General features: G+C 45.7%; 1 protein-coding gene across 6 annotated transcripts; it reads right to left on the bottom strand.

Annotated features, from left to right (window-relative positions):
- Nucleotides 1-613: 613 nt before the first annotated feature.
- On the bottom strand, nucleotides 614-23,395 carry POMGNT2 (protein O-linked mannose N-acetylglucosaminyltransferase 2 (beta 1,4-)). 6 transcript variants are annotated; one of them, XR_013216851.1, is made up of 4 exons: nucleotides 23,113-23,395; nucleotides 15,225-15,314; nucleotides 1,085-3,560; nucleotides 614-923 (listed from the first exon to the last, which is right to left on the bottom strand). XR_013216851.1 is itself a non-coding variant. In XM_077268992.1 (3 exons), the coding sequence occupies exon 3, from the start codon at nucleotides 3,469-3,471 to the stop codon at nucleotides 1,735-1,737; it is 1,737 nt and encodes a 578-aa protein (XP_077125107.1). In that variant the 5' UTR covers nucleotides 3,472-3,560; nucleotides 15,225-15,314; nucleotides 23,113-23,395; the 3' UTR covers nucleotides 614-1,734. The 6 variants fall into 6 exon arrangements, 1 of the variants encoding a protein (XP_077125107.1); XR_013216854.1 differs by having other exon boundaries at nucleotides 23,126-23,395; XR_013216853.1 differs by lacking the exon at nucleotides 15,225-15,314.
- Between the last annotated feature and the right edge of the window lie 37,553 nt (nucleotides 23,396-60,948).

Here is a 60,948-nt window from a genome sequence, read left to right as displayed (position 1 = left end):
TGTTCTGCACCGTCGGACCACCGCAGAATCACTCGACTCCTGGTGCCCCCACACTACTGGTAAGTACATTCTGACTATAAGACGCACCTCCATTTCCCCTCAAATTTTGGGGGAAAAAAGTGTGTCTTATAGTCCGAAAAATACAGTAATTGGCGTGGATGCTGAGGGTCGCACCCTTACTCCTCAGATATTGCTGGCCGGGACTAAAGATAGGCAATGAATAAGAAGTAGTGACCAATTCTTTTAAAAAATAAATACATAAATAATTGAAATATTATTATGGTACTGCCTGGGCTGTGGAGTTGGAGTCGGTATAAAATGGACCGACTCAATACTCCTAAAACATATAATACATGTCTGTTTTGTTCCTGATCTAAGGAGGATGGCTTTTAGTTGAGATGAATCTGTGCTGCACTTTATGTACATGTTCAGTAGTGAGGCAGGGCTGTGGGGTCGGGAATCAGGGAAATTGAGGAGTTGAAGGTTTGGCTGAAAATTTCCCAAGTTTCAGAGCTGGAATCTCCCAACATGCTCACTGGATCTACATCTGCACACAGACTGCTCCAATGACTTGTTGCCTCATGCTACCATAGACCTATACAGTAATCTAGAAGACCAACTAATAACTCTTTATTGGAGCTCTTCTTAGTGTTTAGGGGTTTTGTCTGTGACCCCAATAACAACCAGCACATGTATAAATGCAGTAAATGCAGAACCGGTCTAGAACACATGTGGATCATAAGACCAATGCATGAGTAGGGAAGCAATGTATTTGCAAAATCTACAGATAACATGTAAATATTAATTTCCAAATGTAAACATAACCTATAACTAAAAGGCTTAGTCCCATTTTGGCAAATTATAACCTATCCACAGGATAGGTGACAACTTACTGATCGCTAGGACCCCGAAATAAATCCTGGCTAAGGCTACTTGCACACTAGTGTCGTGCACTGCACGTCGCTATGCGTCGTTTTGTAGAAAAAACGCATCCTGCAAAAGTGCTTGCAGGATGCGTTTTTTCTCCATAGACTTACATTAGCGCAATTCGTCGTGCGTCGTACGACGCTAGTGTGAAAGTAGCCTAAGAGGCTGAGAAATGTCTTGCTACACTGAAGCAATGGCTGCACATGTTCGCCTCTGCTCCATTGTCTATGAGACTACAGGAGCTAGCCCCTTTAAGGTCCGTTTTACACATCCAACATTCTTAGACCAAGTACAAATCATGATGTCTGGACTGGCTGGGGGTCTTCTGACCCAAACTCAATTACCTCATAGTCATATATGAGGCTGTTGAGATTAGTTCAGAAGGTCCATGACAAGCCTAGACATCATAGTCCTTCCTCAGTCCCCTGTCAAACTGGCTTATGCTCATCCTTTTTTGTTCCTAAAAATAAATTAACACATAATGAAATATAGTTCACGATCCACATAACAGCAAATACTCTGTAGAAGTCATCTCTGGAAAAATGAATATAAATTATGATTACGGTATATACATAGTGGTCATACAGCAGTTTTTCACCATAGGATTATCCCCTTGCGGAGTCCAAATCTTCCAATCATTGTGGTACATTGAGTTATTTTACCAGAGTTTTTGCATCTTGTCTTATAAAAAAACGATTCTACACATACAAAATCCGGACTGTGAATTATGCAGCAAATCTGACTTTCTCGGCGGCAATGCATTGCCTAGTAATGGATGGTCATAAATAGTAGAAAAATAGTTTAGTGTTATGTTTTGCACACCAAGACGTCGGCAAATGGTCCTAATAGCGTTTTATTAAATATGCAGCGGATCCATACCAAGTAGGTCGTTGATGGTTTAATGCTTTCAGAAAAGGTGTGGTTTTGGTAAGATAACATGTAAGGCATGTACGTGTTTTCTCCTTGCTCCTGGATCCATACTTCATATTTCACATCTCTTACTTTCAAATACTTGAGATTCCACGGGATCTGCCAGGTCACAGACAGCTTTGTTACGCTTGCTTCAGAGCTAGAAGCCTGGCATCTGGATTCCCTTACCTTCCCCGGATATAATCCATTTGCCCACTTCTGCTTCCTAGTACCAGGCTTGGTTTTCACAACGCTTCTTATAGCTTGAATAAGAGATGTTACGTCAACCTTTGTGTCCTGGTAAATACGGAAAAGCCACTCAGGATTACGGCAGCAAAGATGACGCGGCACTTCCTTGCTTTTTTTTATACGTTCTTGTTCACTGGCATCTAGATGGATAATGCCACCTTGCTCCCATGGCCTTTCAGGATACGTGATTGTATTTGCTATTTCTTTATTTTGCCAGGCAACATACTGGAGTTCCATGCCGGGAAGAGTTGCCAGAGTTTTGTATGGTGTGTAATGATCTGGGTTTACGCCATAAGGGAAGAGTTCGACCACAGCAGCCCCTTTCGGCAGAAAGAGTGACATAACTAACTGTGCTCCGTGCATACAGACAAGCATGGAAGCATTACTGATCAAACGCACAATGTCTGTAAAAGTGTGGTCCTCTAAAGACACTGTGATAGTTTTCATCTGAAATTCCTGAGCAAGAGCCAGGAGTAAATCGGCCTCATTTACAATTAGTCGATCCATTGTTCGGCTGAAGAGAACTATATAGTCTTCGGATGCACTTTGCTCAGTGCTAATATTCAATTTTCCCAATATGAATTTAGCAAAGTGCCTAATTTCATTACCAGACACCAGTATATTGGCCTTTGGACCCTGTGGTTGGACAAAACCATACTGATACCATGTGGTGATTTTTGTTAAACCAACATAACACTTGGTGAAACATAAAAGCCTACCCAAAGTCTTTAACTGCTCTTTAAAGAGAGGCAGCTTGTTGCTCATAAGCTTGTACAGGTCGAAGTGAGAGCCTTCCACCCAGCCCTCCATAAAGAACAGACGAGAGTCCAGGTCTAGGTCCGGGAACTGCTGCATGGTGTAGAATATGGGCAGAAGGTCATCATGAAACACATGCATGAGGTTATCTGGATTAAACCTGTTCATAATGAGGGCAACATCTGGCACAAACACCGGCTTGGGCATAAATTTCAGGGCAGCAGCTGGAAGCTCAATGAAGTTGAAATATTGTGTATTGTGGTCATCCACTGAAGAGAGGTCTAGCAGAGCAGGCTGGAAGCGTCTAGAACCCAAGCTGGGCAACATGATGGATGAGTTACTGTGAAAAAAGACAAACTCCTCCGCCTCTGTAGAGTAACAAAGCGACTCAAAGCGACACACGCGATCTGTATGCATCTTACCCGTACAAACCATTTTGGTGCCATCTTCCACAAGAGCATACAGAGCTGCCTGATAGTCTATGCGGACCTGTGACAGCTCCTGGGATTGACGCGTAAGGTCCAACTCCTCCTCAATTATAGAAAACTGCTCCCATAACTTGACATATTTCCACAACACTGCAGCCAAGACAGACACAAGCAGAGCATTAAACACTGCGGATATGTTCATTCTGCAGATGTGCTGGGTAAAGATATCCAGAAGGAAACCTAATAGAAGTCACAGTCATCATTAGTCCACCTTAACATAGTAGAGGAAACCTGAGAAAGAAGAAAAGAACATTATCAGCCAAAGGAACCATGGTGGTCTAATGCAAGGTATATTATGGTAAAAACTATCACAATGACTATAGGGACTGGCATACTGACTGCGCCAATAAAGTGACTCTGGCTCTGCTGAGGGTTGTATCCCTTTGTCCCTCTTTATCCGTATTCGGGCTGTGCAGGGAGCGCAGGTCCAGCATGCACAGGTCCAGCATGCACACCTCCATTCCAATCATTGTCTATAGGACTGCTGGATAAAGCTGAGCGCTGTACTCGACTGGACACTTACGTTTTATAGACAATGAATGGAGCTTCATTGCTCATCCTTGGCCATTGATTCAGACCCTCAGTGATAATTAGAGTATCCCCTCTCCTATGGAAATGAGATATCTTACTATTGTGGGAATTCCCCTTTAAAGCCTCCTTCACACGTCCATATAAAAGACGTACATGAAAAACGGTACTGGTGTCATCAGTGTTTTCCATCCTTGAGTCCGTTTTTACCATCAGTCTTTTTCCGGTATGGATAAAGAAATGACAAAGCACGGACATGTGAAGGAGGCCTAAGGCATAGTCTAGCAGTTAATATGTTGTAGAGAATGTAAATGTAAGAACCTGGAGTATCACCGAGCTTCCTGGTGTTAGGACCACCATCGATCACCTGCTATTTGTGAGAGAAAATGATAATACAGGCCCCCATAATCATTAACGTCACCCAAACCTGCAGAATCTCTATAGGGGAGTGGGGAAATGTAAGGGTATGTGCACACGTTGCGGATTCTGCTGCGGATTTTTCCGCAGCGGATTTGGAAAATCCGCAGTGCAAAACCACTGCGGTTTTCACTGCGGATTTTATCGCGGTTTCTTCTGCGGATTCCTCTGCGGGTTTTCAACTGCACTTTCCTATTGGTGCATGTCGAAAACCGCGGAATCCGCAGAAAGAATTGACATGCTGCGGAAAATAATCCGCTGCGATTCCGCGCGGATTTTTCCGCAGCATGTGCACAGCTGTTTTTTTTTTCCCATAGGTTTACATGGTACTGTAAACTTTGGGAAAACTGCTGGGGATCCGCAGCGCCAAATCCACTGCGAATCCGCAGCAAAATCCGCAGCGTGTGCACATACCCTAATGGTCAGCTGAATGTACTCGTGGCCAACGGCTATATAATGTAATGGTTTATTTCCCCCAGTGCCCAATACTCTCCTTGACAGTCTATGTAATGTCCTGGCATAACGAGGCCTCTGGATGGATAAATACGGGGGTCTTCCATACATTTGATAACTGTCAGTATTCGAGGTGAAGCATAAGCCTTTCCCTTGGGGTCTACTGATCCCACCTGACCACGGGGATCTATAGTTCAGCACATATGAAGGGGATAAAGACTTACATCTGAAATATGGGTAGCAAACCACCGGTACAGCGCGCCCAGTAAACCTCGGGTACAGCGCGCCCAGTAAACCGCGGGTACAGCGCGCCCAGTAAACCTCGGGTACAGCGCGCCCAGTAAACCGCGGGTACAGCGCGCCCAGTAAACCTCGGGTACAGCGCGCCCAGTAAACCTCGGGTACAGCGCGCCCAGTAAACCTCGGATACAGCGCGTCCAGTAAACCTCGGGTACAGCGCGCCCAGTAAACCTCGGGTACAGCGCGCCCAGTAAACCTCGGGTACAGCGCGCCCAGTAAACCTCGGGTACAGCGCGCCCAGTAAACCTCGGGTACAGCGCGCCCAGTAAACCGCGGGTACAGCGCGCCCAGTAAACCTCGGGTACAGCGCGCCCAGTAAACCTCGGGTACAGCGCGCCCAGTAAACCTCGGGTACAGCGCGCCCAGTAAACCTCGGGTACAGCGCGCCCAGTAAACCTCGGGTACAGCGCGCCCAGTAAACCTCGGGTACAGAGCACCTGCATATTCTATATTACTCCCATTCAAAAGGCTTCACAGGTAAATAACATCCAATAACTGCACTGGAAGCACACGGCTGCGAGATGTGACCCGAGTGTTAATTATGGCGCATACTGTACCCTTATGAGCACTCATGAGTATTGGTAGAGACTAGAGGTGCAGGGTCATAATGGGTTAAAGGTCCTTGATGACATCGGACGGTGCATCACAATAAGCTACAGGACCTTTGGTGACGTCACGACCATGTGATCTGTACGTGTAGGAGGCTCAAGCAGTCTCCGTGTGTCACGTGTCAGCACCGCTGCGTCTCTGAGGCTCATGAAGCGCACACTGCTATTACCTGTGATGGGGCCGCGGTCACACAGTCCTCCTCAAGCTGCAGCTTGTAGCGACTGAAAGACCTCTGATGATGTCACACGCAAGCGCCTACGCTTAAGGACCTTCAATGATGTCATGACCATGTGATGAGTCACGTGTGTGGGAGGAGTCAGGCTCCAGCTTGTGCTGCTGGAGGGGAGTGGTCTTACGGTCCCCGTGCTGTGCAGGCTGCAGACGGTCAGTGCCGTGTGTCACTGGAGGATTGACAGCAGCCCGGAGCAAGGTGCACGGGGAAGACTAGTGGAGAGAATGGCCGCCCTGCACTTTGCCTCCTCAGCTCATTTTATGTGCATGTTTCCTCTGCTTCCAATGAACATACTTTAGTGTTCCGCCCGTGGCCATAGCCGAGTGGGGCGAATAGTGGCCGTGCACCACTTAGTGTCCTGGGAAATGGAGGAGAGTCCCGGGTGGGGCACAATGTCATTTTTGGGGTCTTGTTTTGACGCTATTCACACCGGTAACACTGATTCTCTGGGTCAGGGCGATTACAGAGATATTTTTTTAACTTTTACATTTTCTACCAAGATTTTGAAGATTGAAAAAAAAAAAAAAATTGATTTTCCGAGACGTGTAACCTCTTTATTTTCCGTCTATGGAGCTGCGTGAGGTTTTGTATTTTTTCGTTATGAGCGGACGGTTTTATTTATGTCTATTTAGGACAAAAGTTTTGAAAAAACTGATTTTTCTCTACACCATTTACCAGAAGGCAATGAATTGGTTTTTGTATTTTGATAGAGCGGACTTTTAGGAATGCGGAGATATGTTCCGACCCTGCTTATACTGCTATGTCAGCAGAGAAATGAAACCGTTATGGCTCTTGGAACAAGGGAAGAAAATGATACATTCTCTGTTCATTAAAGGGTTAACGCTTCAGTTTGATTGTCACTGTCTAAACATGGGGCAGGGAGCCTAAGGAACTCCCTAGTGTTCACCTGCTAACCTATGCCAGGGTCTAGACTGCTATAGGAAATCTTCAGAATCCCGGAATAGTCTTAGACTGGCAGCTGTGAGACATCAGGAGGCCAGAATTCATAAAGAAGAAGGTAGCAGGAGGAGGCGAGGGTAATGCTGAAATATCCTCATGGGAAGCCAGAGGTCAGGCCTGAAAGAATGGATCAGAGCTTGGAGAAATCTCCAGAGGTGCCAGCTCCGGGACTAGGCCCAGGTCAGAATCAAGGCAAAGGAAGCTGAGGTCACTACAGCCCCAATGCACAATACTAGGAAGCAGGGACAGAGCTGAGGTCAGTGCACAATGTCAGTGCAGCCCCATGCAAGATACCAGGAGGCAGGGACAGAGCTGAGGTCAGTGCAGCCCCATGCAAGATACCAGGAGGCAGGGACAGAGCTGAGGTCAGTGCACAATGTCAGTGTAGCCCCATGGACGATACCAGGTGGCAAGGACAGAGCTGAGGTCCGTGCACAATGTCAGTGCCGCCCCATGCACAAAACCAGGAGGCAGGGACAGAGCTGAGGTCAGTGCAGCCCCATGCACGATACCAGGAGGCAGGGACAGAGCTGAGGTCAATGTACGATGTCAGTGCAGCCCCATGCACAAAACCAGGAGGCAGGGACAGAGCTGAGGTCAGTGCACAATGTCAGTGCAGCCTCATGCACAAAATCAGGAGGCAGGGACAGAGCTGAGGTGAGTGTACAATGCGGCCTGAACCACATATTCTGATTGTTAAAACACAAAAATTGAGCTTGACTTGAGTTGGTACACATGCAGAATTTAAACGCAGGTTCACATTGGCCATAAAACATATAAAACCTACAAGAGAAAAAAATGGGCAAAAATTGTAACTAAGTAAATAAAAAGCAAAAAGTGCATTTAAATAACACAGAGTTTTCTGAATGTTGTTTAGCAGGGTTATTACCACGTTTTCCACATTGAATAAATTAGGCTATTACATTTAGGTTATAAATAGCAGATGGTATTCCAATTTAATCAATGGGGATTAGCTACTGGAATACCGTATATACTCGAGTATAAGCTGAGAATTTCAGCCCATTTTTTTTAGGCTGAAATTGCCTCTCTCGGCTTATACTCGAGTCATTCCCAGGGGTCGGCAGGGGAGGGGGAGCTGTCTAATCATACTCCCCTCCTGGCACGGTCCCTGCACATCCCTGGATCTCCGGGCGCTGACAGCTTCTTCCAGCGTTGAGCGGTCACATGGTACCGCTCATTACAGACATGAATATGGACCCGACTCCACTCCCATAGGAGTGGAGCCGCATATTCATTACTGTAATGAGCGGTACCATGTGACCGCTCAACACAGGAAGAAGCTGCCGGCGCCGGAGAACCAGGGACGTGCAGGGACCGCATCGGGAGCAGGTGAGTATGACGGGGGCAGTGTGCGATATTCACCTGTCCCGCGTTCCACCGTCGGCGCTGCTCCGACTTCCGCGTCCTCTGCAGTGACGCTCAGGTCAGAGGGCGCGATGACGCCATTAGTGTGCACGCCGCCCTCTGCCTGAACAGTCAGTGCAGAGGACGCAGTAGACACAGCGGCGCTGACAGTGGAACGTGGACAGGTGAATATAGCAAGTGCCGGGGGCCTGAGCGACGAGAGGTGAGTATGTGATTTTTTTTTTTTTAATCACAGCAACAGCATATGGGGCATAATAGTCTATGGAGCATCTTATGGGACCATAATCAGCATTTGTGCAGCATTGTATGGGGCAAATATTTCTATGGAGCATCTTATGGGGCCATAATCAGCATTTGTGGAGCATTATACGAGGCAAATGTGTCTATGGAGCATCTTATGGGGCCATAATCAGCATTTGTGCAGCATTATATAGGGCAAATGTGTTTATGGGGCCATAATCAGCATTTGTGCAGCATTATATGGGGGAAATATCTCTATGGAGCATCTTATGGGGCCATAATCAGCATTTGTGCAGCATTATATAGGGCAAATGTGTTTATGGGGCCATAATCAGCATTTGTGCAGCATTAAACAGTAGAAGCTGGTTGCCAACCCCGATGCTGCTCTTTCAGTTAAACGGTGAAATAACTGGGTCCTTCTCACCCAGCTTCTTATAGTTTTGTAGCCCATTCGAGCTTTGTGCAGGTCTATGATCTTGTTCCTGACATCCTTAGCAAGCTCTTTAGTGTTGCCCATGTTGTAGAGGTTAGAGTCTGACTGATTATTTGAGTCCGTGGACAGGAGTCTTTTATAACGGTGACTATGTAGGACAGCTGTCTCTAATGCAGGTAACGAGTTGATTAGGAGCGTCTAACTCAGTGGTCCCCGACCTTTCTGACCTTGAGAGCCACATTCAGCTCTGCAAGAGGGTCACGAGCCACATCCAGCTCCTGTCCCCCCTCACAGTTGTGGCAACCAAAGCCCCCCCATTACGGGTACAATGATAACTAAAGCTTTTCCACACAAGTCACCCCGAAGCAATATACCAAGATCCAGGGGTTCACCACACATTCAGCATTCTCCCATCACGCACTCCCAACACAGTCACATCCATCTTCAAGCACCTCCTCTAACCGGTAGTATCATCCTGTCTCCAGTGTACCATACTTACCGTAAATTATCTCTAAACCCCCAAGACCAGTAGAAGTGTACCCAAATCTGCTCTTCTGTGCACGGCTACTCACAAAGTTCACCATTTTGAGATGTGCTCTTCATACCAGTTTACTAAATCTGGAGCTAATGCACCAAACTGGCAGACAGCTGCGAGTCACAATTCATGGGACCGCGAGCCACATGAGGCTCCCGAGCTACAGGTTGGGGACCCCTGGTCTAACTGGTCTGTAGGAGCCAGCACTCTTAGGCAATGTGCACACTTTGCGGATTCTGCTGCAGATTTTTCCGCAGCGGATTTGATGAAATCCGCAGTGTAAAAAGTACTGCGGATTTATTGCGTTTTTTTGTGCGGTTTCCACTGCGGTTTTAGACACCTGCGGGTTTTTAACATGGAGCAGTTGCCAAACCGCTGCGGATTCCGCCCAAAGAATTGACATGCTGCGGAATGAAAACCGCTGCGTTTCCGCGCGTTTTTTTCCGCAGCATGTGCACATTGTTTTTTGTTTTCCATAGGTTAACATTGTACTGTACACCACATGGAAAACTGCTGCGGATCCGCAGTGTCCAAAAACGCTGCGGATCCGCAGCAAAAAACGCAAAGTGTGCACATAGCCTTAGGTTGGTAGGGGATCAAATACTTATTTCTCACTGCAAAATGCAAAAAAATTTATATAATTTTCTGGATTTTACTTTTGATATTCTCTCTCTCACTGTTAAAATTAACCTACTCTTAAAATTATGGACTGTTCATGTCTTTGTCAGTGGGCAAACTTACAAAATCAGCAAGGGATCAAATACTTATTTCCCCCACTGTATTTAAGAGGTACAGTGCAGAAGACTATTTTATGTTAGCAGCTCAGTGTGGGGAAATATTATATTCAGTGGACACATTATGTTGCATTATTAAAATGAAGATAGTCCATGCCATTTTATTTGATCAGACAGTACAATAATCAAATAAGAGTTTACAAATGACATTGATCGTTTTCTATCTGTTACGGTGCTGAGTTCCATGGAAATGATACGCTTGTACAACGGTCCAGTCACTGGGCACAAATCATGCAGAACAGTGTTACTGGCTTTTTTTCTTAAATTGATTAGTAGAATCGGGAGAACACTGTGTGGAGCTATATTTAGATAACTTAGTTTATGGCATTATTATATTCAGGGGGCACAGTGTATGGATGACTGGAGAACTGTGTACAGCTGGGAGAGGTCACCATGATAGTCTGGGCTGGATGGATGTGAGAAAACACCCCTTCTTTGAGTCTCTGAGTGTCACTGTGTATTCTCCCTCTGACTGTGTCACCTCAGCACTAGATTCACTGTGAGTAGGCATTTCCTAATGTATTGATAAGTATACAATTGTGGCCAAAAGTTCTGAGATTGACAAAAATGTTGGTTTTCACAAAGTTTAGTCAGATGTTTCTATAGTTACTGAAGTACAATTAAAAGCATTTTTATACATTTTAAAACTTTTATTGACAACTATATCAAGTTTATGTAAAGACTCAATTTGTTGCCCCTTATTATTCAGGACTTCTGCCCTTCACCCTGGCAGCTGAATATCAGCGTCTGCACCAAATCCTGACTGATGACAACTTGTTCTTGCCTAATCAGTGCTATAATTTCTGTGTTTTTGTTTGTCCACCTGCTTTTTTAGGATTGACCACAGGCAATGAACCCCAAATTTCAATGTTTTATTCACCGAACCACTTAGGTATCAATTTTGCCTTGTGACATGGTCTCCATCATGCTGAGGAAAATAATTGTTCATCACCAAATTGCTCGTGGATACGTGGGAGAAGTTGCTCTTGGAGGATGTTTAGAAATGATTCTTTATTCCTGGTAGTGTTATGTGGCAAAATTGTGAGTGAGCCCACTCCTTTGGATGAAAAGCCCCCGTGTGTGAATGGTATCAGGATGCTTAACTGTTGGCATGACGCAGGACTCATGGTAGCACTCATCTCTCCTATGGAAGGTCATTCTTCCAGATGTCCTGAATACAGTCTGAAGGGGGCTTCAGAAAATGTGGACTGCAGAGAACGGGGGTAAAGTTCTTTTCTCTGATGAAGACTATGACTTAGGGTGCTGTGTATGCCACAAAAGCGTCAGTCTATGGCTAATGATGAATATATTTTTTATACCCTTTTAATGAATTTCCAATAAAGAAGAAGCATAGGTTTTATTCTTAGTGGTTTTGCTGTTCATTTTTATTGTAAATATTGAGTCTTTTTATAAACTTCATGTATTTGTTAATAAAAGTGTAAAAACGTATCAAATGCTTCTACTTATACTTCAATAACCATATAAACATCCGATTAAAAGATCTAAAATCACCGAAGAAGCAAACTTTGTGAAAAACCAAAATTTGTGTGGGTCCCAAAACTTTTGACCACGACAGCAAACACTGTATTCATTGCCTTCAAATAAAAGGTATTTATGACATCAAGTCTACAAAAATGTGTCAGTTCTGACATTCATCCTGAATAGCCTCCTAATGATCACCAATTTGCCTTTAGGTGCTGGGTTGAAACACAAATATTAGATTTTCTGAAATCACTGCTGTACAGAGATGCTCAGCTGTCATTAAACAGCCACATGACCGCTGCAGCATTTTTTTAGCAATTTTGGAAGATTGTATGAAAAAAAAACGCTCTGCGGTCCCGATGTGTGAACACAACATTGCAGCAATAATTATGAAGCCTTCTACATCGCTGTTTATCTGCTGCAGAAGAAAAACTCCTGTGTGGGTGTCCTATGTCAACCCAAGTGGGTGTGTGGCTGTATAATGACAGCTTAGCAGATGGAGCATCGTCAGTGAAAATTTGGAAATTTCACGTACACACTACAGAGAAAATCTCCTGTGTGAATTGATCATTGCGGCAGATGTGAAAGCGGCATCATGTCAATTTATACTGCTGATTTCACGCCGGATTTCATGCTTTTTCAGTGGCAAGGGTGAAATGTGCAGTAGATCTGCGGCGCCCCAGTGTCCTGGTCATTGCAGTGATGTCATTATCCTTTCAGGGGAGAAGTGATGTCATGTCTGAAGGCAATGAAAGACAACCACATTCGGGTATCACACACATGCAACATGTTCACACTCCAGACCAGAAGGGGGAGCTCTAAGCCTGTTTAGGGTGAGCTCCCCTAATGACATCCTGATTTGGAGGGAAAGGAGTTCAGTTCCTGTCAGGCAGAAAGAAGGAGAGGAGCTCTGCTGGCATGACGTGCTGCAACTCCTGGGAAAAGACACTAAAAGGTGGACGTACAGCGGAGAGTGTGCAGGAAAGCAGAGCGCAGGAGAGGAATACCAGAGGGAGATCAGCCAGGAACAAGCTGCTCCTTTCTGAGGCGCAGAAGCCGGTAGCCAGGAACACCGAGGGAGCAACTGTTTCCAAGCCTTGAACCAGAGACCGGCAGGACAGTCAATTCCAAGTTGGCTGCCCGACCTTAATACCTAAGAAGACTCAGTGGCAACTGTGGGGGCCGGGGCGTCTCTAGGGTCCCTACAAAAAGCCTCAGGCCATCAGTCATACGGGTTTGTCCTATCCACACCACCTGGGGGACAGAGAGAGGAAGACATACCACTAAGAACATCTACAAGAGTTGAGAGGACCTTACCGGGAAGCTCAGCAGGGAGGTACTACAACACCCGGGCACTAGTAGGAAGGCTACTGATTTCCACCTGGATAGGGGGACTCTGGAATTGCCTTCAGACCGACCGGACTCTGTCTGCCCTGTCGTCTGGCGCTCCAGGCTGAGGATACCATCTGAAGTCTTCAGTAAACAAGGTAAAAGACTGCAAACCTGTCTCCTCGTTCTTTACTGCACCTTGCCCATACATAAACTCTTTTACTGGACGCCCCTGAGGGCCACGGACCGGGTCAGCCACTGTGATACCCCCGAATCGCAGGACCCGGTACCGAGTACCCCATTGCCCTACTCTGGGGGCGATCCAGATCCACTGTATTTCCTCAGCAAAATCCACAGCAGTTTTTGTGGCTGCAGAATTTGCTGCAGAAAATTTGTAGGTCCGTTCCTTGCACCTGCCCCTCTGTAGCAATAGTGCAGCTGTCGTCATTAGTAGTAATGTGTGTTCACTGACAGTCATTGGATCTAGCTGTGATATTAGGATCTCGACTACCCAGCAGCCGATCAGTTTACCATACCCCCACTCAGTACGGTATATTGTAAAATCACATTTGGATTGATTGTCAGTATCAGCACATAAAGGCCACAGCCAGCACAAAGCTGTACATTAGATAGTCATTCTCCACTCAGCAAGGGCTGAATTAAAACACCATAAGGCATATCAAATGACGAGATCTGTGGTCTGATAAATAATACAGTACTAGCAATGTGAAGCCATTATTTTTAGGCTGACAACTGGCTGAAAGCATTAATAAATTATCAAGTAAGTACGCAGCTTGCAATAGACATGATCATGGAAATGATACACCGTGACTGCTAGTAAATGGCTGCTACTAAAATTCTGAGAAATGTAAAAAAAGGAAAAACAACTATAGGGGTGAAATACACCATTGTCCTCTCTCCTGGGTTGCTGACAGCTGGGCACTGACATTTATTTGCTTTTAATACGGGCATTTTTTTTCTTTTATCCCTTTGTTAGGGATCATGTACGGTATGTGAGTGTAATCAGCATTGGACTTGGATGTCTGGGCCCAGCCCCACAGGAGGAATGGACCCTAGGTGCCCACCCTACAGCTATATGCTGTTATCCCCATTATAGTGGAGCGTCGACTGTAAGACACAGGTGGCTCCTGCACATCTACTGTGCACCACCATAACTGGGATGTACAATTACAGTAGTTTGTATTAAAGGCGTTCTTTGGTTAAAACAAAAGTTTAAAACAAGTTATCACAGATCCATGGGCTCCAAAGGATAGGTGACAACTTATTGATCGTTTGGGTTCAACCATAGGAAACCGCACCGATCGGAAGAATTGGAAAGTTTTATCCCTGACAGGATACTTTTATCCCCATATTAAAATGGAGCCTCAGGTGGGATGTCTGACCACAGCTTCATTCATTCTCTTTGGGGCTTTCAGAAAAAAAACAAGCACTCGCAGCCACTGAGGGAATGAATTAATCAGTGGTCACTTCGCACATGCCGCTCCACTCTAATGGGGATAAAAGCTCACATGCCGCTCCACTCTAATGGGGATAAAAGCTCACATGCCGCTCCAGCCTAATGGGGATAAAAGCGCCACATTCCGCAGATCGGTTTGTGTCCCAGCAGTCAGACCCCCTCCTATCAATAAGTTATCATTTATCTTGTGGAAAGGTGATTACTTGTTTTCACCGGGGAACCTCAGTGCAGAGAGAAATACCGCCACACCATGATTGGTGACTGGGCTACGTATTACCACCACATAGTGACCAAATAATCCCACATACTGTACAAGGGAGAAATACCATGACCAGATCAGATATTACCAGCATAAACCAACAAAATAATTCCACATACAAGGGAGAAATATTGTCACTCTATGACTGCACTATATATTATCACCACATCGTGACAGAACAATTCCACATACTGTACAAGGGAGAAATACCATGTCACCATGGCCAGACCACATATTACCAGCATATAGCGACCAAATAATTCCACAAACAATGGAGAAATACTGCCACACCATAACCGAACTATATATTACGACATAGTGACTGAATATTACAATACTGATCACTAATAAAAACCACAATACTAACAATGCTGTTATTACCATCAGTTACATTAAACACAGGAACTCTGTATATAGTATATAGGGTATAGTGTAAGTGTACATGCAATACACTGACTTACCACTGACATCTCTATTTGAAGTCCTTCATCTTTGCTTTTCCTCTTCATCTGGCACAAACCGCCATTACTTCTTCCAGTCAGAACTCATTGCTGCAGAAAATAAGAAAAAAGGCTGCACAGTGTCATGTAAAACAGTATTCTAAAAAATTCATTATATAACAGCAGTAATTTTCCCTAATTGGCCCCTACAGTAATTATATCCAACCACTTGCCACCATAAACTAATAATGTAGGTTCCTCATTTTGGCCTCCATACAGTAAGTCCCTCAATCTGGCCCCTTTAATTAATAATGTCCCTCCATCTTGGGCCTCTATGTTCCCCCATCTTGGGCCCCTATATCCCTTATGCTGGCCCCTGTGTCCCTTGTCCTGACCTTAAGTCCCTTGTCCTGGCCTCATGTTCCTGGTCCTGGCCCCATGTCCCTTGCGCTGGCTCCATGACCCTGGTTCCATGTCCCTGGTCCTGGCCCTGTATCATGTTGCATCCACAGAAGAAAAAAAAAAGATTCTTCTTACCTGACTGCGCTCCTGTTGCCGCACGGTATCCTCTCCCTTCAGATCCGGCCTGGTTATGTTAACATGGGTGCCAACCTATCAGAGGTCGACGGCTGATGTCATTGTGCCCAGCGAGGTCACTTTCCTCAAACGCACATTCAGGTGAAACCAGCAGCCCCCTCTATGTCCTGCTCGAGTGCCCACTGAGGAGCAGGGCCTACTGGAACTCCAGTTCGACCCTGAGTGTAATGCGTATAGTCATATAGTAGCATGTCTTCCCCATTTTTGGTCCCATTCCAGCACCATGTGAATGAAGTTGTGACCTGCGAAATCACACAGTGATTGCTGTGTGAAGCGGAGGTCACTTTTTATATCTTCGCAAGTCTATGGGAATTTTGAACGAGGTTGTATTAAGAAAAATAGCATATACAGCTATATAATATTTGCATATAAATAATTTGGTATAGAAAAAGAAGAGGAAGGCCCTAATGGTAAGGTGCGAGGGATGAGAAACCTCCTGACACAAACCCGTGCCTGTCCCTAAGCTTGCCTAACGCCCTATGTGGGTTATTCCACCCGCTGTCACGTGTAGATGGTAGCACATGGGAAGAGATGAACAGGTGACAGAAAAAAAGAAAACTACTCCCGCGTAGACTCAGCTGCTAAGCTCCACTGCAGCAGAGAAAACAGCAGAACTCCCACAGCAGTAATACCATGGTCACAGGAGAGCGCCACACATCTAGCTGGTCTGCAGAGAAAAACTCTATAACCAATGATCAGCTGATGAGTCAAGTGACTATTTAAAGTGAGGTGGAAGTGGTTACCAACCCACACCAGCTGACCAGCCTAAAAGACAACTTCCAGCAAGAGACTGACAATAACTCTTGCTGGACCAAAAGAAAAAAAACATTTAAACTTCAGCAGACCCAGAGCTGCCAAGACGTGATCGCGGGGGCGCTGATGGGTTGTCATGAGTTGGGGGTCTGCTGAAGACCCCCTTGCCTGTCGTCACGATCTTCCTGTTATTAAGAGGATACAAATTTTGATGAGACTGCTTCTTTAACAGAACACTGACAGATAAGAAAAATGTGTGTTTCTCTAGAATAAAACATTTGATCGCAAATATCAAGGTATCAATTTTATTCAGCTTCCTATGACCTATGTGCCCATATAGACAGATTAGGAGGGTTTATCCTACTGACAGATTCCCTTTAAAGGGAATATGTTGTATTTTTGTTTTTTTATTAATAATTATTGATAACATAATCAATTATTTTTAATAAAAAATGAAGTGTCATGTCTTAACTTTTTCTTACTTATTATTTTTTTCTGCAGCTGCTGCTGGTTACCATCTTTATTTGCTGGTGTGCAAGTCTCACTAAGGCTGTCCAGATCACAGCTGTGGATGGAGCCAAGCACCATTTTGTTGTAGTCCACTGCTGTCCTCATGTCACTGATCACAGAGTGATCTGTGGTGAGCATTGATAGGAGGTTCTGGATGCCGTAAGCAGAGCATCAGGGCGGTGAATGAGCAGTGATCAGTAGTCGCCAGGCTGACATTGTCATTACTTTGCATTTCTTTAATTGATGAATTATGTGATGACACATTGCCTTTAAATGTGACAGACTGGCTTTAACGGGTGAGTGATCTATAATTCAGTGTCATGAATCTCTACCACTAAACATGCAACAATGAATTCTCATGCCATTTAGGACTCATTGTAATTTAAAAAAACAAAAACAAACATATTTCTCATAAATCTATATTAATTCAAGACCTACAGGACTTTACTCCTGGGACTGAAACCTAGGTTCACCTCTTAAACAAGTGTTCACATTTTAATGCATTCCCTGCTATGAGATCTAATATGCAGTATGCCCACAGTTCTCACATCATCTAATAGTACTAGATCTAAATGATAAATGAGACAACTGCATTCAAACCTGGCAAGGGATTTTAAATCATACCACAATAATAAATGCATTTTATCCAATGCAGTAATGATATACAGATAGCTTCCTGTAATTTAGCCTCTAAAACAGAAGTCCAGGACTTGTTAAAGGGAGTTTGTCAACAGGTTTTTGCTTTCCAATCCAAAGTCAGCATGAGGTAGGGGTTAAAACACAGATTTCAGAGATGCCTCTCTTATCAAGCTCTGTCCTTTTGTTTGCTTGCAATGATTGTTTTATCACCAGGAGCTTATCATTGCTCCAACACAGAAGCAGGTACATGCCAGTCCGATACGCCACCTCCTGTGATAGGCCGCTCACTGTCTATAGACATTTTACATACAGAGCCTGGTTTCATTCTAAATGTCAAAGCTCTGTGTGAGAATGGCTCCACTCAGTTCAAATTCACCGCAGCGAAATCCTCCGGGTACTGCATTCTAGCGGTGATCTCACCGAGGTCACCGCAGTTCATTGATCGCACCTTTGCACCATCCAGGTTGAAAACTTAATCTCCAGACATGGATTACGGCGTAGGACATAACGTAGGAGAGGTGAGGGATATGGTTGTTTTTGATTATTGTTTTATTACAGGAGACAAGTGATTCAATGGAATGGGCGCTAGGTGAGTATAACTGTGTTTGTTGTTTTAAATAAAAATTAAAAAGTGTGTTTTGTTTTATTTCAAATAAAGGACTTTATTGTGGCTGTGTCTTTATTTACCATATAACTATAGGATTAGTAATAGATAGGTGTCTTATAGATGCCTCTCCATTACTAATTCGTGGGCTGGATGTCACCATAAAAGATTCATTTTTTTCCCTTTCAAAATTGGGAAGTTAATAAATGTCCAGGGAAGGGGTTTGCAAGTGTGGAAGGGGCTCGGGAGGTGATCTCGCTCCACATGCAGCAGATGCTGGCTATGTTACATATCGAGCACTTTGTCTAACAGCCTTTTAGCCATTTAAATGCTGCTGTCAATCTTCTGTAACGGGATCACACTTGGCGATGGGTTACCTTTGCAGCTGGGCCCCTGTTGCTGCTTTTTTTGCACTCCCATGAAGCCCAGCCTGTGGATGGACTCCAAAGGAGACTGGGAAGTTCACTATATACTGCAATCAAGTATTGGTTGGTATCAAGCGATCACAGGTACAACCTATCAAATTATAAAATTAATTAACCTGTATGGCAAACACAGTAAATAGAAAAAAAAATCAAAACTGCAGAATTGCAGGTTTTTTTGGTCACATCGTGTTCACCTCCCAAAAATGCAAACAAAAAAGCCATCAAAATGTTATATGTATCCCAAATTGATATCAGTAAAAAAGTTGGTTCAACTTGCAAGAAACAAGCCCTCATACAGTTCCATCGTGGAGTGAGGAAAGAAAGAAAAACATTTTGGGTCTGAGAAAATGGTGACAAAAAGCAAAAAACTTACAAAAGTTCTAATTTTCTGTCATCACCTAAAGGCTAGGGTCACAAGATTGTTTTCGCTCCATCTGTGAAAAATGGTCCGATTATGCTAATCAGACTCTCATTAGAGTGGGATCTGTTTTTCTCAAAGGTGTAGAGGAAAAAAAAATCAGTCCGTGAAAATCAGACTGCACTCGGTTGTCATCCGAATGCGGTCTGATGTTTTCCACGAACCCATAGATTTGCATTGCCGATTTTAACGCAAAACTTTTTTTTACCACATAATGAAGGCTGTAAAAACAAAACTAAAAAAAAAAATTGCTGATTTGCATTTTTATCACCATTTCATCCATCCCATTAGGAATTTTTCCACGTTTTTCAGTACAGTTTGTCATAAATGAATGTTGTAATTCAAAAGTATATCACTCTGCAAAAAGACAGGCTGTCACGTGACTATGTTTATGGAAAAATAAAAAAGTAGCTGTTGGAAGAAGGGGAGGAAAAAGTGAAAGCAAAAAAACCCAAAACATTCCCCGGTCACTAAAGAGTTAAAATAAAATAAGACAGTAGCATTGAATGTTATGTCATCACTGGGACGTTATGCACTCAGGCCGATACGTCTTCTGCTGCAGCGTTTGCTGAGAATACTTAGCATTACTTTCAGATGAGCTACCCACCATGTAATTAATATATGACTAAGCTGTGACTGTTAGATTGAGAGGCTTTTTAGGGACCACTCACTATGACATCAATAGGCCCTAATAATAGGCAACCTTTTAAAATAGAATGTCCTGATTTTTTTTCAACAGTTCAGCAGGTTCTAAAATAAAGTACCAAGTACCTACCCATCTCCATGCTTCTGTTCAGGTTAGATGGGCATATGATGAACACTACATTAAATCACTGTCTTCATATTTAACAGCTGTGGCCAGTGATTGGCTGCAGTGGTCACATGAACAGGATGTAGAGCCACCAGTTGGAAACCCTGGCAGCACTGAAAGTAGAACTGCAGGGGAGTAAAAAAGTGAGCAGGCTTTAAAGATTTCTATTTAGACCACGTTGGACTGTTACCCAACTGATTGCCTTGGGCAGGTGCTTCTGATTGGCAGTTCAGGCCAGTGCCACAAGCCCAAACTCTGCCCTCCCTGTGCTGCAACTCACACAGAATTGGAGAAGCCAAGCCCAGCAACAGTGAAGCTGGGTGAGATCAGGAGCTAACAACATGCTCCAGTTATCCCTGCCAGCCAGCACTTACAAACTCACAATGAAAGAGCTTGTAAGCGCTGCATATATTCAGACACTACTCCTAGACCTCATCACATAATATTTTTAAAAAGCGCAAAGTTAATTGTATTTACAACAACTTTACAAAATTAGCCATTTTGCAAGATGGGAATACACATTTAAGCAACACCTAATTAAAGACATATTTTTCCTCTGTTAGTAGATTGTAGTAAGATTCTTGGGATTATGTATAAACATTCACTTCTGGACACAAAAAATTTTCATCAAGAAAAATGATACAAATATTTCTCCAATGGATAGCATGTGCTGTACATAAAAAGTCTCACAACATGTGAAGAATATACAATAAGATTGACATTGACTGTTATTTGCTGTGAATAACTTTCCAATATGTGTGTGTACTTTAAAGAGTTGGGCTGCCATCACACTAGCAGTATTTGGTCAGTATTCTACATCAGTATTTGTAAGCCAAAACCAGGAGTGGAACAAATAAAGGAAAAGTATAATAGAAACACGTCACCACTTCTGCATTTATCACCCACTCCTGGTTTTGGCTTACAAATACTGATGTAAAATACTGACCAAATACTGCTAGTGTGACGGCAGCCTTAATATTTTATGTATGTACCGCATAAGGACTGAGGCCAGCGGCGATGTCTGTAGCATCATAAAATATGAAAACATCTCATTCCCCTTTAATGTCTTTGGAGGAATCATATGCTGCATTTATATAGTGAACTACAAGTTTTCCTACCTGTTTTGACTAACCAGGACACTTTCCATACAGGAGCCAGACTATGTTACCACATACAGGACCAGGCAGACATGTGACACAAGTGTTCATGCAATGGATTTCATTCTCTGATTGGAGTGTGCACATTGTAGATTCAGACTGAAGGCAGCAAAACCACAAAGGAGCACATATGGAAGCAAAGAGTAAAGAAACACTTGTGAAACAAACAAGGATATGTGTTAAACCTTAGATCCCTACTCTGATGACAGTTTTATATACCATTGTTATTCTCTCATCAAGTTTCATCAGGTGGTCACGTGTAATGGCTCCCAATGATTAGGTATGACTAGTCAAGAGTTAATTTGTGGAATAACCTATCTTCGTAAAGTTTGTGCAGCCATCATTACTGTTTGCAGAGGCAGTGTTGGTACACAGCTCCATACAGTTCAGAGCACTATTCAACAACTGTTCTAAGCCACAATATGGCAAGAACCAGTCAATGAAGTAAAGAGAAAGGACAGTACATGAGTACTTTAAATACATGACGGTCAGTCAATCTGTAAAATTGCTAGAACTTTGAATGTGTCTTCAAGTGCAGTCATGAAAACCATCAGTCATATTGATAAAACTGGCTCTCATGAGGACCGGAAAGGAAGGCCAAGGATTACCTCTGATGCAGAGGATAAGTTCATCAGCGTTACCAGCATCAGACACTGCAAATTGCCAGCACCTCAGATAACAGCCTTCATAAATGATACACAGTTATCTAGTAGCATACAAATCTCACCATCAACTGTCCAGAGTAGACTGCAAGAAGCAGGCCTTTATGGTCGAATAGCTGCAAAGAAGCCACGACTGAAGACCGCAAACAAGAAGAGACTTGTTTGGGCCAAGCAACACTTGGGCTGGACATTAGATCAGTGGAAATCTATGCTGGGGTCTGATCAGTCAAAATTGTATAATTTTTGTACCAACTGCAATGCCTTTGTGAGATGCAGAAATAGAGAGCGGATGTTTTCTATATGTGTGAGGACCACTGTAAAGCATCGAAGGGAAGGTATGATGGTGTGGAGGTTCTTTGCTGGTTATTCTGTTGGTGATTTATTCCAATTTTAAGACAACCTTAGCCAGTATAGCATTCTGCTATGACATGCCATTCCATCTAGTTTGCTCTTAGTGGGACCTTCATTTGTGTTACAACAGGACTGTGACCTACAACACATTTCCAGGCAATGTAAGGGCTATGTGACTAAGAATGTATTGGATGAGGTGCTGCGTCAGGAGTCATAACCTCCACAATCACCAGGCCTAAGCCCAAGTGAGATGCATTGGAATGAGTTGTCAACAAAGAGAAGGCAAAGCAGCCAACAATTGCTCAGTGCTTGTGTTGGTGCTCCTTCAAGACTGTTTGAAAACCATTTCAGGTGACTACATCAGGTAAAACTGCTTAACAGAAATCCAAAGGTATGTAAAACTATCATCGGAGTAAAGGCGGTACTATGAGAAATCTAAGGTTCAAACATACGGTACTTTGTTTTGTTTCACACGTTTCTTTACTCCTTGTTTCCATATTTGTTGCTTCTTGTCTTTACTGCCTTCAGTCTGAATCTACAATGTGCACATTCCAATAAGAACAATTTAAAACACTGCATGAACAAGTGTGTCCAAACTTTTGACAGGTACTGTACATTCCCCATAAATTCCAAAATAATGTGTACTTTATTACATACGAATGGTACAAGGTCACTTTTGTGGTAATTGCAGAGATGCGTTTCTAAAAGTTCATTAGTCTTTATACACAGTATATGTATTTAGTCTATACAGTCATGCATTTACATTACTGCTAATTGCTTGGATGCCACCTCCAATGCTAATCAATTAGAGGGTTCCAGTATTGTGCAGTGATTCATATCTAGATATGCACGGGGTATATTATGTGCTGTACTATGTGACACCAGGAATATTATAATTTATCTAGCAATCTTAATTATATATATATATATATATATATATATATATATATATATATAAGTCATCAATGTCATCCATACTCACCATGAGAACATACCGTGTAGGGCTCAGGTGTAGCTGCAGGCTTGAGGTTCTGAGGCTTTCGAGGATGGAAGATCACCGAGGACAGTGTAGAAAGCACGGTCCACCTGACTGTTCTGTGCTTGAAAAATGGATGACGGGTGATCCTATTGCTTTAAGTGTGATTGAAGAATCATAAAAAGATCTCAGCAAGCCTTTTCCATTCATATGGTAATAGCTGTGCTCAGTGCACCATCTGCACACTGAGCTATCATTTGCAGCTCTACCCCTTCTCCAGTTCTGGGCATGCTCTGTCTGTACTCGCATCTTACTGCTCTGGCGAGCTCACCTCAATTTGTTAGCTTCCCTGAGGTCATCCGTCCGTGAACGATGATTTGCTGCATTGCTCCTGAAAATCCCCAAGGAACAAGGAAAGGCAAAGAGACACAGGAAGGATAGAGCAGGAGACAACAGACGTCTTAACCTTCTCTTTACAAATATACTATTGACGGTGTGAAAGGTGGAAATCCGGTATGGGAAATCTACAATTAAAGGCAATATTTTGGCATATTTTTGCAAATAGAAGTAATGGTATGGCTATATAGGTTCTTGCACCGCAATAAAAATGATACCTTTTTTTGTAGACATCTGATGTGCCAGTCTTGAGAAAACAAGCATAAAAGCACTATGCAAATATGGCTGGGAGTGCTCAAAATCAGCAACGCAAGTCAAAGGGTCTGTGAAAAAATCGGACTGCACTCGGATGTCAAAAAGGAGAAGGTGGAGAAAGTTTTTAAAATTTCTCCATGTACAAGAAAATTAGATGACACTTCGACCGCACTCCGATCAAACTCTGAACAGAATACTTGGTCCATTTTTGTCATATATGTCAAAATCAGACGTCTGATGGGAGAAGTGCTCGGCCAACCAAGGACGCAGTCACCACCTCCAAACAGTAGCGTAGCTACCGGGTGGCAGAGGGGGCCATTGCCCCGGGCACGGTGCTCAGAGGGGGCCCACCTGGAGATATGCTACTGTAACTATTGGCGTGCACAGCAGTGGTACTGTAACTGTATTGGCATGCACAGCAGTGGGCCCCCGCCTGTCATCACAAGGTCAGCTGTATCAGCATCTAGCTGATGCAGCTAACCGCATTGATGAGGGAAGGAGCACTTTGCTCCTTCTCCCATCATCCCCCTGTCAGCGTCTGATGTCTCCGACACTGACAGGAGGAGCGATGACTGCAGTCTTCCTGTGTGTGGGGGGGGGGGTGCTGCCTTATACTACAGAGTCTACCTGTGGGGCGGTGCTGCCTTATACTACAGGGTCTGCCTGTGGGGGGGTGCTGCCTCATAATACAGAGTCTGCCTGTGGGGGGTGCTGCCTTATATGGCAGGGTCTGCCTGTGTGGGCAGGTGCTGCCTTATACTACAGAGTCTGCCTGGGGGTGCTGCCTTATACTACAGAGTCTGCATGTTGGGGGGATGCTGCCTTATACTACAGAGGCTGCCTGTGGGGGGAGTGCTGCCTTACACTACAGAGTCTGCCTGTTGGGGTGCTGCATACTACTACAGAGTCTGCCTATGGGGTGCTGCCTTATACTACAGGGTCTGCCTATGTGTAGTGTAAGACAGCATCCGAGTCTGCTTGTGGGGATGCTGCCTTATACTGCAGAGTCCGCCTGTGGGGGGTGCTGTCTTATAGCACAGGGTCTGCCTATGGGGTGCTGTCTTATACTACAAGGTCTGCCTATGGGGTGCTGTCTTATACTACAGGGTCTGCCTATGGGGTGCTGGCTTATACTACAGGGTCTGCCTATGGGGTGCTGTCTTATACTACAGGGTCTGCCTATGGGGTGCTGTCTTATACTACAGGGACTGCCTATGGGGTGCTGGCTTATACTACAGGGTCTGCCTATGGGGTGCTGCCTTATACTACAGAGTCTGCCTATGGAGTGCTGCCTTATACTACAGAGTCTGCCTATGGGGCTGCTGCCTTATACTACAGGGTCTGTCAATGGGGTGCTGCCTTATACTACAGGGTCTGCCTATGGGGTGCTGTCTTATACTACAGGGTCTGCGTATGGGGTGCTGCCTTATACTACAGAGTCTGCCTATGGGGCTGCTGCCTTATACTACAGGGTCTGTTTATGGGGTGCTGCCTTATAATACAGAGTCTGCCTGTGGGGTGCTGTCTTATACTATAGGGTCTGCCTATGGAGTTCTGTCTTATACTACAGAGTCTGCCTATGGGGTGCTGCCTTATACTACCGGGTCTTCCTATGGGGTGCTGCGTTATACTATAGAGTCTGCCTATGGGGGGCTGCCTTATACTATAGAGTCTGCCTATGGGGATGCATTATACAATATAGAGTAGGCCTATGGGGAGTGCATTATACTATATAGAGTCCTATGGGGGATGTGTTATGGTTCCAATGGCAGGGAACCTCAAAGATTACAGCAAAGTCTGCAAAACATAAATACCAGCTCATAGGGACGTGGTAACTAGGCTGACCATATACCTGATCCTAGCGCAAACACTAACAGCAGCCGGGGAACGTGCCTACGTTGGTTCTAGACGTCTCGCGCCAGCCGGAGAACTAACTACCCCTATCAGGGAAAATAAGACCTCTCTTGCCTCCAGAGAAAAGACCCCAAAGTAATACAAGCCCCCAACAAATAATAACGGTGAGGTAAGAAGAAAAGACAAACGTAAGAATGAACTAGATTTAGCAAAGAGAGGCCCACTGACTAATAGCAGAATATAGTAAGAAGACTTATATGGTCAGCAAAAAACCCTGCAAAATATCCACGCTGAATATCCAAGAACCCCCAAACCGACTGACGGTGTGGGGGGAGAATATCAGCCCCCCTAGAGCTTCCAGCAATAACAGGAATCACATATTGTACAAGCTGGACAAAAAATATGAACAATGCAAATGATCAAGAGTACGAAAGCAGGACTTAGCTTATCTTGCAAAGAACCAGGACCTGAAGACAGGAGCAAACAGAAGTGAACTGATTACAACGATGCCAGGCACTGGACTGAGAATCCAGGAAGTTTAAATAGCAACACCCATGGTCTAACGAAGCAGGTGAGTACCAACCTGGTAAAAGACAATCCAAGTGCCAAATCACTAGTGACCACAAGAGGGAGCCAAAAGGTATAGTTCACAACAGTACCCCCCCTTTAAGGAGGGGTCACCGAACCCTCACCAAGACCACCAGGGCGACCAGGATGAGCAGCGTGGAAGGCACGAACCAAATCGGCCGCATGAACATCAGAGGCGGCCACCCAGGAATTATCCTCCTGACCATAGCCCTTCCATTTGACCAAATACTGAAGCCTCCGTCTAGAGAGACGAGAATCCAAGATCTTCTCCACTACGTACTCCAACTCGCCCTCAACCAACACTGGAGCAGGAGGCTCAACAGCAGGAACCACAGGCACAACGTACCGCCGCAACAAAGACCTATGGAACACGTTGTGAATGGCAAACGACACCGGAAGATCCAAACGAAAAGAAACCGGGTTAAGAACTTCCAAAATTTTATAAGGACCAATAAAGCAAGGCTTAAACTTAGGAGAGGAAACCTTCAGAGGAACATACCGAGAAGACAACCAAACCAAATCCCCAACACGAAGTCGGGGGCCCACACTGCGGCGGCGGTTGGCAAAACGCTGAGCCTTCTCCTGTGACAACTTCAAGTTGTCCACCACATGATTCCAAATCCGCTGCAACCTATCCACCACGGAATCCACCCCAGGACAGTCAGAAGACTCAACATGACCCGAGGAGAAACGAGGATGAAAACCAGAGTTGCAGAAGAATGGCGAAACCAAAGTAGCGGAACTAGCCCGATTATTAAGGGCAAACTCCGCCAATGGCAAGAAGGTCACCCAATCATTCTGGTCCGCAGAAACAAAACATCTCATATAAGCCTCCAGTGTCTGATTAGTTTGCTCCGTTTGACCATTAGTCTGAGGATGGAAGGCAGATGAAAACGACAAATCAATGCCCATTTTAGCACAAAAAGATCGCCAGAATCTGGACACAAACTGGGATCCTCTGTCGGACACGATATTCTCCGGAATGCCGTGTAAACGAACCACATTCTGAAAAAACAAAGGAACCAGATCGGAAGAGGAAGGCAACTTAGGCAAGGGTACCAAATGGACCATCTTGAAAAACGATCACACACCACCCAAATGACAGACATTCCTTGAGACACCGGAAGATCAGAAATGAAATCCATGGAAATGTGTGTCCAAGGCCTCTTCGGGACGGGCAAGGGCAGAAGCAACCCGCTAGCACGAGAACAACAAGGCTTAGCCCGAGCACAAGTCCCACAGGACTGCACAAATGACCGCACATCCCGTGACAAGGAAGGCCACCAAAAGGACCTAGCCACCAAATCTCGGGTACCAAAAATTCCCGGATGCCCTGCCAACACCGAGGAATGAACCTCGGAAATGACTCTGCTGGTCCATTTATCAGGAACAAACAGTCTGTCGGGTGGACACGAGTCAGGTCTACCAGCCTGAAATCTCTGCAACACACATCGCAAATCCGGAGATATGGCCGACACGATCACTCCCTCTTTAAGAATACCAGCTGGCTCCGAGACTCCAGGAGAGTCAGGCACAAAGCTCCTAGAGAGAGCATCAGCCTTAACATTCTTCGAACCAGGCAGGTATGAGACCACAAAGTCAAAACGAGAGAAAAACAATGACCAACGAGCCTGTCTAGGATTCAGGCGCTTAGCAGACTCGAGATACATCAGATTTTTGTGATCAGTCAAGACCACCACACGATGCTTAGCACCCTCGAGCCAATGACGCCACTCCTCAAATGCCCACTTCATGGCCAACAACTCCCGATTACCAACATCATAGTTCCGCTCAGCAGGCGAAAACTTCCTAGAGAAAAAGGCACATGGTCTCATCACAGAACAACCAGAGCCTCTCTGCGACAAAACAGCCCCAGCACCGATCTCAGAAGCATCCACTTCAACCTGAAAGGGAAGTGAGACATCAGGCTGGCACAAAACAGGCGCCGAAGTAAACCGGCGCTTCAGCTCCTGGAAGGCCTCCACGGCTGCAGGAGCCCAATTAGCCACATCAGAACCTTTCTTGGTCATATCCGTCAAAGGTTTAACAACGCTAGAAAAATTAGCGATAAAGCGACGGTAGAAATTAGCGAACCCCAAGAACTTCTGAAGACTCTTAACAGACGTGGGCTGAGTCCAATCATGAATAGCTCGGACCTTGACTGGGTCCATCTCCACGGCAGAAGGGGAGAAAATAAAACCCAAAAAGGAAACCTTCTGCACTCCAAAGAGACACTTTGAGCCCTTCACAAACAAAGCGTTATCACGCAAAACCTGAAACACCATCCTGACCTGCTTTACATGAGAATCCCAATCATCCGAGAAAACTAGAATATCATCAAGATACACAATCAAAAATTTATCCAGATACTTCCGGAAGATATCATGCATAAAGGACTGAAACACTGAAGGGGCATTAGAGAGCCCAAAGGGCATCACCAAGTATTCAAAATGACCTTCGGGCGTATTGAATGCAGTTTTCCATTCATCTCCCTGCCTAATGCGCACAAGGTTGTACGCACCACGAAGATCTATCTTGGTGAACCACTTGGCGCCCTTAATCCGAGCAAACAAGTCTGACAATAGTGGCAACGGATACTGAAACTTAACAGTGATTTTATTCAGAAGCCGATAGTCTATACAAGGTCTCAAAGACCCGTCTTTCTTGGCCACAAAAAAGAATCCCGCACCGAGAGGGGAAGAGGATGGACGAATATGCCCCTTCTCCAAAGACTCCTTGACATAAGAACGCATCGCGGCATGCTCGGGTACAGACAAATTAAATAATCGTCCCTTAGGAAATTTACTGCCAGGAATCAAATCTATAGCGCAGTCACAGTCCCTATGAGGAGGAAGAGCACTGGACCTGGACTCACTGAATACATCCTGATAGTCACACAAATACTCAGGAACTTCTGAAGGAGTAGAAGTAGCAATAGACTCCGGCGGAGAATCGCAATGAATTCCCTGACAACCCCAACTTGAGGCAGACATAGCCTTCCAATCCAAAACAGGATTATGGGTCTGTAACCATGGCAGACCTAAAACGACCAAATCATTCATTTTATGCAGAACAAGAAAACGAATCACCTCCCGATGTTCAGGAGTCATGCACATGGTCACTTGTGTCCAATACTGCGGTCTATTTTCCGCCAGTGGCGTAGCATCAATTCCTCTGAGAGGAATCGGAACCTTTAAAGGCTCCAGGACAAAACCGCAGCGCTTGGCAAACGACAAGTCCATAAGACTCAGGGCAGCACCTGAATCCACAAATGCCATAACAGGGTAGGAAGACAATGAACAAATTAAAGTCACAGACAAAATAAATTTAGGCTGCAAATTACCAATGGTGACAGGACTGACAACCTTGGTTAGGCGTTTAGAGCATGCTGATATAACATGTGTAGAATCACCACAGTAAAAACACAGCCCATTCTGACGTCTATGATTTTGTCGTTCGGTTCTAGTCAGGATTCTATCGCATTGCATTGAGACAGGTGTCTGTTCAGACAACACCGCCAGAGGTTTAGCGGATTTGCGCTCCCGCAAACGCCGATCAATCTGAATAGCCAGCGCCATAGAATCATTCAGACTTGTAGGAATTGTAAAACCCACCATCACATTCTTAATGGCTTCAGAAAGGCTATTTCTGAAATTTGCGGCCAGAGCACATTCATTCCATCGAGTAAGCACGGACCATTTCCGAAATTTTTGGCAGTACACCTCAGCTTCATCCTGGCCCTGAGAGATGGCCAGTAGCGCTTTTTCTGCCTGAATTTCAAGATTAGGCTCCTCATAAAGCAATCCGAGCGCCAGAAAAAACGCATCAACATCCGCCAATGCAGGATCTCCTGACGCTAACGAGAAGGCCCAATCCTGAGGGTCGCCACGCAAGAAGGAGATAATAATTTTGACTTGCTGAGCTGAATCTCCAGACGAACGAGGTTTCAAAGATAGAAACAATTTACAATTATTCCTAAAATTCCTAAATTTAAATCGATCTCCAGAGAACAGCTCAGGAATAGGTATCTTAGGCTCTGACATAGGACTGCTAACAACAAAATCCTGAATGCCCTGCACACGTGCAGCAAGCTGGTCCACACTAGTAATCAAGGTCTGAACATTCATGTCTGCAGCAAAGCTTCAAGCCACTCAGAGATAAAGGGGAGGAAGAAAAAAAAAAAAAACTCAGAACTTCTTTTCTTTTAATCCCACTTCAGCAATGCATTAACTATTTACAGGTCCTTCTCAAAAAATTAGCATATAGTGTTAAATTTCATTATTTACCATAATGTAAGGATTACAATTAAACTTTCATATATTATAGATTCATTATCCACCAACTGAAATTTGTCAGGTCTTTTATTGTTTTAATACTGATGATTTTGGCATACAACTCCTGATAACCCAAAAAACCTGTCTCAATAAATTAGCATATTTCACCCGTCCAATCAAATAAAAGTGTTTTTTAATAACAAACAAAAAAACCATCAAATAATAATGTTCAGTTATGCACTCAATACTTGGTCGGGAATCCTTTGGCAGAAATGACTGCTTCAATGCGGCGTGGCATGGAGGCAATCAGCCTGTGACACTGCTGAGATGTTATGGAGGCCCAGGATGCTTCAATAGCGGCCTTAAGCTCATCCAGAGTGTTGGGTCTTGCGTCTCTCAACTTTCTCTTCACAATATCCCACAGATTCTCTATGGGGTTCATGTCAGGAGAGTTGGCAGGCCAATTGAGCACAGTAATACCATGGTCAGTAAACCATTTACCAGTGGTTTTGGCACTGTGAGCAGGTGCCAGGCCGTGCTGAAAAATGAAATCTTCATCTCCATAAAGCATTTCAGCCGATGGAAGCATGAAGTGCTCCAAAATCTCCTGATAGCTAGCTGCATTGACCCTGCCCTTGATGAAACACAGTGGACCAACACCAGCAGCTGACATGGCACCCCACACCATCACTGACTGTGGGTACTTGACACTGGACTTCAGGCATTTTGGCATTTCCTTCTCCCCAGTCTTCCTCCAGACTCTGGCACCTTGATTTCCGAATGACATGCAAAATTTGCTTTCATCAGAAAAAAGTACTTGGGACCACTTAGCAACAGTCCAGTGCTGCTTCTCTGTAGCCCAGGTCAGGCGCTTCTGCCGCTGTTTATGGTTCAAAAGTGGCTTTACCTGGGGAATGCGGCACCTGTAGCCCATTTCCTGCACACGCCTGTGCACGGTGGCTCTGGATGTTTCCACACCAGACTCAGTCCACTGCTTCCTCAGGTTCCCCAAGGTCTGGAATCGGTCCTTCTCCACAATCTTCCTCAGGGTCCGGTCACCTCTTCTCGTTGTACAGCGTTTTCTGCCATATTGTTTCCTTCCAACAGACTTACCATTGAGGTGCCTTGATACAGCACTCTGGGAACAGCCTATTTGTTGAGAAATTTCTTTCTGGGTCTTACCCTCTTGCTTGAGGGTGTCAATGATGGCCTTCTTGACATCTGTCAGGTCGCTAGTCTTACCCATGATGGGGGTTTTGAGTAATGTACCAGGCAGGGAGTTTTTAAAAGCCTCAGGTATCTTTTGCTTGTGTTTAGAGTTAATTAGTTGATTCAGAAGATTAGGGTAATAGGTCGTTTAGAGAACCTTTTCTTGATATGCTAATTTATTGAGACAGGTTTTTTGGGTTATCAGGAGTTGTATGCCAAAATCATCAGTATGAAAACAATAAAAGACCTGACAAATTTCAGTTGGTGGATATTGAATCTATAATATATGAAAGTTTAATTGTAATCATTACATTATGGTAAATAATGAAATTTAACACTATATGCTAATTTTTTGAGAAGGACCTGTATAGGCCTGGCATACTGTTATGGTTCCAATGGCAGGGAACCTCAAAGATTACAGCAAAGTCTGCAAAACATAAATACCAGCTCATAGGGACGTGGTAACTAGGCTGACCATATACCTGATCCTAGCGCAAACACTAACAGCAGCCAGGGAACGTGCCTACGTTGGTTCTAGACGTCTCGCGCCAGCCGGAGAACTAACTACCCCTATCAGGGAAAATAAGACCTCTCTTGCCTCCAGAGAAAAGACCCCAAAGTAATACAAGCCCCCAACAAATAATAACGGTGAGGTAAGAAGAAAAGACAAACGTAAGAATGAACTAGATTTAGCAAAGAGAGGCCCACTGACTAATAGCAGAATATAGTAAGAAGACTTATATGGTCAGCAAAAAACCCTGCAAAATATCCACGTTGAATATCCAAGAACCCCCAAACCGACTGACGGTGTGGGGGGAGAATATCAGCCCCCCTAGAGCTTCCAGCAATAACAGGAATCACATATTGTACAAGCTGGACAAAAAATATGAACAATGCAAATGATCAAGAGTACGAAAGCAGGACTTAGCTTATCTTGCAAAGAACCAGGACCTGAAGACAGGAGCAAACAGAAGTGAACTGATTACAACGATGCCAGGCACTGGACTGAGAATCCAGGAAGTTTAAATAGCAACACCCATGGTCTAACGAAGCAGGTGAGTACCAACCTGGTAAAAGACAATCCAAGTGCCAAATCACTAGTGACCACAAGAGGGAGCCAAAAGGTATAGTTCACAACAGGGATGCATTATACTATATTGAGGACTATCTGGTGCATTATACTATATGGAGGCTATCTAGGGGGTCATCATACAGTGTGGAGATTACAGTGAGGGGGTCATCTTACAGTGTTGGAGCCATCAGTTTGGGGGCTACTAAGGGGCCAGTATACTGTGTGGGTGGTACTATACAGTGAGGGGACATTATACTGTGTATAAAAGAGCATCATACTGTGTATAGGGGAGCTGTACAGGGGGAGAGTCTGCCTGTGGGGGTGCTGACTTATACTACAGAGTCTGCCTATGGGGTGCTGTCTTATACTACAGGGTCTGCCTATGGGATGCTGTTTTATACTACAGGGTATGCTTATGGGGTGCTGTCTTATACTACAAGGTCTGCCTATGGGGTGCTGTCCTATACTACAGGGTCTGCCTATGGGGTGCTGTCTTATACTACAGGGTCTGCCTATGGGGATGGGGTGCTGCCTTATACTACAGGGTTTGCCTATGGGGTGCTGCCTTATACTACAGAGTCTGCCTATGGGGTGCTGCATTATACTACAGAGTTTGCCTATGGGATGCTGCCTTATACTACAGAGTCTGCCTATGGGGTGCTGTCTTATACTACAGGGTCTGCCTATGGGGTTCTGTCTTATACTACAGAGTCTGCCTATGGGATGCTGCCCTATACTACAGGGTCTGCCTATGGGGTGCTGCCTTATACTATAGAGTCTGCCTATAGGGGTGCATTATACAATATAGAGCAAGCCTATGGGGAGTGCATTACACTATATGGAGTCATATGGGGGTGCATTATACTATATTGAAGACTATCTGGTGCATTTTACTATATGGAGGCTATCTAGGGGGCCATCATACAGTGTGGAGATTTGTTATGATCTGGTGACCTTGGAGCCGCATGGGACTTTCTCAGGAGTAGGTGGAACCTGTACTGACCGCAAACCCTAAACTGACACCACAACTAGAAGTAGCCGTGGGGTGTACCTAACACATCCTAGACACCTCGACACAGCCGGAGGACTAAATACCCCTATAGATGGAAATGGGAATTCTATCTTGCCTCAGAGCAGAACCCCAACGGATAGGCAGCCCCCCACAAATATTGACTGTGAGTATTAGAGGAAAAGACACACGCAGGCAGAAATCAGGATTTAGCAAAAGAGGCCACGCTATCTAAATAGGAAAGGATAGGACAGAATACTAAGCGGTCAGTATTAAAACCCTAAAAATATCCACAGCAGATAATACAAAAATTCCACATCTAACTAAAGACATGGAATGTATATCTGCTTATCCTGAGAATCCAACTTGACTGAAAATATCCAAACACAGTCTAAGCTGGACAAGAAAAAAACATGAATAGCACTGAATTGTAAAGCACACAGCATGTGTGCTGTAGAAACAAAAACCAGACACTTATCTTGGCTGATTTGGCAGCAGGGCAGGAGGAACCAGACAGAGATGCAAAACCTCCAAGAACAATGGACAACTGGCAAGGGCTAATGAATCCTGCACACCTAAATATCCCAGTCAGAGCTGCAATCAGAAGGGACACCTGCCCAGGATTGCAACCCAGGGACAACTGCATTACTATCAACAACCACCGGAGGGAACCCAAGAGCAGAATTCACAACAGAGATTACAGTGAGGGGGTCATCTTATAGTGTTGGAGCCATCAGTTTGGGGGCTACTAAGGGGCCAGTATACTGTTTGGGTGGTACTATACAGTGAGGGGGCATTATACTGTGTATAAAAGAGCATTATATTGTGTATAGGGGAGATGTACAGGGGGAAACTGTCATGATCTCCATGGCCAGAGAACTAGCATAAGCCTCAATAGGAACAAGCTCTTGGAAGATGTAACTATACTGACCATGAACTAAACCTACCGCATCATCTAGAAGTAGCCAGGTAGCATGTCCTACTTTTTATCCCTATATGCCCAGCGCCGGCCGGAGAACTAAATAATGCTAGCAGAGGGAAATATAAGACCTGACTCACCTCTAGAGAAATGCCCAAAAAGGAGACAGAGGCCCCCCACATATATTGGCGGTGATATGAGATGAAACAACAAACGCAGCAGGAAAATAGTTTTAGCAAATTTGAGGTCCGCTTTCTAGATAGCAGAAGACAGAAAGCATACTTTCATGGTCAGTAGAAAACCCTAACAAAACACATCCAGAAATTACTTTAGGACTCTGGCATTAACTCATAATACCAGAGTGGCAATTCCTGATCAACAAGAGCTTTCCAGACACAGTAACGAAACTGCAGCTGTGAACTGGAACCAAAATACAAAAACAAAACATGGACGAATGTCCAACTTATCTAGTAGATGTCTGGGAGCAGGAACAAGCACAGAGAGGCTTCTGATAACATTGTTGACCGGCAAGCATCTAACAGAGAAACCAGGTTATATAGCGACACCCAGATCTAATCAGAACAGGTGAACAGGGAAGATGATGTCACAAGTTCAATTCCACCAGTAGCCACCGGGGGAGCCCAGAATCCAAATTCACAACAGTACCCCCCCCTCAAGGAGGGGGCACCGAACCCTCACCAGAACCACCAGGGCGATCAGGATGGGCCCTATGAAAGGCACGAACCAGATCAGAGGCATGAACATCGGATGCAGTGACCCAAGAATTATCCTCCTGGCCGTATCCCTTCCACTTGACCAGATACTGGAGTCTCCGTCTGGAAACACGGGAGTCTAGGATTTTTTCCACAACGTACTCCAACTCACCCTCAACCAACACCGGAGCAGGAGGCTCAACGGAAGGCACAACCGGTGCCTCATACCTGCGCAATAACGACCGATGAAAAACGTTATGAATAGAAAAGGATGCAGGGAGGTCCAAACGGAAGGAAACAGGGTTAAGAATCTCCAATATTTTATACGGACCGATGAACCGAGGCTTAAACTTAGGAGATGAGACCCTCATAGGGACAAAACGAGAAGACAACCACACCAAATCTCCAACACAAAGCCGAGAACCAACACGACGGTGACGGTTGGCAAAAAGCTGAGTCTTCTCCTGGGACAACTTTAAATTGTCCATCACCTGCCCCCAGATATGATGCAATCTCTCCACCACCGCATCCACTCCAGGACAATCCGAGGATTCCATCTGACCGGAGGAAAATCGAGGGTGGAACCCCGAATTACAGAAAAACGGGGACACCAAAGTGGCAGAGCTGGCCCGATTATTGAGGGCGAACTCCGCCAATGGCAAAAAAGCAACCCAATCATCCTGGTCAGCAGACACAAAACACCTCAGATATGTCTCCAGGGTCTGATTAGTCCGCTCGGTCTGGCCATTAGTCTGAGGGTGAAAAGCAGACGAAAAAGACAAATCTATGCCCATCCTAGCACAGAATGCCCGCCAAAATCTAGACACAAATTGGGTTCCTCTGTCAGAAACGATATTCTCAGGAATACCATGCAAACGAACAACATTTTGAAAAAACAGGGGCACCAACTCGGAAGAAGAAGGCAATTTGGGCAGGGGAACCAAATGGACCATCTTAGAAAAACGGTCACACACCACCCAGATGACAGACATCTTCTGAGAAACAGGCAGATCTGAAATAAAATCCATCGAGATGTGTGTCCAAGGCCTCTTAGGAATAGGCAAGGGCAACAATAATCCACTAGCCCGAGAACAACAAGGCTTGGCCCGAGCACAAACGTCACAAGACTGCACAAAGCCTCGCACATCTCGTGACAGGGAAGGCCACCAGAAGGATCTTGCCACCAAATCCCTGGTACCAAAAATTCCAGGATGACCTGCCAATGCAGAAGAATGTACCTCAGAGATGACTCTACTGGTCCAATCATCAGGAACAAACAACCTATCAGGCGGACAACGATCCGGTCTATCCGCCTGAAACTCCTGCAAGGCCCGCCGCAGGTCTGGAGAAACGGCTGACAAGATAACTCCCTCCTTAAGAATACCTGTGGGGTCAGAGTTGCCGGGTGAATCAGGCTCAAAACTCCTAGAAAGGGCATCCGCCTTAACATTCTTAGAACCCGGTAGGTACGATACCACAAAATTAAACCGAGAGAAAAATAATGACCAGCGCGCCTGTCTAGGATTCAGGCGCCTGGCGGTCTCAAGATAGATCAAATTTTTGTGGTCAGTCAATACCACCACCTGATGTCTGGCCCCCTCGAGCCAATGGCGCCACTCCTCAAACGCCCACTTCATGGCCAAAAGCTCCCGATTCCCAACATCATAATTCCGCTCAGCGGGCGAAAATTTACGGGAAAAGAAGGCACAAGGCCTCATCACGGCGCAGTCAGAACTTTTCTGCGACAACACTGCCCCAGCCCCGATCTCAGAAGCGTCGACCTCAACCTGAAAAGGAAGAGTCACATCAGGCTGACGCAACACAGGGGCAGAAGAAAAACGGCGCTTAAGCTCCTGAAAGGCCTCCACAGCATCAGGGGACCAATTAGCAACATCAGCACCCTGTCTAGTCAAATCGGTCAATGGCTTAACGACATCCGAAAAACCAGAAATAAATCGACGATAAAAGTTGGCAAAGCCCAAAAATTTCTGAAGACTTTTAAGAGAAGAGGGCTGCGTCCAATCACAAATAGCTTGAACCTTGACAGGATCCATCTCAATGGAAGAGGGAGAAAAAATATATCCCAAAAAGGAAATTCTCTGAACCCCAAAAACGCACTTAGAACCCTTGACACACAGAGAATTAGACCGCAAAACCTGAAAAACCCTCTTAACTTGCCGGACATGAGAGTCCCAATCATCCGAAAAAATCAGAATATCATCCAGATACACTATCATAAATTTATCCAAAAAATCGCGGAAAATATCATGCATAAAGGACTGGAAGACTGAAGGGGCATTAGAAAGACCAAAAGGCATCACCAAATACTCAAAGTGGCCCTCGGGCGTATTAAATGCGGTTTTCCACTCATCCCCCTGCCTGATCCGCACCAAATTATACGCCCCACGGAGATCAATCTTAGAGAACCACTTGGCCCCCTTTATGCGAGCAAACAAATCAGTCAGCAACGGCAATGGGTATTGATATTTAACCGTGATTTTATTCAAAAGCCGATAATCAATACATGGTCTCAAAGAGCCGTCTTTTTTTGACACAAAGAAAAAACCGGCTCCTAAGGGAGATGACGATGGACGAATATGTCCCTTTTCCAAGGACTCCTTTATATATTCTCGCATAGCAGTATGTTCAGGCACAGACAGATTAAATAAACGACCCTTTGGGTATTTACTACCCGGAATTAAATCTATAGCACAATCGCACTCACGGTGCGGAGGTAGTGAACCCAGCTTGGGTTCTTCAAAGACGTCACGATAATCAGACAGGAACTCAGGGATTTCAGAGGGAATAGATGATGAAATGGACACCAAAGGTACGTCCCCATGAGTCCCCTTACATCCCCAGCTCAACACAGACATAGCTCTCCAGTCAAGGACTGGGTTGTGAGACTGCAGCCATGGCAATCCCAGCACCAAATCATCATGTAGATTATACAGCACCAGAAAACGAATAGTCTCCTGGTGATCCGGATTAATACACATAGTCACTTGTGTCCAGTATTGTGGTTTATTATTAGCCAATGGGGTGGAGTCAATCCCCTTCAGAGGAATAAGAGTCTCCAAAGGCTCTAAATCATACCCACAACGATTGGCAAAGGACCAATCCATAAGACTCAAAGCGGCGCCAGAGTCGATATAGGCGTCCGTAGTAATAGATGACAAAGAGCAAATCAGGGTCACAGACAAAATAAATTTAGACTGTAAAGTGCCAATGGGAACGGATTTATCAAGCTTTTTAGTACGCTTAAAGCATGCTGATATAACATGAGTAGAATCCCCACAATAGAAACACAACCCATTTTTCCGTCTAAAATTCTGCCGCTCGCTTCTGGACAGAATTCTATCACACTGCATGTTTTCTGGCGTCTTCTCAGTGGACACCGCCAGATGGTGCACTGGTTTGCGCTCCCGCAGACGCCTATCGATCTGAATGGCCATTGTCATGGACTCATTCAGACTTGCAGGCACAGGGAACCCCACCATAACATCCTTAATGGCATCAGAAAGACCCTCTCTGAAAGTAGCCGCCAAGGCACACTCATTCCACTGAGTAAGCACAGACCATTTACGGAATTTTTGGCAGTAAATTTCAGCTTCATCTTGCCCCTGCGATAGGGACATCAAAGTTTTTTCTGCCTGAAGTTCCAAATGAGGTTCCTCATACAGCAAGCCCAAGGCCAGAAAAAACGCATCCACATTGCGCAACGCAGGATCCCCTGGTGCCAATGCAAAAGCCCAATCTTGAGGGTCGCCGCGGAGCAAGGAAATCACAATCCCAACCTGCTGTGCAGGGTCTCCAGCAGAACGAGATTTCAGGGACAAAAATAACTTACAATTATTTCTAAAATTCTGAAAGCTAGATCTATTCCCTGAGAAGAATTCCGGCAAAGGAATTCTCGGCTCTGATACCGGAGCATGAACAACAAAATCTTGCAAACTTTGTACTTTCGTGGCGAGATTATTCAAACCTGCAGTTACACTCTGTAGATCCATTATAGACAGGTGAACATAGAGCCATTCAAAGATTAGAAGGAGAGAGAAAAAAAAGAAAGACTGCAGCATAGACAGACTGGCAAGTGATCCAATTAAGAGCACACTAACTACTAGAGAAAAAAAAAAAAAATTTTCAGCAGACTTCTTATTTCTCTCCTTTCTCAGCCAAGGATTTTAACCCTTTAGTGGGCCGGTCAAACTGTCATGATCTCCATGGCCAGAGAACTAGCATAAGCCTCAATAGGAACAAGCTCTTGGAAGATGTAACTATACTGACCATGAACTAAACCTACCGCATCATCTAGAAGTAGCCAGGTAGCATGTCCTACTTTTTATCCCTATATGCCCAGCGCCGGCCGGAGAACTAAATAATGCTAGCAGAGGGAAATATAAGACCTGACTCACCTCTAGAGAAATGCCCAAAAAGGAGACAGAGGCCCCCCACATATATTGGCGGTGATATGAGATGAAACAACAAACGCAGCAGGAAAATAGTTTTAGCAAATTTGAGGTCCGCTTTCTAGATAGCAGAAGACAGAAAGCATACTTTCATGGTCAGTAGAAAACCCTAACAAAACACATCCAGAAATTACTTTAGGACTCTGGCATTAACTCATAATACCAGAGTGGCAATTCCTGATCAACAAGAGCTTTCCAGACACAGTAACGAAACTGCAGCTGTGAACTGGAACCAAAATACAAAAACAAAACATGGACGAATGTCCAACTTATCTAGTAGATGTCTGGGAGCAGGAACAAGCACAGAGAGGCTTCTGATAACATTGTTGACCGGCAAGCATCTAACAGAGAAACCAGGTTATATAGCGACACCCAGATCTAATCAGAACAGGTGAACAGGGAAGATGATGTCACAAGTTCAATTCCACCAGTAGCCACCGGGGGAGCCCAGAATCCAAATTCACAACAGGAAACTCTGGAAATTATTCAATGTTAAGTGGGCACTTATTGTTATATGGGAACTTAGGTTAATGTTACTATTAAAGGGGCACACAGGACAATATTACTTTCTAGGGGGCAAAATATGGGCACTGTTTTCTATGGCACTTGCACCTGGCATTACTTTATTATCGAGGGTTGCTTTAGAATTTAGAATGCACAGAGAACCACACAGCAGGTGCAGTAATAGGGTCACATACGGCAGCAGTGGCTCAGTATTGGGGTATCAGCAGGATGAGGAGGTTGTGCAGGTTGAGAATAGATGGTGATGGCTGAAAATATGAGGCGTGAAATGTGTCTGTGTTGTTTTCTCTGCAGCCGAGTCGTGGCTGGAAGAAGTTGTCATGTCGGTCTGGGCCAGATGGAAAAGACGTGAAAAGTGAACAATTCCATCAGAAAGAACGTCAGCGGTAAGTCATTATCTGTAACTGTGTAGTGATCTATGTTCTGTAGGGCTTGTATCTACCACCGACACTATGGCGGTAATATCCATGTTGGTCTTTATATAGAGATTATTTTCAGTAACATCACTGTCATCTGCTGAGGTTCTCCTCCATTATTAGGGTGCGTCACCCAGTTGTAATCAAGGTTACCTGGTTAGGGGCCCACTCAGAAGCTTCGACCCCACTGAACTAAAACCCTAGCTACGCCTCTGCTTCCAAATGTACACTACAAAATAACAGCTGATCCGTACAGCGTAACAGAAAAAGCAAGTGTTACGGGCACACAGGAATTGGACAGTTTTTGTGCTAAGTACCTTCATGTTCTAAGTGTATTCTATATAGCTGTAATGCAGTTTAGATTTTCCATATTCTATGTTTGCACACATCTTAGCATACTCAGTGTGCTGCTGCTGCACTCTTTGGTTTGTATATAGCACAGTCACTGCAGCTTGCACTTGTTCACACTTGCTTTTCCTGTTAGGAGGTGCTGGTCAGGTTTTTGTTTCTTGGAATTTCAGTCCAGTCTAAACTACAGACACTTTGCTATCATGTTGGTGCTGTGCACTAATTTAAAGAAACTGACCCTCCTTGCACCAGCTTCTCCTACATTATAAGACCCCCTGAGACAAGGTGGTTGGCTATGTGATCAGCTTGAGGTTCTACAGAGACTTCCCTCCATACAAGAAGGTCCCATATGATAGACGCTCCTTTATCAGCTCCCCATCTACTATATAATTGTCTAAGGGTCACTTCTATCTTTCTGTCTGTCCTTCTGTCTGTCCTGTTTGTCACGGATATTCATTGGTCGTGGCCTCTGTCTGTCATGGAATCCAAGTCGCTGATTGGTCCCGCCAGCTGCCTGTCATGGCTGCCGCGACCAATCAGCGACGGCCACAGTCCGATTAGTCCCTCCCTACTCCCCTGCAGTCAGTGCCCGGCGCCCGCATACTCCCCGCAGTCACCGCTCACACAGGGTTAATGCCAGCGGTAACAGACCGCGTTATTCCGCGGGTAACTCACTCCGTTACCGCCGCTATTAACCCTGTGTCACCAAGTTTTTACTATTGATGCTGCCTATGCAGCGTCAATAGTAAAAAGATCTAATGTGAAAAATAATAAAAAAAATAAAAAATCATTATATACTCACCTTCCGCCGCCTTTCCCGCTCCTCGCGACGCTCCGGTGACCGCTTCATGCAAGCGGCAGGTTCCGGTGGCAAGGATGGTATGCGAGAAGGACCTGCCATGACGTCACGGTCATGTGACCGCGATGTCATCACAGGCCCTGCGCGGCTGCGCGACAAGGACCTACCATGACGTCACGGTCATGTGACCGCGACGTCATCACAGGTCCTGCGCTCATACCAACCCTGGGACCGGAAGCTGCCGCGTGCACCACACACAGGCGACAGGACTACAAGGGGCCCTCGGAAGGTGAGTATATGTTTATTTTTTATTTTTTAACCTGTGACATACGTGACTGGGCAATATACTACGTAGCTGGGCAATATACTACGTGACTGGGCAATATACTACGTGGCTGGGCAATATACTACGTGGCTCTGTGCTGTATACTACGTCACTGGGCAACATACTACGTGGCTGGGCAATATACTACGTGGCTCTGTGCTGTATACTACGTCACTGGGCAATATACTACGTGGCTCTGTGCTGTATACTACGTCACTGGGCAATATACTACGTAACTGGGCAATATACTACGTGGCTGGGCAATATACTACATCACTGGGCAATATACTACGTAACTGGGCAATATACTATGTGGCTGGGCAATATACTATGTGGCTGGGCAATATACTACGTGGCTCTGTGCTGTATACTACGTAACTGGGCAATATACTACGTGGCTGGGCAATATACTACGTCACTAGGCAATATACTACGTCACTGGGCAATATACTACGTGGGCTGTGCAATATACTACGTGGACATGCATATTCTAGAATACCCGATGCGTTAGAATCGGGCCACCATCTAGTTTTCTAATAATGGATATGACTTCCCTCAATACTGGAAGGTCCCATATGGGAGCAGCTCCTTTATCGGCTCCCCATTTTCTAGTAATGGATATGAAATGAGTGTAGACCATTTACATAGAGATCTTTCTGACGTAACCAGTTGTGAGATTTAATGAAAATAATTCCACAATGCAGAATAGCAGCATAAACGATGTTCATGTATAAAACAAAAATCTGTGCGCGTTCATGTTACTGTTCAGACATCTTGTGTAAGTCCTACCGAAGTCATGAATTAACCCCTTTCTGACTGCACTGTACTTATGCTGTACCTCGGACAGATGGCGAATGACTTATTTATTCCCACCATGGGTTTGATTGTTAATTAAACTGTATTTCCATTATGTTTAGAATGAAATGTATGGAAGAACCCATCTGTTCTGCCTGTAATCCTTTGTATTAAGGTTCACAATTGTCTAATTTTATGAGTGAGCCATATCCTTCCTCATCCTGAAGAGACTTTTTCTGTTTCAAAGTGAAATATCCATGCATATATTGTAAGAGGTGACATTGGCATCATTGAAGCCGATACAGTTGAAAGCAATGGAGGAGAGAGCTCCCTCTCCAATCATCCTCCTCTGCCTTTCACACATCAGGCACAATGACGCCATTGCGGGCAGTGGAGCTGCTGAGGTGCGGAGATGCCCTGCAGCCGGCGAATGAAGAATGAAGAGGTGAGTATTGTAGTTTTTATTTTAAATCAGTGAGTAAATGGTGGCCATAATATTGGATGAATATGGGGCTGAACTATACTCCTATGAGGGGGACTGCATTATATTCCTATAGGGCTGAATTTACATTCTATGGGAAGCTGCATTATATTCCTCTGGGGCTGCATTATATTCCTATGGGAGTGCATTATATTCTATGGGGACTGCATTATACTCCTTTGGGGCTGCTTTAGGCTATGTGCACACAGTGCGTTTTTTATGCATTTTTGCACATGCGTTTATGCATTGTGCACATGATCAGTTATTTTCCTTAATTATTGCAATGCGTTTTTTTCAGCAGCATGTCAATTCTCTTTGCATTTTTGCAGCGTTCCTGCACCCATTGACTTCAATTGAGTCAGTGAAATCTGCAGCAAAAATGCATGTATAAAAATGTTTGGGGATTTGCTGCAGATTTGCTCAGTTTTTGTTTTGCGTTTCACCATCTTCCTATGATTATTCCCACACTGTCATTAATAGTTAATTGATACATTTTAACTCATAGGCTGTTTTGATAAGTAAATTGAATGTTTGTTAATATATCGCAGACAGATCTTCATGTAATCTACTATATAATTGTCTAAGGGTCACTTCCGTCTGTCTGTCTGTCACGAAAATCCCAAGTCGCTGATTGGTCGTGGCCATTTGACCGTGACCAATCAGCTATGGGCACAGTGTGGCCGCGAAATGGCCGCTCCCTACTCTCCTGCCGTCAGTGCCCGCTCCATACTCCCCTCCAGTCAGTGCTCACACAGGGTTAATGGCAGCATTAACGGACCGCGTTATGCCACGGTGTAACGCACTCCGTTAACACTGCTATTATCCCTGTGTGACCAACTTTTTGCTATTGATGCTGCCTATGCAGCATCAATAGGGAAAAGATCTAATGTTAAAAATAATAAAAAAATAAAAAATCATTATATACTCACCTTCTGTCGGCCCCCGTATCCAGCCCAGGCCTTTCCCGCTCCTCGCGACGGTCCGGTCCATGCATTGCGTCCAATGCCTGGGTTGGATTCGGGGGCCGACGGAAGGTGAGTATATAACTATTTTTATTTTAATTTTTTTTTTTTAACAGGGATATGGTGCCCACATTGCTATATACTACAAGGGCTGTGTTAGATACTGCGCGGGCTGTGTTATATACTACATCTCTGTGCTATATACTATGTGGGCTGTGCTATATACTACGTGTCTGTGGTATATATTACGTGGCTGGGCAATATACTTCATTGCTGTGCTCTATACTACGTGGCCTGGGTTATATACTGCATGGGCAGTGTTATATACCACGTCTCTGTGCTATATACTATGTGGCTGTGCAATATATTACGTGGCTGGGCAATATACTACGTGTCTGTGCTTTATACTATGTGGCTGGGCAATATACTACGTGGCTGGGCAATATACTACGTGTCTGTGCTATATACTATGTGGCTGGGCAATATACTACGTGGCTGGGCAATATACTACGTGACTGGGCAATATACTACATGGCTGGGCAATATACTATGTGGCTGGGCAATATACTACCTGTCTGTTCTATATACTACGTGGCTGGACAATATACTACGTGGCTTTGCAATATACTACGTGTCTGTGCTATATACTACGTGGCTGGGCAATATACTACGTGTCTGTGCTTTATACTATGTGGCTGGGCAATATACTACGTGGCTGGGCAATATACTACGTGTCTGTGCTATATACTATGTGGCTGGGCAATATACTACGTGGCTGGGCAATATACTACGTGACTGGGCAATATACTACATGGCTGGGCAATATACTATGTGGCTGGGCAATATACTACCTGTCTGTTCTATATACTACGTGGCTGGACAATATACTACGTGGCTTTGCAATATACTACGTGTCTGTGCTATATACTATGTGGCTGGGCAATATACTACGTGTCTGGGCAATATACTACGTGTCTGGGCAATATACTACGTGTCTGTGCTATTGACTACGTGGACTGTGCTATATACTACGTGGCTGGGCAATATACTACGTGGCTGGGCAATATACTACGTGACTGGGCAATATACTACATGGCTGGGCAATATACTATGTAGCTGGGCAATATACTACCTGTCTGTGCTATATACTACGTGGCTGGGCAATATACTACGTGTCTGGGCAATATACTATGTGTCTGGGCAATATACTACGTGTCTGTGCTATTTACTACGTGGGCTGTGCTATATACTACGTGGCTGGGCAATATACTACGTGGCTGTACTATATACTATGTGGCTGTGTTATATACTACGTGGGCTGTGTTATATACTATATGGCCGTGCTATATACTACGTGGGCAGTGTTATATACTACATGGGCTGTGTTATTCGCTACTTGGCTGTGCTATATTTCTCTGCTGTATCTGTGCGTCATGAATCGTGGTATGTGTTAAAGAGGGGGGCCCACTGAGACTCTTTCGCCCGGGGCCCTCAAAAACCTGGAGCCGGCCCTGGCTTCACTGATTGGTCATGCCCGGCCGGGACCAATTAGCGAAGCGTGGTGTTCAAATTCATGGCCGGGCATGACCAATCAGTGAAGCCAGGGCCGGCTCCAGGTTTTTGAGGACCCCGGGCGAAAGAGTCTCAGTGGGCCCCCCTCTTTAACACATACCACGATGTGGCCGGCCGAATCCTTTGTATAAATTGCATTATTCTGAAAACTTCATAAATAAACTACATACATATTTTAGAATACCCGATGCGTTAGAATCGGGCCACCATCTAGTTGTATATAGTAGTTTTCATCTGACAAGATGCGATAGGCTTCCTCAAGGTAGTCCTGTTTTACTGTGATTACTACCCCTCCTCTCTTATCTGCATTTCTGAATTCTGATAAATAAAACAGAATTGTTCTGCAGAGTTTTCTTCTCCACCAAATTTAAGTTATTCCTCACAAGGGGTGAGGGGATTTTTGGCTGACATTGTTAGGTCCTTTGAAATCAAAGTTAAAAAAAGTCTACAAGAATGTGTCTCTGCTTTGCAGAACGTAGAAAGAGGATTTATGTCTTAAATACACTTGTTTGTACTCTAGATCATTATTTATTTCACCAATTTGCAGTTTATAAATCTAAGAGTGGGTGATATCATTGCGATGAGATATGGGGCAAAATCTGATTCCCTACTTGAATAATTTTGATTCATCACTATTCAAAGAATAATTGGAGAGGTTGAAATTTTGGGTTAGACCGCCCTTATTCTTTTAAGGGGCCATTTTGTTTTACTTCTATATTTTCCTCCCCTTCATGCTCTCTTTCGCTTACTCATTTTTTTGCTCCTGACAGCTTAAGAAAGTGGGTAATTTTTAGTGATGAGTGAATATACTCGTTACTCGAGATTTCCCGAGCATGCTCGGGTGTCCTCCGAGTATTTTTTAGTGTTTTTAGTTTTCTTCACCGCAGCTGAATGATTTACTTCTGTCATCTAGCAACCAGGCAACCCCCACATGTACTTATGCTGGCTAACAGATGTAAATCATTCAGCTGTAGCGAAGAAAACTAAATCTCCGGTCACTAAAGAATACTCGGAGGACCCCTGAGCGTGCTCTGGAAATTTTGAGTAACGAGTATATTCGCTCATCACTAGTAATTTTCAGTGGTACCAAACCTAATGAGTTGGACCCGGGACTCAGCTGGGGTGGAATTCATGAATCTAAAAATAACTTCACCAGTAGCCTGATTAATGTGTGAACTTGTTAGCACTATGCCGGATCCCTGCTCTGACAGGCAGGGTCTCTGGCGTGTCACTTCACTCACCCGTGCTGTGACCGGTTCTCACCTTTCTCGTGCGCCACATGCTTCCAGCAGAGCTTCCAGCTGGGTCTCTAGCTATGTCCTTAGAGCAAGCGCACTCACGCTCCCGCCCTCTTAAAGGGCCAGCGTGTGCACTTGCTATTTCCTCCCCAGCCAATGGCTGTGGAGCAGTATGTATATATTGGTCCTCCCCACTGGGGAAGTGCCTGAGCAACCTTCCTGTTCTGCAGTCTAAGTTACGTAAGGTTGCGCACCAGTCCTTGCTGCACTCTGGTGCAGCTCCTGCCTGCTGCACTCTGGTGCAGCTCCTGCCTGCTGCACTCTGATACAAACTCTACCTGCTGCACTCTGATACGAACTCTGCCGCAGCATCCAGTCTGTCCTTCCTTGTCCAGCTGCCGAGCTTCCGTTGGTCTGTCCTCGAGTGGCACCTGGCGTGCATCAGTAGTCAAGTCTAATCTCACCATCAGAGGCTCTAGTGAACAGTCCGGTGCTTGCTTAGTCACGCCCCTCCAGGCTCTCCGTGGTCTGAGGCACAGTGGTTCCACAACCACGTTCACAGAACTGTCCTGTATGGATAGTGTGGGCAGTTCTAAACATATTTCCCCAATGGAAGGTGGTAAGAGACTAGCCTCTCACCTCGATTATAGTGTTAAATATTAATATACTGTATATACACTAGCTATTGAACCCATTCTACACCCGGGTGGTGAGCATTTATATTGGTATATGATCTCCATCCTGGTATGTACTGCTTCAATCCTGCGCCCTAATTTTGTCATGTGCTGATACCATCTTGTGCCCCCATCCTGTTACATGCTGCTCCCATCCTGCGCCCCCTTCCTGTCATGTGCAGCCCCATCCTGTGCTATCATCCTGTTTTGTGTGCCTCCATCTTGTCATGTGCTACTCTCTTCCTGTGCCCTCATCCTGTCATGTGCTTCTGCAGTGCCCCAGAGTCCTGGTCGTTGCAGTACTGTGGCTCCGCCGCTAAGGGGGGCTATGGTACGTCTGATGGCACTGAAGGAGTTCATCTGACCAGGTATCACATACACCAATACATTTCACAGTCGGGCCTCCAGGGGGAGCTAAGGGTGCTATTTATTAGGCCACTCCTCACCGTGTGGGAAAACTGGGGGTCAGGCAGGAAGTTAGACAGAAAGCTGACTGGGTTGGAACCAGGCAACACCTTGTGGCAGGGGGTGTTGTGGGGAAGATTCGGTAGGGTCCCTGTCAGGTTTGGGACCCTGACAGAGGCCTGGCAACAAGAAAGAACGTCACGGGACCGTGCCTGCTCAGCATAGCGGCGGTGCCCTAAGAAAGGAACAGAAGCGAGATATATTGTGCTGAGTGAGAAACGAGATCAAAGCAAGAAGGAGAATACCAGTAGGAGTCGTGCTGTAAGACCGAGGCAACATCCTACTGAGGCGCACAACCGGCGGCCGGAACGCCGAGGAAGTATTACTATATTCAGCTTCAGGCAATACTTCAAACCAACGGCAGGACAGTCAGTCATAGGCGGGCTGTCTCACCCAAATCACCTATGCAGATATAGGGGGCAACCTGTGGAGAGGGGCGACTCTAGGGTCCCGGAAAAGCTCCGAGCCTACCCGTCATACGGGTGCGTCCCAACCATAACACCGGGAGGGACGGAGGATTAGCAGAACATCATCTAATCGAGTTGTTGTGAGGGAACACGAGAAACAGACACAACAGTTGTGGGGACTATCCCGTAAGCACAGCAGGGGAGGACCACAACACATAGCGCTAGCAGGAAGGCACAGATTTCCACCTGCAAAGAGAACTCTGGAGGTGCCATCGGACCGGCCGGACTTGCGCAGCCTGGTGAACCGTATTCCGGACTGAGGACGCAGAGACCTTCAGTAAATAGGTAAAGAGACTGCAACCTGGTGTCCTCATTATTTACTGCACCGCACCACCACCACCATCCACATCTATTATTTACTGTACGCCCCTCAGCAGGGTCACGGACCGGGCCTAGCCACCGTGACAATCCCAGAGCAGAGACTTAGAGGCCCGGTACCGGGTACCCCTCGGCCCTGCGGCAGTGGGGGCGCTACAACTTGGCGTCACGAACAGGATCTACTTAAGCCTGAAGAATCAGGTCATGTGTGCCTTGGGACTGTGATTTATTGTGCTTGGACTGTACTTTATTGCAAAGACTGTGCTGTGTCACTTGCCGCCAAAATCCGCCGCCATTACAGCGCTGAGGAGAGCGCAGGAGAAGAAGAGGGGCGTGGAGTAGGCGTGGACAAGCTGGAGAGCGCGAACGACAATGGCCGCCCAGTCTAAATATTTCTGTGTCCTGAGGACGTGTCCGTCAACAGCCGAGGTCCGCCTCCTGATCCTGTTTGGAGGGTGGAGACCATGGAGACGGGGCCGCCCACGAAAGAGACCGCGGGAAGAAGACGCTGGGGAGGAGATAAAGATGGCGACGCCGGGAGCACCGCGTGGGGATGACCTGACTCGGCATGGAGCCGCATCACCGGACACAGCCTCGGAGACGCCATCGTTGCGGGGACTGGCCCTCACGGAACCACCGATGGGTCGACCTAACTGGCAGATGTCCGAGGAGTGTGTGGCCGCAGCCGAGGCCAGACAGATAGCACGCCGCTTGGAGGCTGATGCCCGCGTGCTCGCTCGGCTGGGCCAGCCCACGGAGGTCCACCTGTCTCCGGTGTCCCCGGCTCCTCCCAACCCGGCCGCGGCTGAAGGTACGCTGCAGACACAGGGCATGAGGATCTTGCCGGAGGCCGAACACCTGCGGCACTTGATGACGGCGTGGCGGAGCCGGCCCCAGCCTGCAGCCCAGATTGACCTGACCAGCGTAGAAGAAACCCCGCCGTCACACTGGGGTGTAGTGGTGTCCTTTAACTCCCGACACGGAAGGGGAGTTATACAGGAGATCGGGGAGCCGCTACAGGTCCGTGTAGACCGGGAGGAAGTGGAGCCCTGCGGAGGAAGGTTCACTCGCGACCTGGAGCCAGGTGACGCTGTAACCTACACCAGGTGGAGGAGGGAAACAGGTGAAGCTGGCTGGATAGCTCGGGGCGTCCAGCGGTGCGTCGCACTCCAGGCCGCTGCAGGAACATCGGAAGCCGAACCTCCTGCTGAAAAGGCAACGGAACCTGTCCCTGCGGAGCAGCGGGGAACCCGGACCCACCACGTACCTTGGGGGCGTGCCGGCCCATCAGTGAGAAGAGCATCACGGCGAGGGATCCTGTCACTGCTGGGGCAGGAACCACTCCTTGGATCGGCAGCGCGACCCGTTGGTCTGGAGAGGCCCGGAAGAAAACCACCTTCCGCATCACAAGAGTAAGATCTTAAAACTCTGCATAATATGTAAATAGTTCATTGTTTTTCTGCTATGCTGCTCAAACCCGTCCAGGGTTAACTCTTAAAGGGATCCCTTTGTTGACCCGGGATCCCTATTGTTTCTGCTTTTTGGTTGTTTTTCTACCTTTTGTTCCATTACTAAGAAACTGCTGAATCATGAACAATGCATGATACAAACTCCTTGTACATAGTTGCACCTTCTTAAAGGTGCCCTCTACTGGTTTTATATAAAAGACGGACTCTTTGCGAAGATACGATTCTTGGAACTTGTATTGGAGTCCTAGCTGCATACGGATTTGCAGCTTGAGAAGTTGCACTACCTCATAGAGACTTGGTCCCCTCTTAAAGGGGATGTTCATCGATAGCACTTAAGGAATGATGATGCTTTGAAAGAAGAAGTAATAATGTTGATATGTGAAAGTTAAATGTAACCAATTAGTTGATTGTAAGAAATGTTCAATAATGTTAATAGAAGGATGAGGACAGGAAGTGAACCCGTAGGGGTTAGTGGTGAGTCCTCTTAGGAGCCATATAGAGATGGCTCAGTGATCTCAAACTGAAAGAAAAACATGTTCTATACTGTGTATAGTAGTGGAAGGACAGTAGGCTCGGGCGGAAAGGAGCGGTCCTGTAATAGAAAGGAGAGGCAGTAAGTCTGGAGCCGGTAGGACAGGCGGTCCTGCAGACGTAAAGTAGGAGAATGTAGCACAGTTGCTCAAGCCTTATAATGTGTTATAAGAAGGTCTTTAGTGGATTTAGAGTGTACATCCTTAAAGGCAATGTTGAATTAATGTTTAAAAATTTTGCACTTAGTAGAATACCCGGTTGGGTAAGAAAAGTTATTTAAAAGTATTTAACCATGTTTGTAACGTTCAAGTGTCCTCACCTCCCATAAAGGGAAGCTCTGTTCAAATCTGCTTATTGTTATTGCACTCACAAAAATTGTATGTCTTTTTGCTGACATGTATTGTTGTTTTCTTCCCAGTCCCGGAGTACTGGATTTAACCGGGGGGAGTGCAGCGCCCCAGAGTCCTGGTCATTGCAGTACTGTGGCTCCGCCGCTAAGGGGGGCTATGGTACGTCTGATGGCACTGAAGGAGTTCATCTGACCAGGTATCACATACACCAATACATTTCACAGTCGGGCCTCCAGGGGGAGCTAAGGGTGCTATTTATTAGGCCACTCCTCACCGTGTGGGAAAACTGGGGGTCAGGCAGGAAGTTAGACAGAAAGCTGACTGGGTTGGAACCAGGCAACACCTTGTGGCAGGGGGTGTTGTGGGGAAGATTCGGTAGGGTCCCTGTCAGGTTTGGGACCCTGACAGAGGCCTGGCAACAAGAAAGAACGTCACGGGACCGTGCCTGCTCAGCATAGCGGCAGTGCCCTAAGAAAGGAACAGAAGCGAGATATATTGTGCTGAGTGAGAAACGAGATCAAAGCAAGAAGGAGAATACCAGTAGGAGTCGTGCTGTAAGACCGAGGCAACATCCTACTGAGGCGCACAACCGGCGGCCGGAACGCCGAGGAAGTATTACTATATTCAGCTTCAGGCAATACTTCAAACCAACGGCAGGACAGTCAGTCATAGGCGGGCTGTCTCACCCAAATCACCTATGCAGATATAGGGGGCAACCTGTGGAGAGGGGCGACTCTAGGGTCCCGGAAAAGCTCCGAGCCTACCCGTCATACGGGTGCGTCCCAACCATAACACCGGGAGGGACGGAGGATTAGCAGAACATCATCTAATCGAGTTGTTGTGAGGGAACACGAGAAACAGACACAACAGTTGTGGGGACTATCCCGTAAGCACAGCAGGGGAGGACCACAACACATAGCGCTAGCAGGAAGGCACAGATTTCCACCTGCAAAGAGAACTCTGGAGGTGCCATCGGACCGGCCGGACTTGCGCAGCCTGGTGAACCGTATTCCGGACTGAGGACGCAGAGACCTTCAGTAAAGAGGTAAAGAGACTGCAACCTGGTGTCCTCATTATTTACTGCACCGCACCACCACCACCATCCACATCTATTATTTACTGTACGCCCCTCAGCAGGGTCAGGGACCGGGCCTAGCCACCGTGACAACCCCAGAGCAGAGACTTAGAGGCCCGGTACCGGGTACCCCTCGGCCCTGCGGCAGTGGGGGCGCTACACTTCCATCCTGTGCCCCAATCCTGTCATGTGCTCCCATCCTGCGCCCTAATCATGTCATATGGTGCTCCCATCCTGCGCCCCCATCCTGTCATGTCGTGCTTCCATCTTGAACCCCCATGCTGTCATGTGCTGCTCCCATCCTGCTCCCCCATTCTGGTATGTGCGCTGCCCCCATCCTGGTATGTGCTACTCCAATTCTGCGTCCCCATCCTTTTATGTGGTGCTCTCATCCTGTGTCCCCATCCTGTCATGCGGCTCCCATCCTGCGCCCCCATTCTGTCATGTGCTGCTCCCATCCTGTGCCCCCATTCTATATTGTGCTGCTCCCATCCTGCGCCCTCATTCTGTCATGTGCTGCTCCCATCCTGCACCCCCATTCTGTCATGTGCAGTAAAAAGTCACTGACTTGCTGCGCTGACGTATATTCAGTAGAAAGTGGCTGGATTGCTCCGCTGACATATTTTATACATATAGATTCAGTATAAAAATGGCGCCGGAAAGCGCGGACAGCGCAGGCGCCGATTCTGGTGCCACCACCCTCCTGGGCCACAATCTTCATCCCCGGATGTGTAGCTTACAAAATGGTGCCTGAAGTGCGCTATACGCATGCGCCATTTCCGACGGACGATTCATGTCCCGGCCTCCGGACCGAAGAGACCCCGCAGCAATACCGGATAGATAAGTTGTTGTGCCGGAGATCGCGGTATGCATTCAGTGCTTACGCATACCGCGATCTCCTGGGCCACAGTCCTCATCCCCTGATGCGTATCTCTGTGGGGTCCAGACTGCGCAGGCACGTTGCGCTTGCACAGTCTATAAAGGCTTTGGACAGAGTGACGCTCCTAGCATTATATTATAGATAATTGAAGATTCAAATAAAAGAAAAACTTCATGAAGTGTAAGAATGGATGTGTTACTTTACATTACTGGCATCATTAAGTGAACACAGTCTTGTGGGTTGAACAAAAAATTAATTAACTGTTTTGCTGGTGAGATGTGTCATAGGATTTCTCCCACTCTGTATGGGCCCACCTCATGTTTAATAGTGTGTTCCTTCTTTTTATATTTTTGCTTTGTGTATTCCAAAAATGATATAACAACCTTATATGTTAATGCTTGATACCATATATGTACCTTTTTAATTTGGGTCTCTCCCTGACTTGGTCCTTTGTAGATACAATGTGGAAAAACTACGTTTAATTATTTCTCTTGAACAATATATTATTGGATAATATATTCTTAATAGGTAATTTATCCCTTCTATATTTTGAGGCTTCTTTTTCAATCATGTCACTTTCAAATTTCAACACACTGACAGGTGACAGATCAATTGAATTTCTCAAAGTCCCCATAAAGCTTAAAATTTTCTAGGCTAGCCATTATCTCATGTACATTCTTATTTAATTGTTCACTTATTTTATTTCTTTGAATCATTAAACTCTCCATCATCCCTGTAGAACACAAGTACAGTTTTTCCATTCATTCGTAAATATTTTGTACAGAATACATAAATCTTTTTTTTTTTTTTCCCGCAGTTGATAGCTGATTTGATCAGCCATCCAGTACCTCTAACAGCTACGGATAGATCCGAGATTCACCAGTGGCTGTTAACCAGCTAAATGCCACTGTCAATCACTGACAGTGGCATTTAACATCTGCAGAGAGGAAGCACGTCATTGATCCCACCCATCGATGCACCCATCAAGTGATTGTGGGGCACAAGTGGGTAGTCATGACAGCCAGGGTCTGCTGAAGACATCCGTGCCTATCATCATGGTCCTCTTGTGAATGCTGGCCTGTGGTCACCACAACATTCAATAAAATGCAATAAAAGGCAATCAAAACCTTGTATCTTACCCAAAATGGTATCAGTAAAAATGTCAGTTCATGGCGCAAAAAATAAGCCCTCACACTACAACAGATCCTGAAAAATGAGAACATTATGGGTCTTGGAAAATGCCCACAAAAGTACATTTTCTTTTTTACAAATTTCTGAATTTGTTTCATCACTTAAATAAAAAACAAACAAACAAAAAAAAAAACTATACATGTTTGGTAGCTGCGTACTTGTACTGACCTGGGGAATCAAATTGCCAGGTCAGTTTTGCCATATATTGAACTTGTTAAAAAAAATATAACATATAATAAGCATATAACTTGAAAAACGATAAAGGTTGCACCATGACTTACCAAGAATGATTACTCTAGAACAATGAAACTGCATTACTGCCATAGAAAATGGGAAAAAAGGGAAAAAAGCATAAAAAAATCTATATATGAAATACTCATCTGCAAAATTGCTTAGAAATATACAGTAAAAAAGAAGGTGCCATCTTGGAGGAGGAATTTTTTTCTTTCTTCTCGAGCAAGATGGCACCTCCGGCGCCTGCACAATATCAGCTATCGGATTACCTCTGTACACACCGATAGCTGCTACTGCGCACCTGCCTGCAGAAGGGTTTTTGCTTTTTTTCTTCATTATGTACAGATATTCAATATGCAAACTAGGGGGAGGTCACATGAATATCTAATCAGAGCACCACATGAAGACCCCCCACAGGCCGCCCCGGGGCACGGGCATATCATTAACTCAAAACTGAAAATAAAGATTAAATAACAATCACAAGATGGATTTCATCACCCAAGTTATCATTGTAATCAGTGTAACAGCGCCGACCTGACACTGTCTGTAGGTTACTGTGCACAATCCTGCTGACAGGCTCCCTTTAACCCCGTAATCCCATATGACGTACTATCCCGTCGATGTGACCTGGGACTTAATTCCCAGTGACGGGATAGTACGTCATATGTGATCGGCCGCGCTCACGGGGGGAGCGTGGCCGATCGCGGCCGGGTGTCAGCTGACTGTCGCAGCTGACATCCGGCACTATGTGCCAGGAGCGGTCACGGACATTAACCCCCGGCACACTGCGATCAAACATGATTGCAGTGTTCCGGCGGTACAGGGAAGCATCGCGCAGGGAGGGGGCTCCCTGCATGCTTCCCTGAGAAGATCGGTACAAGGCGATGTGCTCACCTTGTACCGAGCGTCTCCTCCCTGCAAGCCCCGGATCCAAAATGGCCACGGGGCTACTTCCGGGTCCTGCAGGGAGGTGGCTTACCAAGTGCCTGCTCAGAGCAGGCGCTGGTAAGCCAGGAGCAGGGCACGTCAGATCGCTGATCTGACACAGTGCTCTGCAAAGTGTCAGACCAGCGATCTGTCACTATACTGTGATGTCCCCCCTGGGACAAAGTAAAAAAAATTATTTTTAAATGTGTAAAAAAAAAATAAAAAAAAATTCCTAAATAAAGAAAAAAATATATATATTGTTCCCATAAATACATTTCTTTATCTAAATAATAAAAAAAACAGTAAAAGTACACATATTTAGTATCGCCACGTCCGTAACGACCCAACCTATAAAACTATCCCACTAGTTAACCCCTTCAGTGAACACCGTAAAAAAAAAAAAACGAGGCAAAAACGCTTTATTATCATACCGCCGAACAAAAAGTGGAATAACACGCGGTCAAAAAGACGGATTTAAATAACCATTGTACCGCTGAAAACGTCATCTTGTCCCGCAAAAAATGAGCTGCCACACAGCATCATCAGCAAAAAAATAAAAAGTTATAGTCCTCAGAATATAGCGATGCAAAAATATTTTTTCTATAAAATAGTTTTTATCGTATAAAAGCGCCAAAACCTAAAAAAATGATGTAAATGAGGTATCGCTGTAATCGTACTGACCCGAAGAATAAAACTGCTTTATCCATTTTACCAAACGTGGAACGGTATAAATGCCCCCCCCAAAAGAAATTCATTAATAGCTGGTTTTTGGTCATTCTGCCTCACAAAAATCGGAATAAAAAGCGATCAAAAAATGTCACGTGCCCAAAAATGTTACCAATAAAAATGTCAATTCGTCCCGCAAAAAACAAGACCTCACATGACTCTGTGGACCAAAATATGGAAAAATTATAGCTCTGAAAATGTGATAATGCAAAAAATATTTTTTGCAATAAAAAGCGTCTTTTAGTGTGTGACAGCTGTCAATCATAAAAATCCGCTAAAAAACCCGCTATAAAAGTAAATCAAACCCCCCTTCATCACCACCTTAGTTTGGGAAAAACAAAAAATGTAAAAAATGTATTTATTTCCATTTTCCCATTAGGGTTAGGGTTAGGTCTAGGGTTAGGGCTAGGGTTGGGGCTAGGGTTGGGGTTAGGGCTAGGGTTAGGGCTACAGTTAGGGTTAGGGCTACAGTTAGGGCTGGGGCCAGGGCCGTATTTGCCACTAGGCACTCGAGGGCACGTGCCTAGGGCGGGGACAATGCAGGGGGCGGCACCTGAGCAAGTTTAAGAAAAAAAAAAATTTTTTTTTTATTTTTTTTTTAAAGTCCGGGGTCGCCCCAACCAGGGGCGCCGCTATAATAAGGTGAGTTGAGCACTTCGCCTCTAGCGGCATCCAGTCCCTCAAAACGGGGCGGCAGCGCAGCCCCCCTGCAGCCAGATCAGATGTGCCGGGTACTAGCCATAAACATGAGGCTGTGTCACCAGCAGGAGGCGGCGGGGATGCCGGGCGCGGTGCTGCCTCCTCACACAAACTTGTCCGGTTATAAGTTAAGTACTGAGGGCCGGGATGGGGAAGAGGTGAGCAGCCCCAGCCAGGAAGACGAGCTACTTGTGATTGAACGAACTAAGCACAGCCTGTGGGCGGGGACTGTGGCTGCTTGCCTGCTACACAGTAGCGTAGCGACTGGAGGGGGCCATCGCCCCGGGCTCTGTCACATGAAGGGGCCCACCGGGAGCCAGGGCCACTTCTGTGACATACAGAACACAGCATAGGAGCAGAGCAGTATGATGTCTGCTCTGCTCTCATCTGACGGAGACTCTGCAGGCTGCTAGCACAGTGGCCGGCTGCAGTCTCCCTCCTGCAGTGAATGGTTTCGCCCCTTCTGACCTGATCATGAAGCTTTTCCCCGGCTGCAGTTCTTCCCTCTGTGCACGCTGGGATTGGCTCAGGCACTCTGGGTCCTAGTGCCCACATGTTGCATTTCACCTAGACACTTCCTGGTCCTGTCTGCAAAGTTATCAGTAAGTGCTGGGGATGGAACATTTTAGGCTTATTAAATTCAGGTATGTCACTGTGATGTGAATGTGAGACCATTGGGGTATTGTGGGTGAGGGGGGACAGGGTACTGAGGGGGTGGATGTGAGAGCATGGGGATATTGTGGGGGAGTGAGACAGGGCACTGGGGGGTAAATGTGAGACTATGGGGGTGTTGTGGGCGCTGAAAGTGGGTGAGGGGGACAGGGTACTGATGGGGTGGATGAAAGATGATGGGGGTATTGGGTACTGAAGTGGGGGAGGGGAGGCAGGGCACTGGGGGGTAAATGTGAGACCATGGGGGTGTTGTGGGGGCTGAAGGTGGGTGAGGGGCACAGGGCACCGAGGGGTGGATGTGAGATGATGGGGGTATTGGGGCTGAATATTATAATGTTTTGTTATGATATTATATGCGCTCCATCACATGTAATATTTGCTGTCTGGAGGGGCTGGAGATGGGGGGGGGGGGGGCTTTTGATACGTACCACCTGGGTCTTTTATGAGTATTAGTATTAGGAGCCCCCATACAGTAACCAGGAGCTGCATCACATTTACAGCACCACTGCAGCATTATTATTTATTTCACTGCTGGAGCGGTGCTGACAATCCCCGTCCCCTGCTCCCTGTCTGATACTCACCTTCTGGCGTTTTCCTCTGTTTTAGTCTCTGCTCGGCTCCGTCTCCTGCAGTTTGTGACCTGTCCGAGGCTCCAGTGTTTCATGGAGCAGCGCAGAGGTCACTAATCAATGTAAGTCTGTGAGAGCCTCGTTCTGGCCTCTTTCTCACTGTCAGGCTGTGTGCACACGGTGCGGATTTGGCTGCGGATTCGTAGCAGTTTTCCATGCGGTGTACAGTACCATGTAAACCTATGGAAAACCAAATCCGCAGTACCCATGGTGTTGAAAATACCACACGGAAACGCTGCTTTGTATTTTCTGCACCATTCTTTGTGCGGATTCTGCAGCATTTTACACCTGCTCCTGTATAGGAATCTGCAGGTGTAAAAACGCAGGCGAAATCCTCACAAAAAACGCAGGAAATCCGCGGTAAATACGCATGTAAAACGCAGCACATTTTACCTGTGGATTTTGCAAAAACGGTGCGGGAAAAATCCGCATACGAATCCGCAACGTGTGCACATAGCCTCATAGTCTTACATTGAGCGCTTGTGACATAGCTTCTCACTTCTGGCCAGTCAGAAGCTGCGCTCACAGGTTTGAGCAGCGGCACTGCAGCAGTGCCACAAATTAGTGACTACGCCGGAGGATGAGTAAATGACTGGGAATGGGGACCTGCGCTTAAAGCACCACTCCAACGGTGGAAAAAAACCCTGCTAGAGTGGTGCTTTAATAATTTAATAATAAGCAATTTAATACTATAAAGTTGATAAAGGTTTGGAATAAATGTCTGCAGTCACTTTATGTGACTGCAGACTGCCAAATCATGACAGGAAGCTGCGGGCCCATCATACTGTGTATAAGGGAGCTGCGGGCCCATCATACTGTGTATAAGGGAGCTGCGGGCCCATCATACTGTGGTAAGGGAGCTGCGGGCCCATCATACTGTGTATAAGGGAGCTGCGGGCCCATCATACTGTGTATAAGGAAGCTGCGGGCCCATCATACTGTGTATAAGGGAGCTGTGAGTCCATCATACTGTGTATAAGGGAGCTGCGGGCTCATACTGTGTATAAGGGAGCTGCGGGCCCATCATACTGTGTATACGGGAGCTGTGGCCCCATCATACTGTGTATACGGGAGCTGTGGCCCCATCATACTGTGTATACGGGAGCTGTAGCCACATCATACTGTGCATAAGGGAGCTGCGGGTCCATCATACTGTGTACAGGAGAACTGTGAGGGACATCATACTGTTTAGAAGGGAGCTGTGGACCCACCATACTGTGTATAGGGAACTGTGAAGGCATATTGTGCATATGGGAGCTGTTGGCCCATTACACTGTATATAGTGGAGCTCTGGGGGGCATTATACTTTCTATAGTGGAGATCTGTCAGCATTATACTGTGTAAATAGGGAAGCAGTGGGAACATCATATGGTGTATAGGGGAGTTATAGAATCATCATACGGGGTATAGGGGAGCTGTGGGGGCCTTATACAGTGTATATGGAAGCTTTGAGCTCACCATACTGTGTATAATGGAGCAGTACATGAGGGACTTATTACATGTAAAGTGGGCACTTCAGCATTATTGTATTGTTATAGGGGTACTCACAGTATTGCGACCATCAAAGTTGCATATTGTCACAATATGGCGGTAAAATCAATGGTTGTTTTTGTATATAGATTTATTTTCAATAACAGAGCAGTCATATTCTGAGGTTCCCCTATATTCACAATTAGAGTGCGCAACCGTCACTGTAATTCTCTCGTGCCCCCCCCCCCTCTGTTCTCTCGTGCCCCCATCTATTCTCTCGTTCCCCCTCCCCCTCTGTTCTCTTGTCCCCCCCCCTCTGTTCTCTCGTGCCCCCATCTATTCTCCTATGCCCCTGGTATTATGCGCTTGTCACTGTCACTAGAATATAGCAGTGATGCCAGCAGGGTAAATCCCACGTCATAAATTGCTTCCTTAATATGACAATGGTACCAGTCCCCCCTGGCTGCCTGCTGTGTGCCCTCTTTGGTATACACCAGCTAAGCACAGGAGCCGCAGGCAGCAGGAGACTGTGTGACCATGAAGGTAAATAGAAGAGGATGTGTTATGTTTGTATTGTATCCTGCCTGGCATTAAAGGGGTTGTCTGAGATGGGGAAATATACAGTATATACATACTAGTTTATTTAAAATAAATCCTACACAGAGAGATATTGCCCTCCTGTCACCCCCGGGAATTCAGCCACAGACCTCTCTGGTGGTCGACAGCGGTTCTGGAAGTGATGACTGCACCATCTGGATGTCACAGAACAGATAAAACCTGTGATTAACTGCAGCGGTCAGGTGACTGTGAGGCTATGTGCACACGTATTTTTGAGGGCTGCGGATTTTT

Source organism: Ranitomeya variabilis, chromosome 6 (assembly GCF_051348905.1).
Source record: "Ranitomeya variabilis isolate aRanVar5 chromosome 6, aRanVar5.hap1, whole genome shotgun sequence".
Taxonomy (NCBI): domain Eukaryota; kingdom Metazoa; phylum Chordata; class Amphibia; order Anura; family Dendrobatidae; genus Ranitomeya; species Ranitomeya variabilis.
Note: the sequence above shows the minus strand (reverse complement) of the source record. Positions and strands in the feature narration are given on the sequence as shown.

Excerpts from the sequence above, each read along its gene's own strand:
- POMGNT2 (XM_077268992.1), bottom strand. The coding sequence starts at position 3,471 with ATGAACATATCCGCAGTGTTTAATGCTCTGCTTGTGTCTGTCTTGGCT.